Below are 60,948 nucleotides of genomic sequence, written 5' to 3'. Positions count from 1 at the left end.
CTACATGGTGTTATGACAGGAACAGCAGCCATTTTAGAAATGCTAAAACACATAGCGCTTCATGTTTATAAAGTAGCTGTGGAGCACACATGCTAAAAGCACTGACACACTAGATGGTTTATTAATAAAATTCTTCTTTTTTAAATTAGGGAATGTCAAAGTAATTAATAAAAATGAACATTTAGTTAAACAAATCGAGATATAAATGTTGCTAGCACACATTTTGTGTAGAGCTGCTAATTACTGTAGATGACTAGCAGGAAAGTTAGCTGCTAATTAGGCTATAACAGTGCATGTCCTTATAAAATTTTTCTTTTTTGTGTGTGTTCAGTAGTAGTGACCACATTTACTTATTCAGTTTTTTTTTTTTTTTTTTTTTCAGGAAATTTTTGCTAAATAGGTTTTCCTCACAAAACAGCTAATTAGACTACTTCACACAAAAAATATACCATTAATGTCGAATTCTTGCAAATAGAATTAATACCAAAATATAAAATATTAACTAAGATGAAATCATCACAAATACTAAATTTAATTGAATGTTTTTGATTAAGGCTTTTAAACCTACATGCACCTGATGCTTTCGTTATTAATCTCCTTAGTAACAGTTTTTTTTTTTGTTTGTTTTTTAAAGATTGTCTTTGAAAGAGACACAATGAAAGTTGTATTTGTGGTGCAAACAAGAAGTAGCTGTAAGACAGACTAAGCTAACAAAGAGACGCAGGGGTCTCTCTCTGTCTCTCTCACACACACACACACACACACCGCCCTTGAGCAAGGTTCAGCTGGGTTTGCCTGGCAGTACATGTTGAATTCAGTGAATTTCTCATTCCTCAGAGAACCCTTGACCCAGGTTAAAGCATCTCTCTCTCTTTCTCTCTCTCTCTTATGGTTTCAGTATCTTTACCTCCAGTCTTACTGCTTGACTCATGACTCATCTGCTAATTAAAAACATTTTATCTCCTGGCTTATTAAAGCCAGTTCATATATGAAGAACTTTACAAGTTTTCATCAGAACAACAGATGACATATCACATTACAGTTACTATAAATATTAGGTATTAATGGTAGCGAATGATCTGGTTTAAAAAAAAATGTTATCTAACAATAACTCAATAAATCCCTATTCACAAAAGTATGTGAATGCTGCTATTGGAGACTCCTTCCATAAGAACCACTGAAATGTTGTTGATGTACATGTGAAATTTATGTTTGAATCAGTACATTATAGCAAGAACTCTCCACATAGCTGCTGTAATGTATATTAATAAATAATTTACCAATCAGAATTGAGAATTTAACAGCTTTGTGGCATAATGTGTGCCACAGGTATTTAGTTAAATATTCATTATTAAAGAAATTATAAGCATAGTCATGGTACCACATATGTATATATATTTTTTTTACCAGGAAATATGATTATAGTTAACCTTTGACTAACTAACTACGGTTAATAACTAGGTCTAACTATCTTGTAGAGCAAAGCTTGAAAAGTAAACTACTTCCACATTTCTAGACGAAAAAAAAAGTCATAAAGGCAGAAAAATGTACGATTTTTGATACTACAAAAACAAGTTTTTTTTTTTTTATTTGTTTGTTTTTCTCTAAAGTTAAAACTTGGTTTTGCCGCCAAAGATGAGGAGGTATAAGTATAATAATAATATCTAACAAATATACAATACATAGCCAAAAAAATGAGTTAAATGGGTTTAGAACCTTTTAACACATTATCAAAACCTGGATGGATAGTGCTGAATCATCAACTTTGTGGAAAAAAAATGTGAATGGAGATCAATTAAACACTAGAAAAAAAAATGTGCATATTAAGCACATGTCAAGTTTAATTTACAAGGTAAATTTAATAGCATCAACATATATTTCACAAAATACAACCAACGAGCTCTCATGATATATATTAGCTAGCAAAGTTAGAATCAGTTAAACTCAAACTTGGTAGTTTAACATATTTTACAGAACTCTAGCTATAACAGTTGACATGCTTTACAATGCATTATGACATGACTCAAGCAACATTTATAGTGTTTATTGGATTTTGTATCATTAAAGTAAAAAAAGCCTAAGGAAACAAAGTAAAGCAAAGCTACAAGGTTGCTACACGTCTGACTTTAAATTGTTTTTGAACTTTATGTGCAAATGCTTACAAAATAGAAACTGTTAAAACATACTGTATAAGCAAAAGAAAATATGAAAAAAATTCATAATTCATATTGCACAACACCAGTGCAATGTAAGACTTTTAGAACATTCTTAATAGCACCAATACACTGAATTTAATAATGCACTAGAACAAAGAATGAACTTGATATATGGAATAATAGCATTTACATTTGCCTTGTGCGAAGCAGTTTATTCAGCATTCAAAAAAAAAGTCATATAAACATTGTAAGTGTTGTTTTATCCTTATGGATACATTTTTACACATTTAGCCAAGGTTCTGACTTATAACTGTAATGTGAATAAAATGAGGTAATGGTTTGCTCAGTACTGTGCTGTTAGTGTTAAAGATTGTAAAACACAGCAAAAAGCAAACATTGTGCTAGGAATAAGAATGACATTAATACAATTTTACTTTGTTTAACAAGAATAAGTTTTATATCTTGTACATGATGGTAAAAATCATATCTCAGTTTAATTTCTTACTTCATACTGTATATAAGTCAACATTGACAGTGTACTGTACATTATAAAGTACATTATGTATGTATATGATATATATTTAGGGAAATACTAACATCTAATTGTTTTTCTCTTAATGAAAAAGGGTTGTAAAGTTGTCCATGATAAGCTTATAAATTAAACAACAGTTATATTTAATATAACATTATTTATGAATGACGGTTCTACTTTAATGACTTTTTAACACATGACATACACTGCCAGTCAAAAGATTTAAGGTTAAACTTTAAAAGGTAGAAGCAGGGATATAACTGTATTTTTATATAATACAGTTAATACAGATAATACAGTTTGTAATTTTATAAACTCTATTATGTTTTTGTTGAAAATTTTAACAAAACTAGTGTTAATGTTGTCACTTTTATAGTAAATCCTTAATCACACAGGTGTAAAGCTTATAGTTTTTTTTCATATATTTTAAATCATTATTTAAATATATGGAAAAAACTATAAGCTGTAAAAGGATCAGGGTGGAAGTCATGTCAAATTAAGTGATTCCAACAAGGTCCTAGTAGTCAGCAGCACAAAGAACTATTTTAAGTTTATTTCAATGCTTGTCATCTTTTCATTTGCAATATATTTTTATACTAGTCATATTTTCATTTTTATATCACAATATATTTGACAGCACCCACCACCAGCTGCACATGACAATCTGGTTCTTCAGTCTGAAATTTCTTTCCCCCCTTTTTTTTGGTTCCCAAGCTTGCGTTTAAATCCCAGACATTTCTTTTCAAGACTCAAGAAAAATCTGGCTAACTTGCAAGCATGAAAGATATACGGATGATTTGTAGAATGTGAATACCGAGCCAAGAATGTCAACTTAAGTAGGTGTGTAAATCAACTTTGAATACCCATGAATATCCACTTCAGCAACTCTTATAACATCATTTTTCATAATACTTAATGCTTCTTACTTCCCAATCCATGCTTTGTTTTTTTTTTCCAAATATACATAGACATTTTTATCAGATAAAGAGAAACACATTTGCTAAATACAATTTTATGCCCTTATGTAGTGTCCGTAACTTTTTTGTAATCAAATCTTTCAATGATTCGTTCAGATGAAACTTAGCCAATTTAGATTTCACATAAAAAAACATAAAAATAAAAAAGTGTATTGTTCTACAATGCAAAGTTGTTAAGATATAGCGACATGAATTTGACATGGTTACAGACACTACAATTCTTTTTTGGAAAAAAAATAATTTTGCAAAAAAATTTAAGGAAAAATCCTTAATTTTGCAACACTTTTTACTGGTCATATGATCTAGAAGCTTAGACCAATTCTAGTATCTATACTCATAAAGAAATATCAATAACTTGCATTTTAAATTAATATTATTATTTGAAGCAAGACAGTACGAAACTAAAAAATAGCCATTTTTAGGGCACGTAAAAAATCATCTCTCCAAAACGGCTAAAGTTTACAGCTTCTTTGGCACACACATTTTCTGTATTATATGTATTACATAAAACAATTAAATCAGCACCAATACTGTGTTTTGGTCGAATAAAATCGAGGAGTGGACATAGTTTAAAAAAAAATTATATTATGGATTATGATGGGAAACAAAAAAAAATTCATTTAATTGCTAATATCGATTAAGCTGTAATATTCCAAAAACATACTTCCTAAAAAACCTACTTTGACTGGCAGTGTATGTTGTTAAAATTAACGGTGGGTAAAAATGATCATAAACTTTGGAGGAGTTTATGATTCTTTTTTATTTATTCGATCCATCTGTGCTTGTGTGTGTATACACTGCTTTACATTGATTTAATGTTGCCGCCAGCTGATGACCTGACAGGCTGCTCCTGTGGATGTGCAATTTATATTACGAAGTCTTAGGTGTATTTTTTATTTACTTTATTTTTCTTAGTCGCAAAGTCTTTGGTATTTTAAATCCAAGCAGAATTTTTTAATTAATTCTGAAATCTGATTGTTGATTCATTACATGTTACACGTATTTTGTGCTCACTGAGAATTTAGTGCAAACTTCTGAGTTTGTGTGAATTATTATTATTCATGGAAGTACTGGTCATATCTCCCCAATTATTCACATCTCATTCGCTTTAAACTAGGTCATCTTTCCCGGGAGGAGTTAAGGATGTTGATGATGTCGATCAAATGTCACAGGATATAAAAACTTCTTTTAGCCTGCCAACATGAATTTACAGTCTCATCTACATGACATTAACATTAAAACCATCTAGGGTTTAGGTTCCCTATGTGGCCCCATAACGATTTCGACCCCTCGGGGCATGGAGTCCGAGTTGGCGTGGATACTTCTGGTGCTGTAGGTCGCGCCCATTTGTTTGTCCGGTGTATCCTGTGGGTGCTTGATCAGATTGGGGTCTGGGAGACTTGGGAGGCGGAGTCGGTGGCCTTGATGAACTGGGTGTTCTGCTACCCACAGGCAGAGACGAACCTTGGATTTACCTTATATTTGAATTCACTGATCACTGACGTCATGGCTGATCGGTGTATATTTTGTGCTCCCTTTGTATGTACATAGTGGTCCCTGTAACCAAATCACTATACTCACAAGTGCTGCAGTTAAAACCCACAAAAGAGAAAATACATTGTTGATGGCAGCTATCTGTAGCTGAGCTATCACATTGTTTTCATTACCACAGCTCGTAATGTTCTAGACTTTAGCAAAGTCTTTCTTTCAGTCATCTGAGTCATCATAGCACCCATCATTATTCACCATCTCCAACCAGTCGATCCCATCTCCTACTGGCTCGTGACCTTGGTGATCCAGGGCACGAAAGCAGACACTTTGGTGTACACACCCGGAGAGTCCTGCAGTCTGCACGCGTGACCCCAGGACGTGACGCCATATACAATCCAGCTGCCATCTCGCTCGCACACCAACGGGCCACCGCTGTCGCCACGGCAACTGTCCACATGGTGCCCGCTTAGGGCTGAGCCAGCACACAGCATGCGGCTGGTCAGCTGGTTGCCATAGTGGCGCTCGCAAAGGCGCTTGCTCAGGACAGTGATGGCAGCCTGCTGCAGAGTTTTGGAGTATGCACGACCTGAAGGAACAAACAGACAATGAGAAATTCCTTCTCTCTATCCATCTAGGAACCTCTGTAGTCCAACTAGGAATCATGGAGACCAATGGCAATCCTTGTATTTATTCCCATATTTTACAACCATGGTAAGACCTTCAGTCAACATTCACACATGCAATTCACAAACTACGTGCAATTTGGGAACACCAATTAGACTAATCTGCATGCCTTTGGACTGTTGTAGGAAACCAGAGTATCTGAGGGAAACCCATCAGGGAGAACATGCAAACTCCACCCACAGAGACCCAGGAATCGAACCCGGACCCTGGAAGCGCTAAGCAGCAGGGCTTACCACTAAGCCACTGTGCTGCCCAGTAAGAAAAGTATAAATTTTTACACATTGACAAAAGGCCATGAAGCCAGGATTGAATAACTGAAGTGTATGGTTACACAGTAATATGTCTGATATCATAAAAAAAAAAGAATTCTCAATAGACCATGTAACAACATCCTATTTAACTATATAATGTTTTGGAAAAAAGGCAGCTCAGTAGTAGACGTCTACCAAGACACGCACGTGCACTTAACATTCCCTCCAGCTTTCAGAAATCCAAGGCGATTGAAAGGAATGTGCCTCGAGCGCATTCAAGTGACATCAATTCGATCCATCTGACCTTCATTTAAGCAGCTCATAAATCAAGAATGGTATTCACAGCAGAACATTACCATTACAAACCAGACAGTGCTATGAAGTCGTACAGCACAGATGTGTGTCATGATCAGGTGGCTAATGTGCATCTTATAATCCCACGGCAAAATTCCTGGCGTGTCTGACACACAGAATCGTGTTACGCTCTTTATCTGTGAGCTAGCTACTGTACTGTGCTTTCTTTCAGTGTGTGTGTGTGTGTGTGTGTGTGTGTGAACATACCTGAGCACAGCTGTTGGTATTAACATATGTGCCTAGTTACCAGAATTCTTGTACAATACAATGCCATTCTTTTGCTTTTCAGAACGATCCTGCGTATATGAGCGTGCACATAGCTGATGTTTGCAATTTCAACATTTGCTTAAACTTTCCCTGTCTGTTTCCACAGACGCACAGCTGGACACGCATGACATCATCACACGAACCTATCTAACAATGACACACAAGCAGACACCTCGTCATTAATATGATCATTATTACTGTACATACATCTGCCTGTGTTTAGGGTATTGCTCTAGCTCTGTCCATCTCTCTCTCACTCTATCCGTCTTCCCTTAATATTCCAAAAGCATTTTACCCTGATGATATAATAGTTATTGTTGCTCCATCACAGGTGTTTAATTCTATTTAAACCCCAGTGCTCGAGAATTGGTCCAAAGCTGGGATTAATCTTCTGCGTCACCTGAACAGCAAGCTGAAAGCTCACATAAGCTTTACACAAATTTAATATCTATAACATAAGCTACTTTTCTTTATAACTATGTGCGGCTGACCGAACTGATCGGTTTAAAGCACAGGCGTGTTATGCATTGCTGGAAAATATGACTTCCTGAATGAGTCACGGCTACCCTTGAAGAAATTCTGGCAGCTAAGGATCGCCATAAAGGCTTTCATTGCGGTTCAATTGTGATGGCTAGCAACTTTAAAACCGCATCCAGACTGCTATTTATCATCAATATAGCTGATACATCTTGTTTTTGTTAACTTGTTTGGAACTTTGATGTTGTAACTGTAAAAGATTTGGGCTTTAATACGACTGAGGTATTGGATTCAACAAAACAGTGAAGTCAGTTTTATATCAGCTGAATGTAATTTTCAAACTTATATTTGAAGTGCATTTTACTTTAATTAGTTAAAGGAGGAGGACGTGATTTTGTCATTTTAAGTATCTCAAAATATTAGAATATTTCGGGTTTTTTTTATACTGTGTATCTAGTAACGTACATGCATAGAAAAGACAGCTGACTTGACAGCTGTCCAAAAGATGATCACTGACAGCCTCCACATGGAGTGTAAGCCACAGAAGGTCATCACCTAAATGGCTGGCTGTTTGGAGATTGCTGTATCAAAGCATGTTCATGGAAAGTTGAACGAAAGGGTAAAGTGTGGTAGGAAAAGGTGCACAAGCAACAGGAATGACCGCAGCCTTAAGAAGACGGTCAAGCAAAGAATTTTTGGGAGAACTTCACAAGCAGTCGAATGAGGCTGGAGTCAGTGCATCAAGAACCACCATGCACAGACATCTACAGGAAATGGGTTACAGACGTCGCATTCCTAATATCAATGCTCAGTGTTTCAAAGTCGTCCTTTTAAGTAAGAGTAAATGTTGCATTTTCACGAAAAATCTAAAAGTGCATCTAAATAGAATCCAAGTTGCTTGAAGTCAAGTGTGAGGTTTCAGCAGTCTGTGATGATTTGGGGTGCTGGTGTTGGTCCACAAGGGTTTTGTCCAGCCCAAAGTGAGCCCAGCCATCTACCAGGAATTTTTTACTAAAACTACACAACTGATTTTTTAAAAAATAGTTTAAATATGAAAAAAAAAAAACTTATGCCTGTTGTTTGCCACGATATAACCCTCTCATTGAGGTTTTATGCAAAATGTTCCAACAGATGTAGCTAAATAATTCACACCCAGCATAAAACATTGTGGTTGATGATAATTTGGCAAAATTACAGATGATGGCATAAGGTGTGAAAGTTAGAATTTTGTGTGAGTTATTATACATGTACACTCTATTACACCACAGTACTTTGTGAGCCGAAATGGACCTCACAGTAATATTTCTAAAAGAAAATGAAGTTAGCAGTTACGCGACAAGTAATTCCAATGTAATTTTAGAAGGTGATTTTCTGAGGAAAATGTTGGTGTTTAGAAACGCTGTAGAAAAAGCTTAAACCGACCCAATGCTAGCAACCTCAAACTTTCGCCTCAGATACTTCTTCCTCTTGTCATGTCAGGGAGATTTTCCTCACACAGTGTTGGATCTGGTTTGCTCGTTGGAGATCTAAATCTGCTTCTGGATTTCTGTAAAGCTGCTTTGTAACGAACCCCACGATTAGCTGCGCTATACAAATAAATCTGAATCAAATTACTTGAGCCTTCAATAATCAAATGTACCCGAGCCTCTAATAACGAACTGGACTGCATACTATTTAAATGACATCATCTGGTATAGTGAACCTCCAGCTGCCTAACAAACAGTATGACTGCAGATCAATCCCTGCTATCCGTTATCACCCACATGAGGATGGGTTCCCTGTCGAGTCTGGTTCCTCTCAAGGTTTCTTTCTACTCACATCTCAGGGGGGTTTCTGGCCAGTGTCACCCTCAGCTTGCGCATCAGGGACAATCTGATCATTTTGATTCATACACATTCTCACACACATTTCATACACATTTCCATAATTTTCTTTTGATTCTGTAAAGTTTCTTTTTGCAACAATGTGGCCAGGCTTGATGTTCTCCCCGTGCTTGGTGGGTTTCCTCTGGGTCCCGGAGGAGACCTGCAGATTTGGCTAATTGCCATTCCCAAATTGCCCATAGTGTGTGTGTGTGTGTGTGTGTGTGCCTTGTGATGGATTGGCACACTCTCCTGGTGTACCCCGCCTTGTGCCCTAAGTCTCCTGGGATAGGCTCCAGGCCCTCCGCATCTCTGAATACAGAATAAAGTGGTATAGATGATTAATGAGTCATTTTAAATGAGCTTATACTAAGCTTTTTTTTTTGTCATTGAAAATGAAATATGTTACACTATATTTCCTGTATGGAATACAAGGAAGTAAGCACACATATATTCCTGTTGTTAGTAGCTCAGTGGTTAAGGCATTGGCCTGCTGACCAGCACGTCCCAGGTTTAAACCCCAACAACAAGCTACCACTGATGGGCCCTTACGCAAGGCCCTTAACCCTCAACTGCTCAGATGTATATATCACTCTGGATAAGGGTGTCTGCCAAATGCTGTGAAAAAAGATTAATTAGACTCATTTAATGGTGGGTTTCTTCCACGTACTCCGGTTTCCTCCCACAGTCCAAGAACATGCAGATTAGACTAAAAGCCTTTCTTAAATTTCCTGTAAAGTGGGAATGGGCGTGTGAGTGTGTGTGCCCTGCAATGGACTGGCACCCCATCCAAGATGAACCCCTCCTAGTGCCCTAAGTCCAGTATTCTGGGATAGGCACCAGGCCCTCAGCAATTCTGTATACAGGATAAAGCGATTTACTGTGGACCATGAGTGAGTGTGAGTGAGTATTACATTTATCATCTCTCACCCGTGTCTCCCCAGCCAGTAATGTAGCACTTAGTCAAGTCCTTCGGCGCTCTTTCCTTCCATTCCGGCAAACACACTGGAAGAACGGCGTGACTCTGGCGGACACACTTCCTGCTTTGACCTGTATCACCTCCACGCTGCGTCAAGCGCACCAGAGCGAGGTCGTAGTCGGTGCTCTGCGGGAGATAGCGAGGATGCAGGACGATTCTGTCCACGCCGTATTCGTCTTCGTGTTCTTCAGGAACGAGGGTGTGATAATCACCGACGCGTACTTTATACGTACCGGTGCTGTTTCCGTACCTGAAAGGAAAAAAAAAAAAACAGAAAAAGAAGGTTTTCAACCGCTCTAAATCACCACTCTTGAGTGAGTTAAAGGAAAAACAGGTACTCCCGAGTCTCTACTGTATGCGTCACACGGCACTATGTTAGATCTGTCAACATGTCACTCAAATGACCTCCTCCTGTATCTGCTGTGCGACTCAAATTACTCCCTCAGGAAGTTCTTGTCACCCGAGGCTGCCCCGAAGCCAACACCTTATATGTTATAGACTTCAGTCCGCCTCGCATTTCCCACAGGCTAAACTTTAACTTTCTCTGTATTCTGGATATAGCAACATGTCGCGTGTATATTAAGTCACTGTTAAGTAATCATCTTGTGCCAAGAAGGTTATAAATGTCTAGATGTTAATCTAATCTGTCTGTAATATACTTTACAAGGTACGTTTAATCTGTTGGTGTGTTTGCTGTTTCTGTGCAGTCACTGACGTCTAAAAGTGTCACTGCGCGGCGGAAACGGACGTCCTCTGCCAGACAAGCGGTGCAGTGTCCTGTTACACGGTGAGGAGGCCTTTTTTTTTTTTTTTTCCTTTTCCGGAAACAACACTGCCTCCTTCGGAATGCCAAGCCACTTCCTGACGGTGCCAGCGGCGGATCAGGGTGGCATTCCTCCGAAGCGTCTGCGGCATTCCGGAGAGGGCAGTGTAACATCAGGGTTGTTTCATCGCCCAACTGTAGGTCATCTAGCGAGAAGATGTTAAAGATTAAGAATATAAATGGTGTAAGAGGGGAGGAGGGGGATTGTTTCCACTGATAAACACATTGGCATCTGGGGGCAGCTAAGAGCAGCTGATCGGTTTACTGATGATAGCAGGAAATATTTCAATTTTTTTTGCAAATGGCACAGAAGAAACATTTCCTTTCGGTTTCATTCGGTATATAAGAATTGTCTCAAACAAGCACGGAAAAAACGTCTCGGGTAAATGCCTTGGTCATTTTTTTTCCTGTCTGTCTTGAGTTCAGTGCTACACATTAATTATAACGTATGATATAATATGTAAAAAAATTTTTTATTTAAATCACTCACACTTGTAACAACTCATGTACACCTTAAGTATTAAACAGAATATAGTTATTGCTTCAGTCTCCATCATTACTGTTCAGCAGAGCTTATAATAATAATAATCCTGAACCAGCAGAACTTCCTCAGCCTGTTATTACAGTGCTAATCAGACCGCTTGTAATTGAATTATGGTTGGCCAATATTATGGAATGAGCCTGAGGCATAAAAATAGTCTGCTGTTTGTTTATGTCTTTGTGTGTGTGTGTGCACATGTTTCTGTAATGTCACACTCGACAAACTGAAGTAAGTGACCTATTTTTGTCTCCCTATCCTCTACAGCCTGGGGGATAGGAAACGACCTGGCACATTGTTGTACAAGGTAATAGCTGCTTCTAATGTGCGTTTGTAAGTGTGTGTGTGTGTGTGTGTGTATGTGCGTGTGAACCGTAGCCACACTGTGATGTCATAGCTCGTATTTTGTAAGGGCTGTTGGATAGGATCTCTGTCTCTCTCTGTCTCTCTCTCTCTCTGCTGGCTGTGGGAAGTCAGGAACAAATGCATTAGTTATAGTTATGTGGAAATTCGTGACCTGTTTCAAGAAAGACACGATGAGTTTCTTCAACAAAACAAAAGTCTGAAGCATTTATAATACACATGTGTATATACATATACTTCCTGGTAATCAAAAAAAAAGGTACACTGTATAAGATTTCATTCTTTAGCATAGATTATAGCACATAATAATGTAGTGTCCAGTTCATGATTCCTCACACTCCCAGAAACGCTCACTCACACACTTACTAACTCATCGTCTGTACCGCTTAAACCTGCATACAAGGTCGTGGGGGTCTGGAGCCTATCCCAGGAAACTTAGGGCATGTGGCGTGGTACACCCTGGACAGGATGCCAATCCATCACAGGGCACACTTACACACTTACAGTGTACATGTGATAAAGATAAGAGAATGTATAATATGAATATATGAGTATATAGAATACGCTAATGGAAAACTCACTCATCGTCATCTATACCGCTTATCCCTCAATCCAGGGTCGCGGGGGACTTGGAGCCTATCCCAGGAGGCTTAGGGTATACACGAGGCAGGGTATACCCTGGACCTATGGGAATGGCAATTAGCCAAATCCTGTAGGTCTTTGGACTGTGGGAGGAAACCGGAGTACCCGGAGGAAACTCACCAAGCGCGGGGAGAACATGCAAACTCCATGCACACAGAGACGGGAATCGAACCCGGACTCTGGAGGTGCAAGGCCACAGTTCTAACCACTACACCACCGTGCCACACTATTTAAAAAAAAAAAAAAAAAAACTCGCTTATATAATGGACGTCTAAGGACAATTAGAAAAAACATCTAATAAACATCTGTGCAAAATATATATTTCTTATGACTGTATTCATAAATTCTCAACTTCAACTTAAAAGAACAAATAGTTTTTATGTCTTATTGTGCGAGTCTGATTGTGTGAGTCAGGTTCGATTTCCATTAGTGTCACTTTTAAATAAAAAATATATTTTCTGTTCTTTTGTCCCTACGTGGAAAATTATCAAAATACTTGTTTGTTCTACTCACAAGTACAATAACAAGGCAGTGGATAAAAATTGTGTTGGACAGCGCCGGAGTATTTCTTTAATAGAATGCTATATTGTATGTGGTGTGTGAGGGAGGAAAAGAGAGAAAGTGTGATGGCGTAAGTCGAACTGACAATGATGAATTGGTGTGTTGTGTTCCCAGCTGAACCCATTCAATAGCAAATCAGAAATCGCGCATGTGTGTGTGTGTGTGTGCATGTGCACACAGGTTTAACCTGTCAGTCAGGGTGCAAGCCAAGAAAAACCATGCTTACAAGGAGAGCTACAGTTACACTTCTATATACACACCGCTGCCATGGGACATGAGACGCCCTTAGTTATTTAAACAGCACGTTGTACTTGTTATCGGTTTAGTGTTGTGATTAATGTTATACAATCTCCTGTTATTATGTATGGTATAGAAAGCTATTTCCTCCACATTATCGTCTCTCCCGCTCTCTCTCTCTCTAATGCGTGTCTCTGTGTGTCCGTGTGTGTACCTTTTAAAGCAGTGTGCCGATGTCAGGACCCAGCAGCTACTGATCAGAGTGGCTCCACACACCAGCCGGCCGTCTGACTGAGAGCCACGCAATCGCACCGCGACCTGCCACGGCCACCCGCCCCTACAACACACACCTTCGTCATTATTTTCAGCATCAACATTATCATCATCATCATCATCATCATTATTAGATGAGTAGTGCGACCCTTCTATTGTTATTTTCAAAGCACTAAAATTTTGGTATTTATGCGGGTCATACTGGTGGATTTTTTTCAGTTTGAGACTGGACAGCCATATAGCCTTGAATTTTGTGGGGCTCCCGAATGCAATGAAATAAAAAACGCACCATTCTCAAGTTATGAGAATCCATTTTGTACCCGTGCCAAACCACTTTGCTTCCCTGACTCATCATTCACTCTGTTTTTTTCTCTGAATGTAAAACAAGACACTGCCTCTCTAAAGGCTTGGAAAATTCAGCTACCTTGGTAAAAATTTGTAGACTGGACACTGGAAAAAAAAAAATGCTTTTGGACCGCTTTGGAAAAACTTCCATTCTGTGCTAATTATTTTTTAAACATGCATGGAAATAAAATAGTTTAATAGAAAGTCTCCTTTCTCACGCTAAAAATCAAAGCTCCAGCAGCTACGTAGAGTTTCTCTGATATACGCAAAAGAAGCACAGGAGTCCTGTTGACTTTGATGTTCATGCTGTATATATTCTCTGTGTCTGTGAGATTCATGTGGGTGGGTGAGGGGTGGCTGTAGCAAGTGGCGTAAACCACGTCAGTGATATCAGAGGCAGCATACAGAAGTGAGGTTTTTAGCAATTTTTTTTTTTCTCTTATTTTTATTACAGTCCTCTACACACGAACATTCGACTTACAAACTTTTGAAGATACGAACATGCATTTGTGGATGTAAAATCGCGGAATTTAGATCACGTGTCCGGGGTACACTGTCACGTGCGTGCATCAAAGGATGTCCAAAAGCAAGCGTAAAAACACAGACTAGTATCCTAGTATCTAGACAACGTTTGTTAGACTTAATAACAAATCGGACTTACAGTACGAATGAGCTCTCGGAACAGACCTCGTTCGTATGTAGGGGACTTACTGTGTATAGTTCATATTAGGAACGGCAATATCATTCAATTCCATTTAAATAATGATCAATCATCAATTTCACATGAAAGATTATATATATATAACTATATTTTATATTATTGTTCTTGTAATATATGCACGTAGTAATAAATATGTTCATTGTTTTAATTTTGTTTCATATTCAGGGATTTTAACATTTAGTTCTCTCTCCCTTTCACTTCTGTCCATGTCTCTCCATCATCTCATCCTTTTTTATCATAGTCTCTCTCTCTCTCTCTCTCTCTCTCTGTCTTTCTCATGCCAGCTTTAGCTCTCTTTATTATCTCTTGCTTTTTCTTTCTTATTCCTCCCGCTAATTTTTTTATTTCTCATACTTTTCCCTCTCTCTGTCCTTTACTGAGAGATGCCCCGCCCTGCTTACCGGATCGAGTTCTGTCCACCAATGATCCTCTTCCTCCGTGTGTGTGCGGGCCTCAAACCACACACAGAGCTTGCGACATCTGCAACACACACACACACATCATGTGAGAACAAATGTGGATGATCTACGACTTTACTATATAAACACTACACAAATTGAGCATGTGTGTGTGGGTGCGTGAGTTAATGAGAAAATCAGTTCGGTCTGGTGCGTTTTACTGAATTATTAGAGCGTTTAGTTAAATAAACCACACTTCCTTCATGTGTGTACGTGAATGAGACGAGAATTCCTAGGAAAACCTCAACCTCAAATTTTCATGCTGTCCACCTTTTAATTCTGTCAAACATTAGTCTGTTTGTCCAGATGGTGGAAGGATTCGCATTTCATTAACAGATTGGAATAAATGGAGTTTAGGTTAAAGCGTTAATGTATTCAAAATATTATGAATCATGTCTAGTTAGCATCCTTGGTAGAAATGTCTATGAAACCTTTTTATCAAATATTGAGCCCTTCTGAAGTCTTTATGTTTTGCTTCCAGAGGACCAGACTTTCTTATATTGTAATGTATTTTTAAAGAATCCTTTTTTTGTCTTTCATTTAAGAGCAGTTTGACAGATGATCGGCCTGGTGATTAGTACAGTAGACTGCTGCTGATAGAACGGATAAGAGGGGAAATGAGGTTGCTGCACAGTTTGCTACAAAAACCGTAACACTTTCAAATTGTGTCTTTAGGCACTCTGCAACACATCTTTAATTGAGACTTTTGCACAGCACTGGATATTTATAATGTACAGGTCTTTTTTATGCTTAGTCAAAGTGTTTAATAAAGATCGCTAATTAGCTGATTAAAAGAGAAGAAAAAGCCAAAAAAAAAAACCAGAAATATTATTTTGTTTTAAAAATTCTTGATAAGGTCACATGTTTCTGGGCCCTGTATTCTGATTAACTGGGAAAACACACTTCCATATAGGGTCATTTGGGGTGCAGCTCATTTAACGCAGGAGAATCAAGTCAGAATGCTTATTGTATTTAAGCTGAAAGTCTGTCTTATGTGAACTTGTTTGAAAAAAAAGAGTACCATACGTTATGTCTTATGACCTTTAAATACTGATTCACACAGAAATAATGCAAAAAGGTGCTAAATTAATTGCAATATTATAATGAATATAACATGTGCTAGATTTGTGTATAACAGATGGATGGGTTATGCCTCACCTTTGACACGGGTGTTGTTATCCCGCTGCATGTAGTTACATATGACTCCGGCATCCTCGCTATGGCGACAGTTGTGGCTTCCTATTGGCTGCTTGATGCAGTCGGTCAGCGAGCGCTCGGCTCCGGTGCACTTCACGTTGTCGACATGTATAGGCCCGTGTCCTTCTCCAAAATACGCCATGACGCGAGCTTTGGCTACACCACTGCAAAAAAAAAGAAATTAGAAAAATAATAATAATCAGGGCGAAACATTGAACAGGTGAACACGATAGGATAATCAGTGCAGATTTTTTTAGATTTTCTTCTTAATTTAGACTCCCACATGAAGGCTCCCAATCAAGGGAGGGCCGAAGGTTATCATGTCTTTCCTCTGAGCCACGTGACGCCAGCCAACTGCATCTTTTTGGACTCACGCACCGCTATCGTCATAATCATAATCATAACCACCGTTCACGACTGATGTAAGAGCTCTTCCCTCCCAGAGTCATCGGCCAGTTAGCTCTCTCCAGACCCCTGAATGCCAGAGGCTACATTATAACACGGAATTTTGAAATCTCCAGATGATAGAGCAAGCTCATTTCCGCTGCGTCACTCAGGGACAATCACATTACTGTCATTCTGCTTAAGAGACCATAACAAAAACATGGCAGCCGCTGCATCCTTCCACTGTAGCGCTGCAGCAGTGTGAATTGTGGGTCATCACAAAAGTGCATCAGAATCTTAATCGGTCCTAATTCCTATCTTATCTTTGTCTTAGGTGACCCTCTCATGAGGGATGTGTGTGTGACGTGTGTAGAGGCACTAACACACTCGTAAGCAGGTCAGTCAGGTTCCTTCTCTGCTTGAACTGTGCTAAATTACAAACTTGCTTGTGTGTGGGGGGGGGGATTAGATTAAATCTTATTATGACTATGCGTGTGTGTGTGTAATTCCAATTTATCAATTTAATCATCTGAGTTTAATAAAAAAACACTTTAAAAACTCACACTCTGGCATTAATCTCTAGAAAAGTCCTCATTTCATGTGGAAAAAAGGAAAAACTATAAATTCTCTCTCCGCCTCACTCAGTCACACACATGGAGAGTATGAGGAGTGACGTAATGGTGTGTCTCATAACATTGTATTCGTATGCTTTCCATATGTTTAACCTCTGAAACGTGTGTGTGTATGGAGTGAGAGATTTGTACAGTATTTGTAAGTGTGCATACTTGTTAAATATATATTTGAAACATGAACACTTTCCAAATTAAAACTTTGATATTTGTTACCTGTATCCCAGCTGCCTACACACCACCTCTGCGTCCTCATCTGTCCATCCGTCGTCGCAGATCGTCCCCCATTTCCCGGCCAGTAGAATTTCCACCCGCCCTTCTCTCTCGTTCTCTCCGCCCACCAGTCGGAGCGGTACACCTGAGACGATAATCATAGACATGTGTGATTTTTCTTTTTTTTTTTTTTTTTGCAAAGTGTAACAGATGCTCAGAACTTATATGAGGTAATGAGGAACTTTTGTAAAAGGATCTCAGAAGTATGAGTCATAAAAACCACATGCAGATCATACATAAGCCATTAAATAGGACCTGTGATGTGATCTGATATTCATGTGTGCATTCGTGTGTGTGTATTTGTATGTGTAAGTGTGTGTGAGAGAGAGAGATGTATAACACATCGTGGCAGTGGAAAAGCAGCTGGGAGTCAAACGGGAGTTTTGGGTTTCTCGTCATGGAGCACGTGCCCTTTCTCATCTATAGATTCCATATGCAGCTGATCTGATCAAATACTCACATCCTGGCAGTCCAATGAACCTCCGGTGGAATTGACCCTCCATCATAAATCGCTCACCCACACATATACACACAACGACTTTACATGACTTCCGTCTTTCAGCGCTTGAATTTCTGAGCAAAACCACGTAGCTGATGATTTGGCTTCAAATCTGTACTTATACAAACATACTGGGCCTTATATCGTCTTACACACGGCTTATGTCCGGGTCATTTTCATGATCCATTTCCCAAAAGAAAAAAAAAAAAAAAGTCTGTAGCCTCGGCCAGTGGCCTCCTGTTAATTCCGCACGCCAATCCAGTCTCCTCACGTCACTCATTTCCATCTGTCATACCGGAAAGAGAAGCGAACGTTTATTGTTGTACGCCTTAAATGTATAATGAAAAGTGACATGCAAGGTGAAGAGTTTAAGGTTATGTACTATTTAAAATCCAGACCTATTGTACAGTCTGCATTTTTTCCTTTAAAGGTCCCATATTTACCCTCTTTAACATTTAAACACAGGTCTCAGTGCTCCTGCATTGTGACTGTGAGACTGAAATACCAATGCTAAGTCTGAAATACGCCTTAAATAATGTGCAGGTTAGGGCATCTTCTTATATGAGGTCACAATAGGGGACAAATCTAATTATCTGGTTTAAGCCCTGTTTTAAGCACGAAAAGTTTATACATTTTATACACACGTCGTCGAGCCTAATGTATGACTAAAAATGACAAAAAGCTAAATTTTGGCATAATAGGTGCCCTTTAATACTAGGTTTCACATGCTAATGCATGACTTGTGCAGTATTTATTTATTTATTCATCATAGAAAACCAAAGAGACTGCTAAAAACTAAAGAAAGGTTTGCAGGCTATAGGTGACCTCCAAGACAGGGATCCCATGCTGGGATGTGGGAGAGTTTTACATTCTGTGGAATGCGGACTTATTAGACTTAATGTGTGTGTGTTTGATAGCATAAAACTAAAAAAATATAGATTATATGCACCAAGATTAACATACTTAAGTGCATACTAAAAAGTCACAGCAAGAGATACACTCACTTGCCCGCACACACACACACACACACACACACACAGAAAGATAGCTAGCTAGCCTGTCTAAGTGTGGTAAAGCAACCCAATGCTATATATTTGTAGCAACTGCTATTGCTATTGTAGTACTGCTAACTGTCCTTACAGTGCACTATTATGTGCTATGCTAATTCTGGACTAAGTGATAAAATACACTAATATTACCTACAGTACTGTACATTATATTTACATGTACTTAAATGAACACTGTGTACCTTATTATTAGCCACATGTAGCCTAGTTAGTGTTGCATTGTTATTTAGCTGGCTAAACTAAAGCTAAAGTCTGTCAACATATTTTATAGCTCAGTACAACAGTTTAAACATTAAATAGAATCCCTAAAATGAAAGATAATTATATTGTTCCTGGTTATATTTATGTTTATCACCTCAGCTTTTTGATTCAAGGTGTAAGTTATGTTGTTTTAACAATTATGCTAACCTTACAAAGCATTGCTGCTCAGGTTAGCTCATGTTGCTATGGTTCATGTAGTGTTTATGTAGGGTACAAGCACTACGCTGATCAGCCCCATGTCGTCATACTGTAGTGTGTGAAGTTAATGGTATTGGTATTTTTTCATTTTAATGCACGTTTACACTGTCTTTCTGGTGCGCCCGGGGGGCAATAGCGCAGGTGCTTGGGCCTGATCATTGTTCCTTTGCAGCTATTTTTAGTGCCAATATTTAGGCTATCCCCCTGAGAAAAATAACTTTTCTGTTGTTCTAGAAATTTCTTAATGGAAATCAGCCACATAAAATGAAAAGGGTTTTGCGCTAATCATTTTCATATCATGATGTAAGAAATTTGATTTGATAGCTTTTTGCCGAATGTCTAATTTAATATTCTGTCTAGATGGTCATGAAGGCTGTATTCCAGTGCTTCTCTGTCTCCTGAATGTCCATAAAATCCCATTTTATTAGCAAAACCGAATCACCAGAGACCACTAGACTCCATTTGACTCGCATTAAAAAAAAAAAAATGAAATCAATCACAGGCCACTTTGGCAATTAAGACCCTTTGAGGACACAGTTACATTAAGGCTTTATACCACCACACGCCTTCTTGCTTCAAATGATGATTCACCAAAGAGCTTTTGTTCACACACGATCCCTACAGTGTGGCTTGGGTGTGTGCGGATGGCTTGTACCAGGTAAAATCATCAGCGCTTTATGGAGAGCAAGGGAAACACAGCCAGATAAGTTGATAGACAGCTGGAGCTGATAAAACAGTCTCACTTGGCTGCCAAGGTTTCATTTTCTCTGAAGACCTTTAACGTTAAAGCATTCAGGAAGCCAGATTGAGATTGAACCGTTCTCACATTTCTCAGAATCAAACTCACACTCATAAGAATCTGTATACTATGGTAAACCATACATGCCATAATATACCATAGTATAACTGTGGTACTTCAAACATTATCACGATAGGCACCATATGACTGGTTGGTACTACAGTATGCCACTTCAATAGATACTGTACCATGGTAGAACTATACCATGTACCATCATACTTTAGCAAATACCATGGTACTATGACACTTCAGTGGGTATCATGCTAGTAGTATGGTACTATGTATGTACTACAGTACTTTGGTGAATAACATGGTTTAGCAGGTATCTGATATGCTATGTTTGTGCATACGCCACCATATTAACTATATTATCACATACAACTGGTATGGTATAGTAAAGGCAGAATCATATTGGATACCTGCCAAACTTTAGTAACCACTGTATTATGCAACGAATAATATAGTATTCACCAAAGTATTATGTATAAACCTTTGAAGGGGTACCCTAACTACAGAGGTTACTATATAAATATTACCATTATGGTACATAAACAAGTATAGCATATTTTGTTATTCTAAGTACATGTTCCATAAGTATCCATACCATACTATAGTACTGTACATGTACTGTTATACCAAAGTTTATACCATGGTAGAACCATGTACCATTGTGTGGTACATGTACAGTACGTTATCAGCAAATACAGAAAGTTTAATGTTACTGTAAATCATACTTCATACCATGGTACAAGGGGGGCATTGCTTACCATGTTTACTAAGGTTCTCATGGGTCCTACAGGAGAAAACGTGAATCAAATCAGAGTTAAATTTATCCTTGTAAAAAAATCATATCACGTTTAAAAACATAAAAATGATCTAATCATAGCAGGTCTACGTACCCAATACATATATACATTACCTCGCTTCAGATCATTGTCCTGTTACATTAGCTTTAGCTGTCACACATATGGCTCACGTTAGCCTCTAGAATACTCGGGGAAGAGAAGTTTGTGGTCAACCTAAGTTCAGGGGTGCCTAAGCCCTAATACTGCAAAAATGAAAAAAAAAAAAAAAAGTCTGAATACTCAACCCTCTCAAACCCCATGCTGGACAGTAGATATGAAGTGTTTCTGCTGTGTTTTTTTTTTCTTGTACAGTCTTCTTTTAATTGTGCTCTCATTGTATGCAGTACCTTTAACATATGACCTGCTCAATGAGGCTTGTTGGGTCTGAGTTGTAGTTTTTGTGGTTGTTTTGTATTTCTACAGTCTAATTTTAGGATGATTGTGCTGGGGCATCCACTTCTGGGGAGATTGGCAACTGTTTTGAATGGTTTTATTACCCCTTGTCAGATTGGCGTGCAGTAAAACTTAACTTAATAACTCTAAGGCCACTGCTTATGTCGTTTCCACTTTGCATTGTGATGACACACACCTGAATACTCCAGACCAGCAAACTGGCAAAATTTCTGCTTTTATAGAGGTCTGCACTAGTGATGCGCGGGTCGTCTGGTAACCCGCGGGTCGGGTTGGGGCTGGTAAAGAAATTGTCACTTTATTTGCGGGGCGGGTCGGGGCGGATCATTAAAAAATTTTTGCGTGCAATTCCCTGTAGCCTATATTAAATATTTGGGAATATTTATTTTCAAATTTTATCACAATTTTCATATTTTCAACCTTATCACAAGTCCTTTTATAAGGTTACGTCACGTGACAAGTCACTGCTACCGCTACCGCTGCAAGTCACAACAAAAACAAAGAAATAAAAGATGGAAGACGAGGCGTGGGAGAAATTGAGGTCGGGAATTTACATTATTAAAAGAAAAAAAGGTCAGGCTGCTAAATCTAATGTTTTAGAATTCTTTTTTTGCACAGCGAACGTAAAAACGCTAACTAAACATTCCCGTGTGATAAATGAAAAAAAAGTGTCAGTGGTTATTTAACGTAGGCTGTAAACTGTAGGCCTGCCCTATACAAATCTAAAATTAAAAATAGTTTAGCCCAGATTACAAACACTGCTCTGTACATTTTTAAAATGTGTATCATTATCTTGTTATTAATATGACCTGATTTATCGTTTATATTCATAATCATATGTCGCTGCCAGTTTATAGGGCGATGTTTCCAAGCACTTTAAGGCTAAAATAAAGACTGTTTACATTTGAATTACAATGCCTAGTATGTCTATTTACGGGGCAGGTTGTAAAAATAGATACAGTGGTGCGGGGTGGGCTGGGGCGGGCCGAATAATTTCATAAAAGTGGAACCCGCGGGTTGGAAAAATACCCGACCCGCGCATCACTAGTCTGCACCCCTGCTGATGATCAATTAATCAAGGGCTGATGATCAGCAGCAGCTGACTGCAACTTGCCCACTGAAATTCAGTAAGAGTGGTAGTAAGCGGGTACGTGTCAGCATGTTTTTTTTTTTTTTCATCATTTGTTTAGTATATAATGGCACGGTAAAAAAAAGTTATATGTTGTTGTTTGTCTGAGGTTGTATTTGTCTTATACTGAGACCCGCTATGATCAGATGATTTTTATTATGTTTTTACATGAAAAAAGTGAATTCAAATGGCGGCACTAATAGTAGTTTTTAATTTTTTTAATGATTGTACAGTATATTGAAATACCGAATGATCCCATTACAAAATTGAAATACTACTGGAATGCGTATACCTCGTAAATAAATTATTTGATTCATTTACAAGATGCACGAAGATACTGTAACGCAGCTTTAAACTATAGGATTCCTGCACATTCCTGCACCATTGATCTCCCTGATTACTTTAACAAAAGCAACTCCCCATATGGAGCAGCAGGTGCGTGGTGCATTAGAAATAATTAGGGTTTACGTCATGAAATAAGTGCTTAAGTGTGTGTGTGGTTGTGTGCGTGCATGCACTCATACTGCCTGGCACTCCATGTCCGGTGCGTTGGGTGCTGCAGATTAGAGCCACGTCCTCTGTGTGTTTGCAGTCGTGTCTGAGCCACTCTTTCTTGGCACAGAGTGTGAGCGCTGGCTCTTTCCCGCTACAGCTCACATCATCCAGGAAAATCGGCCCCGACGGCGCACCGAAACGCTCCGGGTTCACATTCTGTCCTGATCTGGGATTTTTTTTTTGTAAGACAAATTATAACAGACTTTAAGAACAAACATCCCGAATGAAAGTCACTATACATTCAAGAACGTCAAGAAAGTCAATGGACGTCTATGGAAATGATAAATTCTACTTCTTGTGTTTACTTCTCCAATAGCTTTCTCCTTACTTTATTCTTTAATATCATTAATTGAATAAGTAATGTTTAATGCATACGTGTTACCTGTATCCCAGCTGTCTGCAGACGACCTGCGTGTTGACGCTTGTCCAGCCGTCATCACACACCGTTCCCCATCGGCCCTGATAGTGAACCTCCAGCCTTCCCTCAAACCCCCCTGCTCCGCCCACCAAGCGCACCGATCCATCTGAGATGTAAAAGACAATAGCATGCGGGTACATGCGTGCGGGTGTGTGTCAGAGCGACTCTGTGTGTGTGTGTGTGTTTGTGTTTGTACCTATAAGCGGTGTACAGGACACTCCGGCATCCTCGGTGTGATCACAGTTGTGTTCTCCCCAGGCGGTCTTCGGGCATTGCTCTATAGAGAGCTCGTTTCCTGTACAGCTCACTTCGTCCAGCAACACGCGGCCCACACCCGCGCCGAAATATGCCCCGACCCAGGCTTTAGCCGTGCCGCTTCACACACACACACACACACACACACATATACAAATATACACTCGTAAAACACAGCGATAAACATGGACAGTTGTGTAAACACGCCAAAATGAGGTCACATAAACACTTGTACACAGATAACTCCACAAAGAGATACACACCACATGATAGAGATGAACACACACACGTGAACACGCACGCACATTTCCGTGGTAGAGATGATGAATGTAAAAGCGCGCAGGCGTAGCCGCCCGTATTAATGCTCCTCCACGTTACTGCCATCAGTCACAATTAGGCTGAGAGAGGCTGAAACAATGACGCTCTGTCTTTCACACAGACCACACACTCTGTCTCTCTCGCTCTCTCTCGCTCGCTCTTTCTTGCCTCGGAGTCTTTCATTCCAGTCCTCCTTCTTTCACACTTGCTAAATCTCTTGTCTCTAAATCGCCCACTCTTACTTCCTCCACTCTCTCTCTCTCTCTCTCTCTCTCTCTATCTATCCAGTATTATTGGCCTCTGGTGTCTCACTAAATCACGAGGTTGAGCAAAACCTTGTCCGGCCTAATTAACTGTGTGTGTGTGTGTGTGTGTGTGTTACCTCAGGCCCAGTTGTCTGCACACCACCTCAGCATCGTTATTGTCCCACTGGTCGTCACACACCGTGCCCCACTGTCCAGCGTGATACACTTCCACTCGACCTTCGTATGCGTTCCCTCCTCCAGCGAGACGCACTGTCACAAATGAAGAAGCTGCACACACACATACACACACACACATACACACACACATACACCACATTGTGATAGATTTTTGCAGAGTATGTGTGGGCATCTGTATAGGTGGGCTTTTTTTTATAGCTTCACGGACAAAATGTTCCCACATGGATGGAAATATTTGACATTTTTGTTCAACCTTTTGCTGGTCCCCACAAATTTTCTTCTCGGCTTATTTGAAAATAAAAATACGTTTCTTTTTAATGACTGAGGTTTAAGGGTTGAGCAATGATTAGCTCAACCTTTAAACCCACAGCCCCCGAGTGCCGTCTTAGGGTCTGTGTGCATGGAGTTTGCATGTTCTCCTTCTGCTTGATGGGTTTCCTCCAGGTACTCGGGTTTCCTCCCCTAGTCCAAAGACATGGACATGGAAATAAGGGGAAATGGCGTTCCCAAATTGCCCGTAGGGTGTGAATGTGCGTGTGAATGTTTACCGGAGGTTCGACCAGGTTTGTGAAAATGGGAATAAATACAATGGACACCACTGGCCTCCATGGTCCCTAGTTGGACTACATTAATAATGAAAGTCCTAACAAAGATACTAAAAACCATACTGTATATGTGTGGGTGTGTATACCCTCGACTGGAGTGCATGTGACTGCAGCGGCCTGATGGTTGGCGCACTCTCCTCCGTTCCAAACCATCCGAGGGCACTGCAGCAAGTCGGCTTCGTCCCCACTGCATCCTATTGTCTTCCAGTGCACTACAGCCAGAGGCAGCCTAGATAGGGAGCTCGCGCGTGCTCGTGCTTTATACCTACGAAAAGGGTATCAAGTAAGACTGATTAGGGTTTATTCCTCTGGGATCCTTAAATGGGGAAGTTAAAACACAATAACTTGTACAGCTTCATGTAAACAAGTGTTTACATAACATATTCAGGAAAGAATCTCCAGTGTCAGCACTTTAGGTAACGTTGTGGTTGTATATCTTTAAAAATGGCCAATGTACTGTAGGAAAGTCTAAACCATGAATGGTTTAACAATTAGCTGGTTTCACAATACCTATTGTTTTTTAGTTAGTTTGTTTGTTTATTTTTGTCTTATTAGTTTCACAAGAGACATAACGAGATGCTGGACAGGAAACCGTAGCTACCAGTAGCTAGGTTATTGCTACCGTGTAACATAAGCGATAACGGGAACAAACTTAATTTGCGGATGTTCAACAACATTACGCGTAACGATAAACAATTTACAAACCTTATAATTTTTTTTTTTAGAAAAATAGTGTAACCATGACTTTTGCATGTGTGGTGGTCACGCGTTAATTGAATTCCAGCATTATAATATGAGTTGTCTAGTCACTCAACATTTATATAGTTTATTTTATAAGTTAAATTTGGCATTGATGGATCAGTTCAAATCCCAGCCAGTGTCTAAACCACAGGAATGCCGGTCCCAAGCCCAGATGAAATAGAGGTCAGGAAGGGCATCCGATGTCGTGCCCCCTCGACGAAAGACCAAAAGACCGACAACAACTTTATCAGCTGAAATTCTTTTATCTCTATATTTGACTTTTTTTGTTTCTAAAGCAGGGGTGTGGTCGCGCGCCATCTACAGACAGAGAGGCGCAGGTGCAGCCAACACGTTAGACATACTGTAAGGCTTTCCACCTGTAGTCTCCTTGTGATGGCAGCGAGAGAGAGAGAGAGAGAGAGCCTGCAGAGCTGGGTGTGTATGTGTGTTTGTGTACGCGTCATTACAGCATCTGAAGATAACAAGATAAAGTCCTAAAAAATTCCACTGAAATCCAGTAAGCAGAAAGTAGGAATTGTATTTTCTTCTTAAAAATCTCCATTTTTATTTATTTGGACTTGAGCTGTTACACGATATAGGATACACTTTGCAAATGATATTAGTGTCTTTTCTGATTCCGCCAGCACGTATTTATACCCCCACCTGCCAGGAGGATTCCCAAGTGCGTGTGTGTGTGTGTGTGTGTGTGTGTGTGTGTGTGTGTGCATACTCATTACTATACATTAGCATTTGTATTATTATAAATGTACTAAATCCAGACAGATGGTTTGATCATGGCATGAGGTTTAACATTTGATTACATGCTGTAATGCTGTAAAGTCACTTTAGATACCTATAAAGCACATACTCACACACAACCAGAAATGACAAGTAAGTGTGTGTGTGTGTGTGTGTGTGTGTGTGTGCTCCTGCTCTTCATTTCACATGTATTATTAATCCACCTGATTAATCAGACTGGAAAAGCTCCATTCATTATTAACAGAGGACAAATGATTTGTTGGGGTAAAAGATAAAAGAGTGTGTGTGTGTGTGTGTGTGTGTGTGTGTGTGTTTGTCTGTGTGTGTGTGTGTGTGTGTACACATGTGTGTGCGTGTGTGTGCGTGTGTGCGTGTGTGTACACGTGTGTGTGCGTGTGTGTGTGTGTACACGTGTGTGTGCATTAAAGCACCACCACCAGCACTTCTGGCTTATCATGCTTAGAAACGACCTCAAGGTCACCAGGCTTTCAGGAAGACAATGGCATGTGTGTGTGCTGGGGGGGGGGGGGGGGGGGGGGACCTTTGACCTTTCAAGAGACATTATGACATATCTAGGTCAAAAAAAGGAGGAAGACAAGAATAAGCCTTCATATTTTTCTGCCTATTATGAGAATGTGTTTATGAGAATGTGTTTATGAAAGTATGTAAATATGAGTGTGTTTATGAGAGTATGTTTATGAGGGTGTTTATAAGAGTGTTTATGAGAGTATGTTTATGAGAGTGTGTTTATGAGGGTGTTTATGAGAGTGTGTTTATGAGAGTATGTTTATGAGAGTATGTTTATGAGGGTGTTTATGAGGGTGTTTATGAGAGTATGTAAATATGAGTGTGTTTATAAGGGTGTTTATAAAAGTGTTTATGAGAGTATGTTTATGAGAGTGTTTATAAGAGTGTTTATGAGAGTGTGTTTATGAGAGTGTGTTTATGAGAGTATGTTTATGAGAGTGTGTTTATGAGAGTATGTTTATGAGAGTATGTTTATGAGGGTGTTTATGAGAGTATGTAAATATGAGTGTGTTTATGAGAGGGTGTTTATGAGAGTATGTTTATGAGGGTGTTTATGAGGGTGTTTATGAGAGTGTGTTTATGAGGGTGTTTATAAGAGTGTTTATGAGAGTATGTTTATGAGGGTGTTTATAAGAGTTTTTATGAGAGTATGTTTATGAGAGTATGTTTATGAGGGTGTTTATGAGAGTATGTTTATGAGGGTGTTTATGAGAGTATGTTTATGAGAGTATGTTTATGAGGGTGTTTATGAGAGTATGTAAATATGAGTGTGTTTATGAGAGGGTGTTTATGAGAGTATGTTTATGAGGGTGTTTATGAGAGTATGTTTATGAGGGTGTTTATGAGGGTGTTTATAAGAGTGTTTATGAGAGTATGTTTATGAGGGTGTTTATAAGAGTGTTTACGAGAGTATGTTTATGAGAGTGTGTTTATGGGAGTATGTTTATAAGGGTGTTTATGAGAGTATGTAAATATGAGTGTGTTTATAAGAGTGTGTAAATATGAGTGTGTTTATTAGAGGGTGTTTATGAGAGTGTTTATGAGAGTATGTTTATGGGGGTGTTTATGAGAGGGTGTTTATGAGAGTATGTAAATATAAGTTTGTTTATGAGAGTATGTAAATATGAGTGTGTTTATGAGAATGTGTAAATATGAGTGTGTTTATGAGAGTATGTAAATATGAGTGTGTTTATGAGAGGGTGTTAATGAGAGTGGTTATGAGAGTATGTTTATGAGAGTGTTTATGACAGTGTGTTTATGAGGGTGTTTATAAGAGTGTTTATGAGAGTATGTTTATGAGGGTGTTTATGAGAGTGTGTTTATGAGTGTGTTTATGAGAGGGTGTTTATGAGGGTGTTTATGAGAGTATGTAAATGAGTGTGTTTATAAGAGTATGTTTATGAGGGTGTTTATAATGGTGTTTATAAGAGTGTTTATGAGAGTATGTTTATGAGGGTGTTTATGAGAGTATGTAAATATGAGAGTGTTTATGAGAGTATGGTCATAAACATATCGCACATTTATGAAGAGCGAACCTTCGCCAAAGAGGAAAAAAAGGCCTCTAGGCATCAACATTAAGGCCCCCATTCCCAGGTAAACCTGCAGAGCCGCTGGGCATCAGAAAAAACTTCTACCTGAGGCTCTGCACCCAAAGGAGAGTTGGGAGGAGCCAGTTGGAGAAATCAGTGGAAAAAGTTGCTTTGGGGGACACAGGAGTCACTGGCCACATGCCATGCCAACTGGGCACTGCCTCCAGACGTGCACGTGCACAGGCCTTCGGTTTTCCTCCCTCCTTGCTACCCCCCCCCCTCCCATTTTTCTAAATAAAATGACCCTTGCCCTTGTAAGACCTTGCCTCATGTCCATGTGTCTGTGGTGCCACCTGTGCGTAAAGCCCATCTCAGTGTGTTTATCAGAGTGTGTTTAGATTGTATTTGTGTATATACTGTGTTTTAGTGTATGTTTGAGAGTATGTTTATAATAGTATCTTTAAAAGTGTGTTTATCACAGAATACCTATAACAGTATGTGTATAAGTGTACCCAGATAGCACTACTTCGGCAAAATTTTGGTAACCTTTTGTCAGCACTACAACGTCGTCATGTTGGTATCAGTTGTTGGCTGACGTCATTTTGTCTGTTGGCCCACTGTTGTCCTGTTGCAGGGGCCAAAGATAGGTTGGCCCAATGTTGGTTCAGTAAATAATGGCAAGGTTGCAAATTGGAAATGGGAACTATTAGCTTTGTGCAGCTGGCTTTCTCAATGGTGCCAACAGGAGCTTATATGAGGGTTGATTACAATCTAGTACATAAATAACACTGGAAGAACTATATATCTAACTCAGTGGATGCTTTGTAAATGATAAATAATAAATTCATTGTGCTTTGTGCTGTAAACTCTGTAAAACTGGTCACTAGATGGCGCTAATCAATAGGGAGAAACCTAAAACCCCACACGCCAGGTGCTGCTAATTAAGTCAGTCAAGCTAAACACAAGCTAAAGTTTTGTGCCTATTTTCTTCTTACTTCAGGTGGGTTAATATTCCTCTAAATGAGATGTACAATAAATACCCCTGAGTAAGATATAAGAGTGTTGAGAATCTGTGGTGGTAACATGAAAAGCATGCAGTTAGTATTTTTTGCTGTAATGTGGACTCTGCACTATTATGCTAGGCTAATCGACCTGTTGCCAGTGAATACAGTAGCATACAGAGCCATGACGAGGTTAGAACCAGCGGGATTGTTGCATTAGTAAGTGACAAACGCTAAAAGGCTAATATACAGTACATATAGTTTTGCTTTAGGGCATTGTGTTTTTGTATGTTTATGCGGTTGTTGAATATATGAGCTAAGGTAGTCGGCTCGTAAAACATAGCATTTGACTATTTTACTGGGTTATTTACTGTTCGAACTGCTGTGTTTACTTTATTTCATCTGGAGAAAAATAAGTGTGCTGTAGAACTGAGCCAAGTGTGCAAAATGTTAGTTTTTCCTCATCTTTTTTTGTTGGTTGAAAAGGAATATTTTAAAGAACATATTTTGAACTTCATTTTAATGTACAATGCTCAAATTATTGGGGTACCCATTTTTGTTGCCAGCTATTTAGACAATAAAGTCTGCATGTTGAGTTATTGTTAGAGGACAGTAAATCTGTACTAATACACGAGCTGCACATTGACGACTCTAAAGTAGATCCAAGTTTCATTTCTGTAGTAGTGTCCCTTGAGAACATATAATAAAGTGGTTGCTGAAATGTAAGGGGTGTACTCACTTTTGTATACACATAAGCCCTATATTCATCCATCCTTATATATATATATACTTTTATATTGTGTGTGTGTTGGTGAGTAGATGTCGACTTACCCTTGCCCAAGTTGTCGACACACCACCTGAGCGTCTCTATCGTCCCAGTCGTTGCTACAGATCGTCCCCCATGCACCATTCATGTACACCTCTACTGTCCCATCCAACTTAGACCTGCCACCCTGCAGGCGCACAGAGCCTACACACACATACACACACATTGATAAGCAATAAGTTTTTTTTACTCCTCCTCATATATTTTATTTAACTATATGATAACTAAGCCCGGCAAAGTGGTAATATGTAATTAGCAATTATTAAATTGCAAATTTCCAGAGTCTGTTGGTAACTACAGTAGGAGCTCTGCAGGCAACAGGAGGTCAAGCATTGTCTAATACCAAGTTCTATTTAAACCTCTTTCAACATACTTTTAAAATATCCCTCACATAAAACAAATCTAGCCATTAAATGCGTGTGTGTGAGGGAGAGAGAGGTGTGTTATCGCAGTGTGAACCACTGGCCTGAGTGTTTCATATAAATCAGAACCACTTTCTCTGGTTAAAAGCACTCCCTACTGTACACTTGCTCACTATAAATTTAATGGACAACTGGACGTGGTACAAGGACGCAGTTATGGGAGTCATTTTGCTTTGCTATTTATATTCAGGTTGCTTGCGTTTAATGGATGCATGTTTGCCTCAGGAAGTGTCAGTAACCATATATCTTTAAAACTGCTCACATATTTATTTCCATCTGTACATAAACTAAAATAACACAATGCACGTGGAAAAATAGGTTTATGCTTGCAGGCTTTCGTTTTTCTTTTTCTCAGGCTTGCTGTTCAGCCCTACTCTTTTATTAATGGGCGGAGCTTACAAGTAGCTCATTTACGTAGAATCTGAACCGACGTGTTGGGACAAGGAGTGAGTTTGGAGTTTTTAAAATATGCATTATCTGATGGATTTTTAGATGGAGCATTAAAACACACACTTGGTTGAGCTCTGAGGCCCCGGTGTTAACTTGTTAAAAAAAAGAGTAAAATATAGGACCTTTAATATAAGTTTGGAAAATGACTGATCTTGAAAGTTGAGGACTATAATAACTTTGCTAGATACATTATTTAGGCAGCCACCTGGTTAGCAGGCTTTAGTTACATCTTAGATCACCAAGTAAATCATTTCAACAAACTTTTACTGCTAAATGGAAAGTGTGTACTTATAGAAGAACACTGTAGATGGATATGCTTGGCTGCAAGAGGCCACTCATGTTACATACAGCAATTACTAAGTCATCAAGAAGTTCTTGAATACAGTCCTCAACCCAAGATATTTTCCGCAGTTCACGTTTTAGGATGAACCCACCATCTCACGAGAACGACAGACGCCTTCTTGACTAGAAATGGCTTCACGAGCTCCATGATTGCTCCTCTATATTGCCATCTTTATGCTAGTTTGATTTATGCTAGTTTGTGATTAATGGCCTCAGGCTGTCCTTTAAATGATCAGTCCATCATGTCAGTTTAGATGTAAGCGAGTAGTAAATATAATGAAGTGTGTTTGAGTGATAGTCGTTGAGTGAGTGCTTATTTTGTCTCGCACCCTTGAGCGGTGTAAAAATGGGTGTTTTTGTTTTAGCGTGCTGTGGAAAAAATAGGGGGAAGACGAATGAATGCATGAACTGTTACTGCGCACAACATCATTTTATTTGAAATGAAATCTAAATAATAAAAATGCCATAATATATATTATAGACTGAGTATTAGCAGATATTAGCCTTATTACCTTGCTACACCCCTAATGTTCACTGTTTTTTCTGAAATCTAAAATCTGCAGGTCTTTGGACTGAGGGAGGAAACCAGTGTACCCGGAGGGAACCCAGCCAAGCACGGGGAGAACACGCAAACTCCACATATATACGCTCCACGCATAACTACTTAGCCACAGTGCCGCCTCTAGCTGTCTCATTTTACAATCTTTCGCACCTGACAGGCCACGCTAACAAAATATGATGTGTGTCTCCCTAAAAAAACACCAAATGTCTTCCTATTTCCACCTCGCTTTACGCTGGAATTAAATTCTTTCCTAGCTTTAGACTCACTGTAAATAGCTACAGTAGCTATTTACTTGAAATTCTTGCAATATACATACACAACTACAACCGATGACACAACTGAGAGAATAAAAAAAAAAAACATAAATACATTTGTCTTAAGAAAGTGGCGTGAAAAACTATTGTAACACATGAAGCATGCTCAGCTTCAGTATAGTTTGAGGAATTTATAGCAATTCATGTTATTAATATTAGCCAGCCTAATTCATTTTGGTTGCTGGAATCTACGTTGAGTTTTACACTTTGTGTCCTGGTACTCGTATTGTACTATGGCGGATATATTAGTTTGGATTGATAACAATCTAGCCATGTTAGCTAGAAAACTTGTTTCACATGGTTGTAAATGGTTTCTGTATTTTGAACATGTTAAGATTTCCCAGCTTTATGAGTTAGTCTATAATTTGAGGTACATTTCCGTTAAAAAAACAATGTTTCTTCTCCATAGAACAAATAGCTGATTCATGTTAGTAAATTCCTCCAATGTAACATGCACAGTATGCTAGTCACAAAGCTTAAACAGTAACAATTATTTCCAAGGTAAAGGATGGATTCACTACTCGCTTTATCAACTACTGTATGTTATTAACAGAACTTCATCCTGCAACTCAAAAATGATTTGTCTCAGTGCCAATGACCAGCATCACATGATCTCATTCTCTGATGGAACACATGTTAAACACACTTGTGCTGTGCTTCCCCCTGCTCCACTCACTGCAGGATCAGCATCCCAACCAGCCCTCGTTCTCTTCTTTTTATCGATTTTAAGCAATTTTAAAATTGTGTTGATGATGGAGAAAGTAAAAGTTCAACCGTTCAAAAGTTTGGGGCCACTTGCAAATTTCTTTGTTTTTGTTTAGTGATTTATTTTCTACATTCTACAACAATACTGGGGATTTCAAAACTATAAAATAACACATATGGAATTAGGTAATTACGTAACAACAAGAAAAACAACAGTTAGTTGTTATTTTAAGACACAGAGGTCAGCCTTTCTGTAATAGTTCTTGCAAGAACAGTATTGTCAAGTGCATTTGCAAAATCCGTCAAGCACCATAATGAAACTGGCTCCCATGAAGGCCATCCCAGGAGGGCGAGACCAAAACCTACCTCTGCCGCAGACGAGAAGTTCATTTAGAGTTATCAGCCTGAAAAATGACCAATTAACAGCACCTCAGATTAGAGGCGTTATGAAGTCTTTACAGAGCAGAAGTAGCAGAAACATCTCAATATCAACTGTTCAAAGGAGATTAATGCATTTTTTGGACGCCTTCAGCAATACTTTACAATGTAGAAAAAAATAAAAATCAGGAACCATCATGGAGTTAGAAAGGGTTCTAAAACTTTTAAACGGTAGAGTACAGTATATAGACTGTTAACACTAATGATGTGGGACTGATGATACTGTTGACAATTGCCTTATTTTGACATATAACCTCTGTGGTAGGACTTCCCTGGCTGATCATTTCTCATTTTCATAAATAGTTTAACATTATATTTAAACTAATTATTTAATTACAATCATAAACAACCTGTAATCCATAAACATGTACATAACAGGGTTGACAGTCAACTAATGTACTCAGTGACAATGTGCTATTATACTGTAGATAAGATTAAAAAAAAAAAATAGGATGGTGTGTTTATAATTTATGCCACGTAGATGAATGAGATCATGTGATGTCGGTCACTTGGCAATGGGGAAAATCATTTTGGAGCTACTGGATAAAGTTCTTTTAATAACTTAGTTAATGGAACTTTTGCAAATATTAATAAATTGCTATATTTAAATTATTTAAATGAGAAAATCAGTGTAAGAAAATATATTTTTTATATATTTTAACTTTGAAATACATTTAAAAAATAGTTGTTGTTATCAACTCTAACATTTTTTATTAAGTATTTTGAAACTAAGAAATCTAAATAGCAAAAGTAGATGAAAATTGTCAATCTGGCAACAAGTCCAAAGATATGCAGGTTAGGCTAATTGGCGTTCCCAAATTGCCCATAGTGTGTAAATGAGAGAGTGTGTGTAAGTGTGTGTGTGCCCTGCGATGGATAGGCTCCAGGCCCCACGACCCTGAATACAGGATAAAGCGGTATAGAAGATGACAATACATTTCTTTTTCCAGTCATTTTTCTTCTAAGTCTCTAATACAGGTGTGAACGTGTCTATGACTAATGTATAATAATAGAAAATTATAACTATGTGAATGACTTTTAATATATTATTAATATACTATAATTTTAAAACACTAATTATATATTGTAATTATTTAATAAGGATTTTACCCCTTATAATTTGTATCCCATAATTTGATTATTTAATTTAATTGTACTCTGTTACATATCAGGTCAAGTCACATCAAAGTTAGGTGACTTTTATGTTAAATTTGAGAATAAACACCTCCTTAACTTGAACTTGATGACACCTGACCCCTGACACACAACCAACAGTGCTGAAATAATGAAGTGTTATTTACATGTCTTCACCAGAACCTACAGTACAAACCTTATGATAAACCCACACTGTTAAATAGATTTAATGATTAATTCTGGCCATTAGACTTTATTCAGTGTAGACTATTTTGTGTGTGTGGTTGTGTAAAGGTGCGGGTTTGCACTCTGCTTGGTCTGGCATACCTTTCTCACGGGCAAGAGGTTGTGTTTGGGTGTTTGCTTGTCTGAACTTGTCTCTTCCCAATTTAACACGCTTCAATGTGCAAAAAAAAAAAAAAAAAAGGCAATGAGATGAAGCCTTATTTTGTAGCATATTTGTGATTTTTCGAAGCAATTACAAATCAGCTGACCAGATTAAAATTGTAATAAAATGTTAATTTTTTAATGAGCCGTCTATACAATCCTGTAATGTTGGAATGTATAATATCTGGGCTCGCGTTAATGTAATTTATTCGAATTTTCAATACTTTTACTCCTTGTGTTATCAATAAAAAAAAATAACCATTACAATCTGAATTTAAAAATTTACCAATCTTTAATTTTATGTCTTTATTTACATTTTGGAGTTAAAGTCTCAATTTAAATTTGTACATCATTGCTTGAATTGCTGTTTTATTTTAAGTTGTTTGTCCTAATCCATAAGTAATAGAAAACTCAAATTAATTTTTGCTGAATTTCAATTTCAGTTATTTAGACTCTTGAGTCTTTTGACGTCTTTTGAGTTTTCTCTCTTGAAGTTTCCTTCTTTAAAATTGTAAAATTTTACAGGACTCGATTAAAATTAAATTGTACGTACCATCAACTAAAGGATGATTATAAAATTGATATAGAAACCTTGCACTCCAATACAAGCCAAACTAAATTCTATGATATTCACCTACAAAATCTCACTTATAAACACAAATAAAGAAACACAAACTACATTTGTACATGGTGCCCAAATTTCCATCATGCAGTGAGCAAACTAATTTAGTAGATCAGTTATAATCAGAACTGATTAATGAAGAGTTGTCAGGATTATCAGTTTAATCTGGGGAAACGGAAATGATCATAAAAACTAATCTGATTGACTGTATGATTAATTATCTAGCCTGTGGATCCTTCCACACCTCCACAACATGCTCTTTATGCTGCATTAAACTCTAGTGGTGTTGATTTGGGTATGTCAAAACCTCTGTGTAATCCAAGGATAAATACCTTATTTTTTGTGTATTCCACTGCAATAAATGCACAGTACTGGTGCAGAATCAATGCGGGTCAATTCACGTGCATGTTTAAAAGGCTAAAAAAATGCAGAACAGTGTAAATGCATGTTTTCATATTTAGGTTGTAATGATGCATCAAGGTGCTCGTGCATATTTTGTGTAAAAGGATCCGTCAAAGAGGTTGTAGATGAATATTTTAGTATAAAGCGACGCAGCACGGTCCTCGTGCATGGTTGCTTTAAAGGATGCACCGAAAATGCCTCTACAAACAGTGGGCAGATGTCCGCGTCGTGTCGCTCGGAGACGCGTTTCTGTACCTTGTTTGCAGTCGCAGTAGCCCCAGTCGACGCGTCCGCGCGCGTTGCGGAAGAAGCACCAGGGCCGGATCCGGGAGTCCGGGTTCCTGCAGAAGTTGTGCTGGCCGAGTCCTCTGCCTGGGTAGCGCGCGCTCACGCCGCTCACCTCGCTCCAGTTCATGCACCGCGCGCCCGACTCCGTGACGTCCACCGAGCCGCGGTACGACGCGCCTCTCCCGCGGCTCTGCGCGCACTCGCTGAACGGGTTCAGGAACGAGGAAGCTCGCGAGACGCAGAACAGGAGCAGGAGGAAGAGCGCGAGGGACCGAGGGCGCGCGCTCGCCTCCATCACCGCATTCTCTCCGCGCGACTGGAGCACAGTGACGTGTGAGCGCGCGCGAGGGGGTTTCGCTGGGGGAAGCCCTTAAGCGCCGAGCGGCTCGCGGGGGGTCACTGAGGAGGAGGAGGAGGATGATGATGATGATGATTATAACACTATTATTATACTGATGACCGACGGCGCTTCTCAGTCACGTGACTCACTCAAGCCCACACATGTGGTTATACGAGTAGAGTTGTATAACAAGCATAATAATACTGTAATATTTCTATACTAGTTTTCTAAAAAAAAAAAAAAAAAAAAAAATCTATAGTATTTCTTTAATAATTTTATATTTTTAAATAATACTGTAATGTTTCTATACTAGTTTTGTAAAAAAATAATAATTCTATAGTAATTCTTTAATAATTCTGTAATTCTTTAATAATTCTATATTTTTTAATAATTCTGTAATATTTCTGCAATAATTCTATTAAAATATGTAATAAATCTGTAATGATTGTATAATAATTCTGCCATAGTTCTGCAATAATTCTGTAATAATTTCCTTAATAATAATTCTGCAATTGTTAAACACATGTCCTGATAACTGCAGTCCATGTATTTCAGGATAAAAACAGCATCACAAGGTTATTAATACTCAAGATATTTACATCTTTATATCTGTAATATGTAGTTAAAAAAAGCTTGATATAAAAATTGACTGCAATAAAACAATATTCTTTATGAGTTCTGCTGTTACTAAGACTCTTCAAAGTAAGAGAGCAGAAATTAAGAACTTAGTTCTTTATCAATGCTGCCATCTAGTGTTCACTTTGCACAAATGCAGTCTCATATTATAGACATCCATCTAGGAACCTCTGTAGTCCAACTAGGGACCCTGGAGGCCAGTGGTGATCACTGTATTTCACTGTATTTATTCTCATTCTGTACGACTGTGGTAGGACCTCCGGGCAACACTTACACACTCCCTCACACACTACAGGCATTTTGGGAACACAAGTTAGCGTTCTGCATGTCTTTGGACTGTGTGTTTATAAAACTGCTGGATTTCAACATACATTATACATCTATGGTATGCGTGAGAGCTGCAGCTTAAATGTCTTCACACTCTGACCATTGAGTACAGAGGCTCATAGAGACACAGACATTTTATGTTTTATTGAGACTTTTATCGTTTAAAGCTGCTTCAGTCTTCTTCTGAGCGAGTGGAGATGGTGGTGGAGATCTATGAAAGTGCAGACGGTGTTAGAGGTCACGACCCTGATACAGGGAAGGAAAGTGCTGGTGCAGAGAGACATTTAGAAGCACAACACACAGGTACAAATTGTTCAAGTTTGCAAAATTAAAAGTGGTAAAAATGTATATGTAGATTTCAGTGGGAGGAGATGATGGTGGATGTCTGTGAGAATGTAGACACTGTGGGAGTTACCACAGAGACGGCAGTGAGAAAATTTCTCTCTTTGGCCTCTGAGTGGCGCCAGTGGTAGAGTGCTGCCCTATCATCCGAAGATCATGAGTTCGATCCCCGGGTGATACTGTAAGCCGGAGGTCTTAGGAGGAGAGGGATGAGAGGTACTTGGTGCTCCTACATTAATCACGGCTCTACAGCCAATCAGGGGCGTCTGTGAGCTCACGCAAGCAGAAGGAGCGAATAGCGCTGTCCTCCGAGTGTTACGCCGCCAACAACAGTGTGTGAGCAAGCAGTTCGAAAAGATGTGTTTGGCTGGCATCACATGGTTCGGAGGAAACGTGATTGTCTTCTGCCCTTCCGATTGAGTGGTAGTAGTGGCCTTAATGTAGGAGCCCCCTAGTGACGGGGAGGAATTGGAACGACTAAATTAGGGAGAATCACATTTTTACTCACTTGGGAGGAAACTCCTATGGGGAGAACATGCAAACTCCATTCACACAGACCCCGAGGTGGGAATCAAACGCGAACCCTGGAGGTGCAAGGCGACAGTGCTAACCACTAAGCTGCCATGCTGCCCAAATTATAGCATCCTATAAATACACAACCAGTATAAATAAAAATAAAACATTTGGACACCTTCTAATTCCAAGGTCTTTCCTGAGTTTTATTTCTTTCTACACTGTAAAGCAGTCCTGAAGGTGTCTAAAATATGCAATAATCATTTTTAAACAGTTGATATTGAGATGTATCTGCTACTTCTGCTCTTTAAGACCTTTAAACCGCCTCTAATCTGAGGTGCTGTTTGTTAATTGGTGATTTCTGAGGCTGGTGACTCTAAGTGAAGACTTTGGTTTTGGTCTTGCTTTCCTGGGATGGTCTTCGTGAGAGCCAGTTTCACTGTGATGATTAATGGGCTTGCAAATGCACTTGACAATACTGTTCTTGCAAGAAGTGTTCCAGAAAGACTGACCTCAGTGTCTTAAAATAACAACTGACTATAGTTGTTGATGTGGTTGTTACTTAATGACCTAATGCCATATGTGTTATTTCATAGTTTAAAAAAAATAGTTTTGATGTAGAATGTATAAATGGTACTGTACGTGTGTTCAGTAGTCTGTTCAGCAGTCTGTTAAAGAGTCTTAAATGCCTGGTAATGGAGAACCCCTGTCCTAAGTGCTAGTGTAACGGGTTCTCCCTGAAACAGGATTGGCAGGATTTTTTTGCACTTTTATTTATAGTAGTAGTAAAACTTTATTCTCATTAATATAAACACACTCTCTCTCACACACACACACACACACACACACACACAGCAGGTATATGACAGTAGGCATCACGCTGCTTAGTGTAAATGTGGCTTAAATAAATGTCCTGCCCACTTTGCATGTCTGTGTAAATGTGTACAAGCGTGTGTGTGCATCCTGTATGTGATCTATGTGGTTGTTGGTGTGACGTCTGTTTTTGTTTCAGAGAGCGGTGGTTAAGGCTGATCTCAGACACTTAGAACTTGTTTCTTGCAGCCCCACAGTAAAGCTGCAACAAACGGGCTGAAGAAGTAAATCTACAAATAATTCCAGACCTTCTGCAGGAACATGTCGACTAAATCATACGACAGAAATAAACCTGTTATTAATTAATCTTGAAATTGGAAAGTGAAAAGTCTCTGTAACAATATTATGAGAAACAAAAAAATAAGAGGAATCAGTGCAATGTCTATATCATTATAAAACAACGTCATTTTAGTATTTATAAAACTGCTGGACTTTAATATACACTATATATATATAATGTATGCGTGAGAACTGCAGCTCAAACGTCTTCACACTTTGACCACTGAGGCTTCTTCCCTATTATTTTTAAACTTCCTCTGACTCTTTTTAATGACATCATCACATTTAGTTCACTTCACAGAGTACAGAGGCTCAGCCTGTCAGTCACGTTCACATAGAGACACAGACATTTCATATTTTACTGAGACTTTTATAGGTTAAAGATGCTTCAGTCTTCTTCTGAGCGAGTGGAGATGGTGGTGGAGATCTATGAAAGTGCAGATGGTGTTAGAGGTCATGACCCTGATACAGAGAAGGAAAGTGCTGGTGCAGAGAGACGTCTAGAAGCACAACGTACAGGTACAAAATGTTTAAAATTGCATGATCAAAACTGTAAAAATGTATAGTATTGTGTAGATTACAGTGATAGAAATCCACCACAGTGATGGTGGATATCTGTGAGAACGTAGACACCTTGGGAGCACTGAGACGGAACACAGAGACGGAAGTAAGAAAATCTCTCTCTTTATTCACTTTTTTTAAACTTTTCTTTCTGATTACAATTACAGATCATCTGTGTGTTACAGTATCTGTCTGTGTTTTGAGTTCAGCCATGGACGTTTAACTTCAGTATTCGGTTGAGTATTAATTTTTGTTGGGTTGGTCGCTTTGAGGTTTTCTTTTTTTCCCCTTTGGTTGGTGTTTGACTCGTGGGAGGACGCGCCTGTTGGCGTGGAGCAGCATCGGGAGGTTGGGCACACCTAGGTACAATTGGTGATTTGGGACACTGTGCTGTGTGGCTGGATGGGGTGTTTTCAGTGGCGTAGAGCGACGCTCCTCTTGCCGGCATTCCTGTTCTCTGGGCAGCAATATTGGTTTCTCTCTCCCCCTTTGCTTTTTGTTTCCGGGACGTGTGTGCATGTGTATCGAGTGTATACTGAAGCTTAACGGAAAAGTGTTTTATGTTTTTATCTTTTTTCTTTGTTTTTTTTGCTCTGAGGGATTTTGTGTTGGTTTGCTGTTATTTTTTGTTCTTCCTCTTGCTGTGGATTTCTTTATTTCATAGATCATTTTTAGCATATTTGTGTGAAATAAATTGTATTTAATCTTTTTAAATCACATCTCTGTCTTTGATCTAATCGAGCCATCAGGGTCCTTCATGTTTTTGTGATTTTACTTGGTTTATTTATTTATTTTTACTTTATTCCTGAGTAGAGAAACAACCTACTGTAGGTGGCGTAATCGGGTCGTATCACTTTAAGCCAAGAGGTACACATACATTTCTGCATTTTTATATACAGATTATACTTCTGAGTTTGATTTGTTTTTAAAAAAATTATCTTTAAAAAAAAGCCATAAATTTACAGCTTTTATCAGAAGCTCTTATGCAGAGTGAATTACAGAAATGCTTTGGAGTCTCTATTAAACACATCCTCATCCTAATTCACTAGACCAGAGACAAACCATGTCAGCGTCGCCCCTAGTGGTACGTAGCTGCAGCCACTTTGGATTTTGTGTCTTCATGCAAATATACACACGAGTATGAAGAAAGTGTTTTATGTTTTCAGTCTTTGCAAAAATCCAAAATATTTCTGTAAATCAGCACAAAAACTTTAGCTTAACTTTTCCTCATCAAGGTGCAGAGGGAGAACAGGTGATGTGATTCAGATCTGCAAGTCAGTTTATTTAAAACCAACAAAAAGCCACGAACATTACTGCATGTATTTAGTGTAAAGGGAGGAGTTTCACAGTGATGGGCGGATAGAGTTACTGATGAAGGAATTTGATTTTACTGAAGTTTGTAAGATTAAATTTCACTTTCAATTTCACATTGCTGTTTAGTTGACACAATATGTACCCAGTTCAAAATATAAAGTTGACTTAAATTTCTCTAGTGTTGACTTAGTCCAACTTTTCATCTACATAAAAAGGTAAGTTGTCTCCCATTGTAGCCCATTCATGTATTCATTTAAACGATTGTTTTTCTATAAAAACAGATTGGCCTAACAATACCCCAACAATTTCAACACACAAACCTTACTTAAAAATACTTTATTCATCCAAAACTAGTCAAAGTTAAAAGAGTGATCTGCATAAAACAGGAGAATACACATTCTATTTTGTTTAAAGGTCAATAAAATGCCTGGAGACCAGATTCTTATCAGTATCTTACTGATTCTTTTACATTACAACATCATAACCATTTTCTGAATTAGCAAACATTTAGCTTTTGAAGACTATTTTTTCGTCAGACACAAAAAAAGGAGTCTCTATGGCAACAAGAGTTCGTTTCTCAATATGTGAATCTGAGGGGAGTGTGTCTCTCCAAGTCCAATAATGATCATTCAGATGGCTTCATAGGTGTACGTCCAGTCCTTTTGGAATTCAGTGTTTAAAGCACAGACTTGACTACTGAAGCTCTGCTACTCCTTAACTTAAACACTTCGGAGTTTTCTCGAAGTTTCGTTAGCTGAGCGCTCGCGCGGTCGTGTGTGCTGGTGTGGAGCAGGACGCTGTTGCTGGGCAAAAGTGGGGAAAAGATAAATAAACGTTTAGCTCGCTACGTAACTCCTGTACAGTGCAGTAACATGAAGGCTAACGTTAGCTAAGCTCAAGTCAATAATATCAAGGTGCCTCAGTATAATTCTAATTCTAACCTTAAACAAGAGTTGTTGATAGTGCTAACTGGCTAAAATACCTGTAGGCTAACTGTAACATATTTAATTTAAATAAATAAATAAATAAATAAATACTTACCCAGAATAAAGAGTTCACAAAATGTCCATCTTCACCTCTTTAGTGTAGTTTGATAGCATCAGTGTGACAGGGGGGTGGGGGGTGTAGGCCTTATAAAATCACATGACTGCATCTCAATGAAGGTAAATTACTGACTTCACTTGATTTTTTTTTTAGTTTATTCAGTCTGTGACTTCAAAGTTTGCAAGAACACAATGTTACCTGTTGTCTCAACAAATCCCACTGGAAGAAGTTAAACATCAATACAATATTAATTCATTCAACATTTATCTAGTTGGAGTTTTTATACTGTATTAATGTTAGTTCTGTATTTAAAGACTAAAGGACGTGTATTTGTGTCTATGTACCTCTAGGAGGCGACACTGCATGGAGCAGGTGTTACAGACTGACTGTAGTGTGTGTGGTGCTGCTGTGTGTTCTCCTGCTGACTGCCGTCACACTGCTGTGGATCAAATACAACAACCTGTATACAGAGAGAGACCAGTTACAGACCCAGTACAATAACACCCTGCCTATAGAAAGAGACCAGTTACAGACCAGTTACAACACCCTGACTAAAGAGAGAGACCAGTTACAGACCAGATACAACACCCTGACTAATGAGAAAAACCAGTTACAGACCAGTTACAACACCCTGACTAATGAGAAAAACCAGTTACAGACCAGATACAACACCCTGACTAATGAGAAAAACCAGTTACAGACCAGTTACGACACCCTGACTAATGAGAGAGACCAGTTACTGAGGGAGAGAGATGGACACCTGAGGACATTTTGTGATTTGTGTAAGTAAATGAATTTCGTGTTAAATTTTCTGCTGAACAATAAACTATTATCAAGTTCTACAGAAGTACAAGCTGTAGTGCTGCAGAAATGCCATGTGCTCTTCATATTTAAACTGAGAAACAAAAAGAGAAAATAAATGCTGCGCTCAGAACACAAAATGTTTAAACTAGTTATTTATCTAATGCTTTACTGAGCGACTTCTCTGTATTTACATTATTTTTGTGATCGTCAAATGTTTCTTTCCCTTTATTAATCACCTTTTTAACTCACAAATTATCTTTAATAGCATCATTTCTCCTAGTTTGTGTTTGTTTCATTATGTGCAGTGTGAGAACAGGTGCATCTGAATAATCCATTCATCATCACTTTAACTCTCTGTACATTTTATTATTATTTTTTTTTAGATAACTGGACAAGTTTTAACTCCAGTGTTTACTTCATGTCTACTGAGAAGAAGAAGAGCTGGACTGAGAGCAGACAGGACTGCAGGGAAAAAGGAGCAGACCTGCTGATCATAAACAGCACAGAGGAACAGGTGTGTGTGTGTGTGTGTGTGTGTGTGTGTGTGTGTGTGTGTGTGTGTGTGTGTGTGTGTGTGTGTGAGAGAGAGAGATAGAGAGAGAGAGAGAGAGTTTGACACACACTTTATTGTGACAATTTAGGAGAATTGACTATTTTGTTTTTATTTTATATAAATATATACACACACACAGTACATACATACACTCATTCATACAACTCATACACACACCTATTCATGCACACAATGTATTAACATGTGCACACAGCACATCCACAAAGAGAGAGAGAGAGACTAAAGCCTTTTTCATTGTGTTGTCATTTACAGGAGTTCATCAGTAAACAGCTGGACGGCTCTGTGTATTGGATTGGTCTGAGTGACAGAGATACAGAGGGAGAGTGGAAATGGGTGGACGGTAAACCACTGACCACTGAGTAAGAAACTCAGATTCTTTCTTTGTAGCTTTTAATTTTTATCTTGCTGTAAAATTAATAACACATTGAAACTGTTCTCCTGCTGGAAAACTAATAAAAATTATTCTTACTATATTTATATTCCTGTCGTGTCCCAATGTAGATCTCAGTAAACAGAGGCTGAGAGGATTCAGTTAAATGGGTGGAATTGAAGGAAACTGAACACTGAACTGAGTCTGATTCTGATTCTCTGGGTTTCAGGTTCTGGGGTTCAGATGAACCGAGTAATACAGGTAAAGGTAAAGATGAGGACTGTGTTGAAATGTATCGTAATTCAAATAGGTACATCTGGAATGACAATAAATGCTCTGAGTCACTACACTGGATCTGTGAGACACGTCTTTCTCAGTGACATTTATCATGTTATAATAAAGTGTTTAGATACACATTTAGAATACATTCAGTATAAAAGACAGTATGTTGAGGATAATTGAATATCAGTGTATGATGTTTTGTCAGAGTGAACTCAGTAATCAGTCAGTGATACAAAGTGCACAGAGACTGTTCATGTCTGCTCCAACAGTAAAGCTTTTAATCCTTTAATATCATTTAGACAATTCACATAAACTTACATCTTTATAAAATATCTCTGGCACTGCAGTCATTTTTCTATAAAGCAGGTAACAGTGTTTTTCACGTGTTTTTATAATAAATCCATCTTTGATTTATTTTTATTTTTTCTGTAAAGTGGCACATTTTATCTGTTTATAGTTTAATGTTGTGGAACATCTGTACAAGTTAATACCTGTTATCACTTACATTAGAGCATGTCTGAGTAAAAAAAGACAATAAACACACACACACATACACACACACACACACACACACACACACACACACACACACACGCTGAACAAGAAATCACACGGCACAAACTCCTGTGTACTGAACACTCACTAATGAAAGAAAAATATTAATATTAAATGTCCTGCCCACTTTGCGTGTCTGTGTGTGTGTGTGTGTGTGCGTGTGTATTGTGTGTGTTCTATGTGACTGATGAACTTGTTTATTTTCCCTTTAGTGTGACAGAGCGGTGGTTAACACTGATCTCAGACCTGTAGAACTTGTGTCTTGTAACCTCGCAGTAAAACTGGATAAAACCATCTGAAAAAGTAAATTTACAAATAATTCCAGATCTACTGCAGGAACATGTCGACTAATTCATATGACAGAAATAAACCTGTTATTAATATATACATCAGTCTTAAAGCCGCAGGTGAAAAGTCTAATAGCTTTGTGTAATGATGTTATGAGAAACAAGAATATGATGAATCAGTACAATGTCTACATCATTATAACACAGAAAATATTATTATTGTATTTATATACTATTGGACTTCTAAAAAAAAACCATTTATGGTTTGCGTGAGAACTGCAGCTCAAACGTCTTCACACTTTGACCTCAGGAAAACACTGATGCTCCTCCTCTAATGTGTAACTTCCTCTGACTTTATTTTCTAACAGCAGCACATTTAATTCACTTCACACAGAGTACAGAGACTCAGCCTGTCAGTCACGTCCACACAGAGACGCATCATTTCATGTTATAGTGAGTTTTTATAGATCAGAGATGTTTCAGTGTTCTTCTGAGCAGGATGAGATGGTTGTAGTTCTCTATGAGATTGCAGATGATGTTGAAGGTCACGACCCCGACACTGAAGACACTGACGCAGTGAGACGACCAGAAACACAACACACAGGTACAAAATGTCCAAGTTTGCATAGTTAATAGTTTTATAAAATACAGAGATGCAGTAATCCAGGCTTGTATAGATTACAGTGAGAGGAGATGATGGTGGATATCTGTGAAAATGTAGACACTGTGAGAGATAACACAGAGACGGAAGTGAGAAAATCTCTCTCTTTACTCAATATGTTTAGATTTTTCTTCTCTTTTTAATTACAATTACAGATCATCAGTGTGTTACAGTATCTGTCTGTGTTCTAAACTCAGCCATGGACATTTAACTTCCAATTCTAACATTTGCGTGTATTTATGCATTTTTATACACCGTTTATACTGCTGAGTTTAAATTACATTACATCCTCATGCTAATTCACTCGGCCAGAGACAAACCATGTCAGCGTCGCCCCTAGTGGTACGTAGCTGCAGCCACTTTGGATTTTGTATCTTCATGTAAATATACACACGAGTATGAAGAAAGTGTTTTTATGTTTTCAGTCTTTGCAAAAATCCAAAACGTTTCTGTAAATCAGCACAAAAACTTTAGCTTAACTTTTCTTAAGCACTTATCAAGGTGCAGAGGGAGAACAGGTGATGTGATTCAGATCTGCAAGTCAGTTTATTTAAAACCAACACAAAGCCACGCCCATTACTGCATGTATTTAGTGTAAAGGGAGGAGTTTCAGAGTGATGGCTGGATAGAGTTACTGATGAAAGGATTTGATTTTAATGAAGTTGGTGAAATGAAACTGCACTGGCCAAAAAAACAACAACAAAAAACACAAGCCTCAACGTAAAAAGTTTAGTAACAAGTTGCAGAGCTTTTTTAAGTTTACTCAAATTTTAGAGGAACTTGCTGATCGAACAAAATATTTCACATTGCTGTTTAGTTGATATAACAGGTACCCACTTCAAAATCTAAACCTGTAATTTAAATATTTACGTCAGCTCAAGTGGTATTGATTCTGGGCTTAGTTAATTATATTTCTCTAGTGTTGACTTAGCACAACCTTTCATCTACTTAAAAAGGTAAGTTGTCTCTTATTGTAGCCCACTGATGTAGTTGATTTAAGTGATTGTTTTTCTATAAAACAAGGTACCCTAAAAATACCCCAACAATTAAAACACAAACCTTACTTTGTTACTTTCTTCATCCAAAACTAGTCAAAGTTTAAACAGTGATCTGCATAAAACAGGAGAATACACATTCTATTTTGTTTAAAGGTCAATAAAATACCTGGAGACCAACAGATTCTCATCAGTACATAAATATAAACATTATAAAGATAAATAAAGAGTCCATGGCAACAAGAGGTTGTTTCAACAAGATTTAGCATGTGAATCTGAGGGGAGCGTGTCTCTCCAAGTCCAAAAATTATTGCTTGGGTGGCTTCGTAGGTGTACGTTCAGTCCCTTACTAATTTAATGTTTAGTGCACAGACCTGTCTAAACACCACACCTAAAGCTGCTGCATAGTCACCCAGGCCTTCAAAGACTACAGTCACCACCAACACCATGTTCACGCTCCTCCAGTAGCTCCAAAAGGCCAAACATCACGCCTCTGACCCCAATCCTCCACAGCAGAGCTCCGGTTAAAGAAACAAGAGATGTAAACACAAAGATGATAAATTTCACTGAATATCTAGCTATGATAAAGATTTAATATATTAATAAGGCTATGCACCGCCAGAGTGTGGTAAAACACTTTCTGGAATTCTAATGATGGTTAAATATATTTTGGGTTTGATATTTAGATTAGATGGGTTTAATATTTTCAATACTTTGACATTTTCAGGAATAACTGTATGTTCGGAGTGATGTTTTACTGTAAACTAACCTGGTATTTACTCAATTCAGTTTTGATATAGATAAGTTAACCGATATAACAGATGAGCATTAGCGAATTTTTTTTTTATCACTTAACTTACCTAGTACTGAAGCTCTGCTACTCCTTAACTGTTAAACACTTCAGGGTTTTCTCGAACTTGTCACTGGTGTGGAGCAGGACGCTGTTACTGGGCAAAAGTCAGAGCAAAAGTGGAAAAAAAGATACGGTTATGAACGGTTCGCTCGCTTAATTTGCAAACTCGTGTACAGTGCTGTAACAAGAAGTCTAACGTTAATCTAAGCTCAACTCAGTAATGTCAGGGTGCCTCAGTATAAGGGTAAACACACTGGCTTACTGTGTACAGTACATGAATACACTGTAACAAATCCAACTATTTAAATGTTGAATTAATTAATACTGTAATGTTGGCCCAACTTCTTACAGTGGTATTTGTTTGGAGACACAGACTGAATAAATGTAATGTTGTTGGTGTGACATTTCTTTTTTTGTGTCCGAGAGCGGTGGTTATAGCTGATCTCAGACACTTAGAATTTGTTCTTGCAACCCCACAGTAAAGCTGCAACAAACGGGCTGAAAAAGTAAATCTACAAATAATTCCAGACCTTCTGCAGGAACATGCCGACTAAATCATATGACAGAAATAAATCTGTTATTAACATATTCATCAATCTTGAAATCGGAAAGTGAAATGTTATGAGAAACAAAAAATATATATAATGAGTCAGTGCAATGTCTACTGTATATTATTATGAAAGAACTTAATTTTAGTATTTGTAAAACTGCTGGACTTTGATAACATCTAATGTACGAGTGAGAACTTAAGCTCAGGTCTTCAGACTTTGACCACAGAAGCCACTGATGCTCCTCGTATAATGTTTAACTTCCTGTGACTTCATTTGCTAACAGCAGCACATGTTCACTTCACACAGAGTACAGAGACTCAGCCTGTCAGTCACGGAGGACACAGACATTTCATATTTTAGTGAGACTTTTATAAGTTAAAGATGCTTCAGTCTTCTTCTGAGCGAGTGGAGATGGTGGTGGATATCTATGAAAGTGCAGATGGTGTTAGAGGTCACGACCCTGATACAGGGAAGGAAGGTGCTGGTGCAGAAAGACGTCTAGAAGTACAATGTACTGTACAGGTACAAAATGTTAAGGTTCGCATGATCAAAAGTGTTTAAAACGTATAGTATTGTATAGATTACAGTGAGAGGAGATGATGGTGGATATCAGTGAGAATGTAGACACTGTGAGAGATAACACAGAGACGGAAGTGAGAAAATCTCTCTCTTTAATCACTTTTTTAAACGTTTATTTCTGCTTATAGTTACAGATCATCAGTGTGTTACAGTATCTGTCTGAGCTCAGCCATGGACGTTTAACTTTAAATTCTAACATTTGCGTGTATTTATGCATTTTTATACACTGTTTATACTGCTGAGTTTAAATTACATTACATCCTTATGCTAATTCACTACGCCAGAGACAAACCATGTCAGCGTCGCCCCTAGTGGTACGTAGCTGCAGCCACTTTGGATTTTGTGTCTTCATGTAAATATACACACGAGTATGAAGAAAGTGTTTTTATGTTTTCAGTCTTTGCAAAAATCCAAAACATTTCTGTAAATCAGCACAAAAACTTTAGCTTAACTTTTCTTAAGCACTTATCAAGGTGCAGAGGGAGAACAGGTGATGTGATTCAGATCTGCAAGTCAGTTTATTAAAAACCAACAAAAATCCACAAACATTACTGCATGTTTAGTGTAAAGGGAGGAGTTTCACAGTGATGGCTGGATAGAGTTACTGATGAATGAAGTAGCAAATGAAGTTTAGTAACAATTTCCACAGCTTTTTTTTTTTTTGGGGGGGGGGGATTTTTCCCCGATTTTCTCCCTAATTTAGTTGTGTTCAATTCCACCCCGTCACTAGGGGGCTTCCACATTAAGGTTACTACTAGGTTACTACTCAGTCGGTAATGCCAAAGACTATAACGTGATTCCTCCGAACTTGACTCTAGCCGAACGCATCTTTTCAAACTGCTCGCTCACGCACCGTTGGAGGCGGAGTAACATACTCAGAGGACAGCGCTATTCACTTCTTCCGCTTGCGTGAGCTCACAGACGCCCCTGATTGGCTATAGAGCCGCGATTAATGTGGGAGCACGAAGTAACTCTCATCCCTCCCCTCTGAGAGAGCTTGGCCAATCAGATCTAGACCTCCAGGCGCGAGAGAGGTTACAGCATCACCCGGAAATCGAACTCGCGATCTTAGGATAAAAGGGGGAGCACTTTACCACTGCGCCACTCGGAGGCCTTCCACAGCAAATTTATTTAACTTTTAGAGAAATTTGCTGACCAAACAAAATATTTCACATTGAGTTGAGACAACATGTACCCAGTTCAAAATCTTAAGTTGACTTAAATTGTAATTCAAATATGTAAATCAGCTCAAGTAGTATTGGTTGTGGGCTCAATTAATTATATTTGTCTAGTGTTGACTTAGCCCAACTTTTCATCTACTTAAAAAGGTAAGTTGTCTCCCATTGTAGCCCATTAATGTAGTTGTTTTTTTTTTCTATAAAAACAAGGTACCCTAACAATTAAAACACACAAACATTACTTAAAAAATATATATTCTTCCAAAACTAGTTTAAGTTAAAAGAGTGATTTGCATAAAACAGGAGAATACACATTCTATTTTGTTTAAATGTCAATAAAATACCTGGAGACCAGATTCTTATCAATATCTTACTGATTCTTTTACATTACATCATCATAACCATTTTTAAAAACTAGCAAACATTTGACTTTTGAAGACTTTTTTTCTCAATGCGTCAGACACAGAAAAAGACTCTCTATGGCAACAAGAGTTCGTTTCTCAATATGTGAATCTGAGGGGAGTGTGTCTCTCCAAGTCCAATAATAATCATTCGGATGGCTTCATAGGTGTACGTCCAGTCCCTTTGGAGTTGAATGTTTAGAGCACAGACCTGACTACTGAAGCTCTGCTACTCCTTAACTGTTAAACACTTCAGGGTTTTCTAATAAATAAACCTTTAGCTCGCTAACTCCTGTACAGTGCAGTAACATGAAGGCTAACGTTAGCTAAGCTCAACCCAGTAATGTAGGCTAACCGTAACATATTTAATTTAAATAAATAAATAAATAAATACTTACCCAGAATAAAGAGTTCACAAAATGTCCATCTTCACTTCTTTAGTGTAGTTTGATAGCATCAGTGCGACAGGGGGGTGGGGGGTGTAGGCCTTATAAAATCACATGACTGCATCTCAATGAAGGTAAATTACTGACTTCACTTGATTTTTTTAGTTTATTCAGTCTGTGACTTTAAAGTTTGCAAGAACACAATGTTACCTGTTGTCTCAACAAATCCCACTGGAAGAAGTTAAACATCAATACAATATTAATTCATTCAACATTTATCTAGTTGGAGTTTTTATAGTGTATTAATGTTAGTTCTGTATTTGGAGACTAAAGGACGTGTATTTGTGTCTATGTACCTCTAGGAGGCAACACTGCATGGAGCAGGTGTTACAGACTGACTGTAGTGTGTGTGGTGCTGCTGTGTGTTCTCCTGCTGACTGCCGTCACACTGCTGTGGATCAAATACAACAACCTGTATACAGAGAGAGACCAGTTACAGACCCAGTACAATAACACCCTGCCTATAGAGAGAGACCAGTTACTGACCAGTTACAACACCCTGCCTATAGAGAGAGACCAGTTACAGACCAGTTACAACACCCTGACTAATGAGAAAAAACAGTTACAGACCAGTTACAACACCCTGACTAATGAGAAAAACCAGTTACAGACCAGTTACAACACCCTGACTAATGAGAAAAAACAGTTACAGACCAGTTACAACACCCTGACTAATGAGAAAAACCAGTTACAGACCAGATACAACACCCTGACTAATGAGAAAAAACAGTTACAGACCAGTTACAACACCCTGACTAATGAGAAAAACCAGTTACAGACCAGATACAACACACTGACTAATGAGAAAAACCAGTTACAGACCAGTTACAACACCCTGACTAATGAGAAAAACCAGTTACAGACCAGATACAACACACTGACTAATGAGAAAAACCAGTTACAGACCAGTTACAACACCCTGACTAATGAGAAAAACCAGTTACAGACCAGTTACAACACCCTGACTAATGAGAAAAAACAGTTACAGACCAGTTACAACACCCTGACTAATGAGAAAAACCAGTTACAGACCAGATACAACACCCTGACTAATGAGAAAAAACAGTTACAGACCAGTTACAACACCCTGACTAATGAGAAAAACCAGTTACAGACCAGATACAACACACTGACTAATGAGAAAAACCAGTTACAGACCAGTTACGACACCCTGACTAATGAGAGAGACCAGTTACTGAGGGAGAGAGATGGACACCTGAGGACATTTTGTGATTCGTGTAAGTAAATTAATTTCGTGTTAAATTTTCTGCTCAACAATAAACTATTATCAAGTTCTACAGAAGTACAAGCTGTAGTGCTGCAGAAATGCCATGTGCTCTTCATATTTAAACTGAGAAACAAAAAGAGAAAATAAATGCTGCGCTCAGAACACAAAATGTTTAAACTAGTTATTTATCTAATGCTTTACTGAGCGACTTCTCTGTATTTACATTATTTTTGTGATCGTCAAATGTTTCTTTCCCTTCATTAATCACCTTTTTAACTCACAAATTATCTTTAATAGCATCATTTCTCCTAGTTTGTGTTTGTTTTATTATGTGCAGTGTGAGAACAGGTGCATCTGAATAATCCATTCATCATCACTTTAACTCTCTGTACATTTTATTATTTATTTCTTTAGATAAATGGACAAGTTTAAACTCCAGTGTTTACTTCATGTCTACTGAGAAGAAGAAGAACTGGACTGAGAGCAGACAGGACTGCAGGGACAAAGGAGCAGACCTGCTGATCATAAACAGCAAAGAGGAACAGGTGTGTGTGTGTGTGTGTTTCTGTGTGTGTGTGTGTGTGTGTGTGTGTGTGTGTGTGTGTGTGTGTGAGAGAGAGAGAGTTTTACACACACTTTATTGTGAAAATTTAGGAGAATGGACTATTTAAAAGTTTATTATATATATATATGTACACACAAACATACACACACTTATTCATACTGTACATATACTCGACTCATACTGTACAAACACCCATACATGTATACATACAATGTATTAACATGTGCACACAGCACATCCACAAAGAGAGAGAGAGAGACTAAAGCCTTTTTCATTGTGTTGTCATTTACAGGAGTTCATCAGTAAACAGCTGGACGGCTCTGTGTATTGGATTGGTCTGAGTGACAGAGATACAGAGGGAGAGTGGAAATGGGTGGACGGTAAACCACTGACCACTGAGTAAGAAACTCAGATTCTTTCTCTGTCGCTTTTAATTTTTATGTTGCTGTAAAATTAATAACACATTAAAACTGTTCTCCTGCTGGAAAACTAATAAAAATTATTCTTACTATATTTATATTCCTGTCGTGTCCCAATGTAGATCTCAGTAAACAGAGGCTGAGAGGATTCAGTTAAATGTGTGGAATTGAAGGAAACTGAACACTGAACTGAGTCTGATTCTGATTCTCTGGGTTTCAGGTTCTGGGGTTCAGGGGAACCGAGTAAATCAGGTGGAGGTAAAGATGAGGACTGTGTTGAAATGTATCGTGATTCAAATAGTTACGTCTGGAATGACAATAAATGCTCTGAGTCACTACACTGGATCTGTGAGACACGTCTTTCTCAGTGACATTTATCATGTTATAATAAAGTGTTTAGATACACATTTAGAATACATACAGTATAAAAGACAGTATGTTGAGGATAATTGAATATCAGTGTATGATGTTTTGTCAGAGTGAACTCAGTAATCAGTCAGTGATACAAAGTGCACAGAGACTGTTCATGTCTGCTCCAACAGTAACGCTTTTAATCCTTTTAATATCATTTAAACAATTCACTTTAAAAATAAGATCAAATAAAAATACATCCTTATAAAATATCTCTGGCACAGCAGTTATTTTTTTATAAAGAGAGTAACAGTGTTTTTCACGTGTTTTTATAATAAATCCATCAGTGATTTATTTATTTTTTTTGTAATGTGACACATTTTATCTGTTTATAGTTTAGTTTAATGTTGTGGAACATCTGTACAAGTTATTTCCTGTTATTACTTATGTTATAGCATATATGTGTAAAAAAAAGACAACAAACACACACACACAAACACACTGAACGCGTAATCACACGGCACAAACTCCTCTTTACTGAACACTCACTAATGAAAGAAAATTTTGTAAGAAGTAAATATTAATATTAAATGTCCTGCCCACTTTGCGTGTCTCTGTATTTTAGTGTGTGTGTGTTCTATGTGGCTGATGGTGTGAACTTGTTTATTTTCCCTTTAGTGTGACAGAGCGGTGGTTAACGCTGATCTCAGACCTGTAGAACTTGTGTCTTGTAACCTCGCAGTAAAACTGGATAAAACCATCTGAAAAAGTAAATTTACAAATAATTCCAGATCTACTGCAGGAACATGTCAACTAATTCATATGACAGAAATAAACCTGTTATTAATATATACATCAGTCTTAAAGAGGTCCTATCATGCATTTTCAAATATGATCTTTCATGCAGTGTGTCATGTAGCTGTATGTGAACATAAACTATCTGCACTATCTGTGACGCTGACAGTGCATGATAAATGTTTTTGTCTATAAAAAAAACGGCTCACATTCACCTAAACGAGTCGTTAGCAAATCTATTTTTACTTTGTTACGGATCCACGTCACTCCGTAACATATTTGCATAATGTCCACCCACGTTCTACGTCACGAACAACTTGCCCGCCATCTTACAATTAACGTTACCACACTCTTGTTAATGTGATTTAGCATTCATGCCGGGTTCACTTAAACAGTTTGTAATATAAAAAAACAATCAAAACGAGAGCAAACGAAATCCTTTTTAACTGTTTATTCTCCACCATTCATTAAAACTGAACTTAACACTCACGAAGTCCGTCTGCCCTTCTACGGCAAAAATGCATCACACACTCGCAAAGTGCCCCTTGCCCTTTCCCTGACCTGCCTTCAAAGGAACAGCCGAGAAAGAGCGAGGGGAGAAGTAGTAATGGTGGACCAGCGCTGGCGTTATTTGTTTGGACGAGAGAAGGAGAGATTGCTGTGGATTTTTAACCGGATTATCTTTGACTGGACATATTCCCCAGACTTCTCACCCTCTGTCATCGGCCTCTCGAACTTCATTAACCTCGGTGAGACCGAACCATACTCCTCTAACACACATACAGTAAACACCGACTTCGGACATTTTCCACTCCCTCGCACACATACACATACCATTTATTATATGTAGTTTGTAAATATTGTTTATATCTTTGTTTGGTTGTGGTGCACCTTTTTTGTTTACTTAATTTGGTTTTGTATAATACACGTTTGCTTTATCTAATTGTTTGTGTTTGTCCTTTTTGCTCACCGGCCTTGTAACGCAACACCGACACAAAGATAAAAGACCTCTCGATTTTTTTAGCCACAGTTAATATAAAATTAGCTGATCGTTACACGGTAAAACCGACGGCATCTTTTCTATGTATTGACGGGTCTCCAGAGCCGTCGTTCAGTTATGGTCATTTCGTTTTCCGACACACGCTGTAGCGGTAGACCAGTCATAAATCACCGGGCCATCTGACCAATCACAGCAGTGAGGGCACACGGAAAGGAGGGGTTTAGACAGACTGAACCTTCAAACTGCTTTACACGAGTCGTTTACGAATCATTTAGAAATGGTGTAAAATTAAATCTATTTTTAACGAAAACTTAAGTGTTTTTTGACCTTGCATACATGTGTTTTAGGAGACTCATTAAGCAATATTAGCAACCTTAAGATGGCACAATAGGGGCACTTTAAAGCCGCAGGTGAAAAGTCTAAAAGCTTTGTTTAATGACTTTATGAGAAACAAGAATATGATGAATCAGTACAATGTCTACATCATTATAACACAGAAAATATTAGTTTTGTATTTATATATTATTGGACTTAAACAAAAACTTCTTTGATCTGCGTGAGAACTGCACCTCAAACGTCTTCACACTTTGACCTCAGGAAAACACTGATGCTCCTCCTCTAATGTGTAACTTCCTCTGACTTCATTTTCTAGGAGCAGCACATTTAATTCACTTCACACAGAGTACAGAGACTCGGCCTGTCAGTCACGTCCACACAGAGACGCATCATTTCATGTTATAGTGAGTTTTTATAGATCAGAGATGTTTCAGTGTTCTTCTGAGCAGGATGAGATGGTTGTAGTTCTCTATGAGATTGCAGATGATGTTGAAGGTCACGACCCCGACACTGAAGACACTGACGCAGTGAGACGACCAGAAACACAACACCCAGGTACAAAATGTCCACGTTTCTATGGCTTAAAGTGTAACAAAATACAGTATTTCAGGCTTGTATAGATTACAGTGAGAGGAGATGACGGTGGATATCTGTGAGAATGTAGACACTGTGAGAGATAACACAGAGACGGAAGTGAGACAATGTCTCTCTTTACTCACCTTTTCAAATTTTGCTTCTCTTTCTGATTATAATTACAGATCATTAGTGTGTTACAGTATCTGTCTGTGTCCTGAGCTCAGCCATGGACGTTTAACTTCAAATTCTAATGTTTGCATGCATTTCTGCATTTTTATACACAGATTATACTGCTGAGTTTAAATTACTTTTTTGGAAAATGACATTTCATTTATCAGATGATTTTATCCAGAGTTGACTACAGAAGAGTTGACTACAGCTGCAGCCACTTTAGATTTTGTCTCTTCATGTAAATGAGCTGTGGTGGAAACATGCTTTATGTTATGGGAGATCAACAGAGGTGGAAAGAGTAATAAACTTGTGTACTCAAGTACCAGTACTGTTACTTCAGAGAAAGTTTACTGAAGTACAAGTAAAGTTACCATTATATACTCAGCAAAAGTAACGTCCCTTTTTCAGGACTGTGTATTTCAACAATAATGTTGTGAAAATCCAAATAACTTTACAGATTTTCATTGTAAAGAGTTTAAACAATGTTTTCCATGCATGTTCAATTAACCATAATCAATGAATTACCATGCACCTGTGGAATGGTCGTTAAGACCTTAACAGTTTACAGAAAGTAGGCATTTAAGGTCACAGTTCTAAAAACGCAGGACACTAAAGAGACTTGTCTACCGACTGTCAAAAACACCCAAAGAAAGATGCCCAGGGTCCCTGCTCATCTGCGTGAACGTGCATTAGGCATGCTGCAGGGAGGCATGAGGACTGCTGATGTGGCTAGGGCGATAAATCGCCATGTCCGCACTTGTGAGACGCCTTAGACGGCGCTACAGGGAGACAGGAAGGACAGCTGAGATCATCCTCGCAGTGGAAGACCACGTGTAACAACACCTGCACAGGATCGGTACATCCGAATATCACACCTGCGTGACAGGTACAGGATGGCCACAACAACTGCCCGAGTCACACCAGGAACACACAATCCCTCCATCAGTGCTCAGACTGTCCGCAATAGGCAGTCCATGAGGAGGAGATGCACTGCAGTACTTCAAGCAGCTGGTGGCCACACCAGATACTGACTGGTACTTTTGATTTTGAGCCTCCCTTCATTCAGGGACACATTGTGAAACATTTTTAGTTTATGTCTTATGGTGTTGACTCTTTTAGTGTTCATACAAATATTTACACATTAAGTTTACTAAGAGTAAAAACAGTTGAAAGTCAGAGGACGTTTCTTTTTTTGCTGAGTATATGAATCTACTTAAGTAAAAGTAAAAAGTAGCTCATTAAAACTTTACTCAGAATAAAAGTTACCGAGTTACTTTATTTAAAAGCGGGAGTGGGACTGGGGATTCTAGCAGTGGCGGCTGGTGCAAAAAGTTTTAAAACTAAATTAAAATTAAACTTTTAAATGCTGGAAAAGCAGCGATCTGGTGCAAGATCTTTAACATTTTTGATTGCTGGATAGATGTGATGGCTGGATAGGATTACTGATGAACAGATTTGATATTAATGAAGTTGGTGAAACTAAACTGCACTGTAAAAATAAAAATAATAATAATAATCCACCTCGACATAAAAAAGTTTTTTCAATTTTTAAAGAAATTTGGTGACCAAACTAAATATTTCACACTATTCTTTAGCTGACACTTTCAGTACCCAGTTCAAAATCTTAAGTTAACTCAAATTGCAATTTAATATTTAAATCAGCTCACGTAGTATTGGTTTTGGGCTCCCATTGACTTTTCTAGGGTTGAAAGCCCACTGATGGAGTTGGTTTAAGTGATTAATTTTCTATAAAAACAAGTTGGCCTTATGATACCTCAATAATTAAAATACACAAACATTACTTAAAAAAAACTAAATTCTTCCCAAAATAGTCAAAGTTAAAGCAGTGATCTGCATGATCTGGAGAATACACATTTTATTTAGTTTAAAAGGTCAATAAAACACCAGATGCTCATCAGTATCTATTACAATATAATATCAAATCCTTTTTAAAAATTAGCAAAGACTTGACTTTTGAAGACTTTTTCCTCAGTGTGTTGGATACAAAAAACAGTCAACAAGATTTTTTCTCAACATGTGAATCTGAAGAGAGCGAATCACTCCAAGTCCAATAATAATTGTTTGGATGGCCTCATAGTGTACGTCCAGTCCTTTTGGAATTAAGTGAGTGAGAGAGAGAGAGAAAGAGACTAAAACGTTTCATTGTGTTGTCATTTACAAGAGTTCATCGGTAAACAGCTGGACAGCTCTGTGTATTGGATTGGTCTGGAGTGGAAAAGTAGGAAATGTGTGGACGGTGCACCACTTACCACTGAGTGAGAAAAAGTTTATTTCTGTGCCGCTTTTATTTTTTAAGGTGCTATAAATGTAATAACATTAAAACTTTTCTTCTGCTGGAAAATTGCAAAAATTATTCTTACCATATTTATATTCCTGTCGTGTCCCAATGTAAATCTCAGTAAACAGAGGCTGAGAGGATTCAGTTAAATGTGTGGAATTGAAGGAAACTGAACACTGAACTAAATCTGATTCTGATTCTCTGGGTTTCAGGTTCTGGGGTACAGGGTAACCAAATGATTCAAGTAGAGACGGAATTGGAGAGGACTGTGGGGAAATTTATCTTGATTCAAATAGTTACGTCTGGAATGACAATACATGCTCTCATCCACGATCAACGCTGGATCTGTGAGAGACGTCTTTCTCAGTGACATTTATCATGTCATAATAAAGTGTTTAGATACACATTTAGAATACATACAGTATAAAAGACAGTATGTTGAGGTTAATTGAATATCAGTGTTACAACCCGCTCGTTTGAGGTCGCCACATAAAAAGAGGGGTCAAACCAAAATATATAACCAATACAGATTATTTATTTTATTGTACTATATGAGTACAATGTTCAAAATAATAAACAAACAATCACAACCAAAACTTATTCTACATATTATACTGTAAATTGCACAGGACAAACACAAAATTAAAGACATAAGACATGTTACAAAAAAAAAAGACTCCCTCCCCACAGAGTCTACCACCAGTTAACCCCACACCCTAAAAAATGCTGGGTTAAAAACAACCCAATCTGGGTTGTTTTTAACCCAGCTGCTGGGTAACTATTGGACTAACTACATGGTTAATTTAACCCAGCAAAATGAGTTATTTTTTTAACCCAGCAAAATGGGTTAAATATTCAACCCAAATGCTGGGTCATATTTAACTATAATGCTGGGTTAATTCTACCCAGAATTGGTCAAATGTTCTACCCAGATGTTGGTTCATTTTAACTGGAATGTTGAGTTAATTCTACCTCACAAATAGGTTATTATTATCTTCATGTTTTACAAAAAACTACCCACGTCTATTAAACAGTTAAATTACTTTGATATACTGGTTTATTACAAAAAAAACTTAAAAGTTTTGCAAACCATACATATATGCAATAAACAACATCCTATTAAATGTTCATAGAAAAAACGTTTACTTTTCAAAAGCACAAGAACAGATAATCAACAGCGACATCATTACTATACTATTACTCACAAGGGCAGAATAGAGTAAAAACACAAACAGGCTGAGGCAGCTCCTACAGAGCAGGATCTCTCTGTGACATTAGATATCTTTTCTGCAGAACAAAACTATCCAGCCCTGGTCCCGTTTTAACATACAAACACTGTCTATAACTTTTCAAGTAGGCCTCGCTATTTCAACATTACAAAAAGTCCTATACAGGAGGACACTGCTTTGGAGTATAGAAAATATAAAATGCCTTGAAGCACACATCAACCGCCCCAAGTAGTGTGCATTGCTCCACAGCCTGTCCCACCAGAATGACGAATGCCTGAGAGCAGCGCTGGTCATTATCTCCCAACGTGAGGATGTTGGGTACGGGCTTGACCCTTCAGCCTGCTGGAGGTATTCCACCATGTGGGTGCCAACCTTTTAATGTGTAATAGGATTTATACTATATAAAAAATGACAAAGCTAGGGTATAGGTAACCTGAAACAAAAACATGGAGACAGCTACTACCAAAAATAAAATAAGCAAAATAAG

The 60,948-nt window shown here is 38.3% G+C and overlaps 3 protein-coding genes across 4 annotated transcripts; 2 read left to right on the top strand and 1 right to left on the bottom strand.

Moving 5' to 3' along the window:
- Positions 1-3,900: 3,900 nt before the first annotated feature.
- On the bottom strand, positions 3,901-37,103 carry prss12 (serine protease 12). Of its 2 annotated transcripts, XM_053479507.1 has the most exons (13): positions 36,695-37,103; positions 30,667-30,805; positions 25,364-25,542; positions 24,612-24,762; positions 23,853-24,031; positions 23,621-23,762; positions 23,208-23,404; positions 17,418-17,559; positions 16,150-16,352; positions 14,935-15,013; positions 13,409-13,531; positions 9,982-10,280; positions 3,901-5,742 (listed from the first exon to the last, which is right to left on the bottom strand). In XM_053479507.1, exons 1-13 carry the CDS (start codon positions 37,020-37,022, stop codon positions 5,438-5,440), a joined length of 2,466 nt encoding a protein of 821 aa, XP_053335482.1. In that variant the 5' UTR covers positions 37,023-37,103; the 3' UTR covers positions 3,901-5,437. The 2 variants fall into 2 exon arrangements, with proteins under 2 accessions (XP_053335482.1, XP_053335483.1); XM_053479508.1 differs by lacking the exons at positions 24,612-24,762; positions 25,364-25,542.
- Positions 37,104-40,372: 3,269 nt separating this feature from the next.
- LOC128508268 (C-type lectin domain family 4 member M-like) lies at positions 40,373-44,697 on the top strand. Its single transcript, XM_053479496.1, has 4 exons — positions 40,373-40,556; positions 43,307-43,738; positions 44,144-44,274; positions 44,587-44,697. Exons 1-4 carry the CDS (start codon positions 40,421-40,423, stop codon positions 44,695-44,697), a joined length of 810 nt encoding a protein of 269 aa, XP_053335471.1. The 5' UTR covers positions 40,373-40,420.
- A 1,104-nt stretch (positions 44,698-45,801) lies between these two features.
- Positions 45,802-54,273, top strand: LOC128508201 (C-type lectin domain family 4 member M-like). The gene is made up of 6 exons (XM_053479424.1): positions 45,802-46,432; positions 51,795-51,936; positions 52,150-52,721; positions 53,135-53,265; positions 53,578-53,684; positions 53,925-54,273. Exons 1-6 carry the CDS (start codon positions 46,303-46,305, stop codon positions 54,073-54,075), a joined length of 1,233 nt encoding a protein of 410 aa, XP_053335399.1. The 5' UTR covers positions 45,802-46,302; the 3' UTR covers positions 54,076-54,273.
- Positions 54,274-60,948: the final 6,675 nt, after the last annotated feature.

Source organism: Clarias gariepinus, chromosome 20 (assembly GCF_024256425.1).
Source record: "Clarias gariepinus isolate MV-2021 ecotype Netherlands chromosome 20, CGAR_prim_01v2, whole genome shotgun sequence".
In the NCBI taxonomy this organism is placed as follows: domain Eukaryota; kingdom Metazoa; phylum Chordata; class Actinopteri; order Siluriformes; family Clariidae; genus Clarias; species Clarias gariepinus.
The sequence above is the reverse complement of the archived record's forward strand: the minus strand, read 5'-3'. Positions and strand labels throughout refer to the sequence as shown.

Coding starts and splice junctions, on each gene's coding strand:
- LOC128508201 (XM_053479424.1), top strand. CDS start 46,303: ATGTTTCAGTGTTCTTCTGAGCAGGATGAGATGGTTGTAGTTCTCTAT. Junction 46,433..51,794: donor ACCAGAAACACAACACACAG/GTACAAAATGTC, acceptor ATGTACCTCTAG/GAGGCAACACTGCATGGAGC. Junction 53,685..53,924: donor GGTAAACCACTGACCACTGA/GTAAGAAACTCA, acceptor TCTGGGTTTCAG/GTTCTGGGGTTCAGGGGAAC.
- prss12 (XM_053479507.1), bottom strand. CDS start 37,022: ATGGAGGCGAGCGCGCGCCCTCGGTCCCTCGCGCTCTTCCTCCTGCTC. Junction 23,763..23,852: donor GTCCTGTACACCGCTTATAG/GTACAAACACAA, acceptor TTTACATCTCAG/ATGGATCGGTGCGCTTGGTG. Junction 16,353..17,417: donor TGTAGGCAGCTGGGATACAG/GTAACAAATATC, acceptor TTTTTTTTGCAG/TGGTGTAGCCAAAGCTCGCG.
- LOC128508268 (XM_053479496.1), top strand. CDS start 40,421: ATGCTTCAGTCTTCTTCTGAGCGAGTGGAGATGGTGGTGGAGATCTAT. Junction 40,557..43,306: donor TCTAGAAGCACAACGTACAG/GTACAAAATGTT, acceptor ATGTACCTCTAG/GAGGCGACACTGCATGGAGC. Junction 44,275..44,586: donor TAAACAGCACAGAGGAACAG/GTGTGTGTGTGT, acceptor TGTCATTTACAG/GAGTTCATCAGTAAACAGCT.